Raw genomic sequence first — 69,313 nt, 5'->3', positions numbered from 1 at the left:
TAATACACCAGCAAAGAAGACAAAACCTAACATGGGGGTCATTGAGAAGTGAGTGGCTGTTGTTGAGCCCCAATATATAAGTAATGTAACTCATCATCCTTTCAGACCTGGCTGCTGTTGAATATATTGAAAGAGTTTTTAAATGCGCTGTATTCTCTTATATGTCAGGTTTTTGCGCCCAGTACCTCATAAGCAGCCGAGCAGTTCTGACAGCAGCCCAGACTCCTCTCTGATGGCTAATAAGGTGATTTCTTCACGCTTTGATTTTCTCATTTTATAAATTAAATGATTTCATCAACTAAAATGAATGAGATAATAAAAATACAACAATTTGGAAAATATCAGTCAATCAGATCGAAAAGAAAAGGCTCAGTAAATTGTTTTTGAGAATAGACATACATGAGGAACAGTAGCCTTATTATTCTGTAATGTATCATTTGATTTTCAGTTGTTCTTGTAAAAAAACAAACAAAAAAGTGAGGATTTTTTTTGGGGGGGAAATACATTGATTTCATATGTAAGGGAATCTGTGCATGCTTTACAGGTGAATAGGGGAAAAGTGGTCAAATTACTGTATTTTTAATCATTTTTTTTTTTTATTTACCTTGTTTTTTGCTCTAAAATGCTTAAATCTAAAAATAGACAAAAAATGTAAACATAAAATTAAATTTAAATATTCTTTAACAATACGTGGTATATGGCGGTATGTGCTGCTTCATCTGTCAGTCACCCGGAGAAGAACTTGTAGTTTAGATTTTTTTTTTTTTTTATAAAAATCATTTAGTTCAGTTACAGAACAGACAATACAATTAAAACAATGCAGTGTATCAAATGACAGTCGCATCACAGATCAGATTTCATTTATCATGTGAAGAGAGTGAGTCGAGCTTCTGACAAGAAGAGAGAGGTGAGAAAGACAAGACCATGGCGCAAGAGTTTCAAAACTAAATGCAAAAGCGCCTGTTTTAAAAATATTTGGGATTTTGAAAAGCCTGTTGATTTCTGCCTTTTATCTAAGGTGACAGTGGAAGTTTCATATTTATTTGGTTCAATTCCTCAATTCCTGGAGGGCCACAGCTCTGCGCAGTTCAGCTCCAACCCTAATCAAACACACCTGATCCAGCTAATCAAGGTCTTCAGGATTACTCGAAACTTCCAAGCAGGTGTGAGTTGGAGCTAGCTGGAGCTAAAACTCCGCAGAGCTGCGGCCCTCCATATATATATATATATATATATAAAACATAAAGGTGTATGCCGTGCTTCCTAGCTTTCTTATTCGTTTTGCTACATAGTGTTTACTGACTTTGTTTTATATACCTATTCGTTTTGTTAATAAAAGTTTGTTACGTTAATGCCTCTAATTTAAAAGTGAAAGAAAAATGTGCACAACTCTTTTACAAGCTACTTAAACCAAAAGAAAGTGAAGAGAATAGGAAACACTCAAACTAAAAACAAACAGCTGCTTGACGGCGAATAACCCCTAATTTGAAGTGAAAGTAAAATGTGCACAGCGCTTTTACCGAAGGAAAGCAAGGAAAAGAGGGAAAGCTCAAACAAACTAAAAACAAACAGTTGCTAGACGCTGAAGTACAGCTAATTTGAAAGTGAAAGTAAAACTTGAACTATACTTAGAGAACATATTGTTGTATTGTTTTCCCTTTGATTTTTTTTTTTTTTTTTTTTTTCCCCTCCCCCTTTAAATTTTCTTTAGTTGGTCTTTAAAAGGTCTTACATTTACCCTCATAAAACCTGCAGAAACCCTGTAAATAAAAACATACTGCTACTACTACAACGCACATTCTGTCAGTTTCAGCTCTAGTACTTCCATCTCAATAGTGTACAATGGGACATATTCACAGAAAATGTTAACTCAGTGGTAGAGTTAGACTCACGGGACACTGCAATTATTTGCAATCATAAAAGTACCTTATTTGCATGTGCTTTAAAGCCTTGCCGTTTAAATATTTCATTCGCATTCTGACACATGCTTTTTCTGAGCACACTAGAAACCTGTCAAACAGTGGCTAATTACTGGACTAAGTTATCTTTGCGTTAATCTTGTTAAAACACAAAACACAAAAAGTGTTTACTTATACTTTTTTTGCTCTAAAATGCATTAATATAAAAATAGACAAAAATGAAAATGTGAACAAAAATATAAGCAATTAAATGTTATTCTAATTAAAATATGAAAATTAAAACAATGGGTAATAATAGATTATGACAGAATTTTTACGACCCTGTCTGTCAAAATGACGGACAATGTTGAAGTGTAGCACAACCTCTGATGTAGGTGCAAAATTCATGCATATTTAATGCAAGATAAAACATTTTCTGGACAATTTTCAGTTGTTAATGGGAAAAAAACAACCAAATAAGTAAACGCATAAATGTTCCTGTTTTTCAGGAGAATATTCTGAGCCCCCCCAAAAAACCCTCAACACAATCTGTGGAGGGCACAAGCAAACTGTCCACGCCTGTGCTGGACTACAATGGGAAACCCTCCACCTCCAGCTCCAGTCCCAGCCGCTCAGAACACACATTTGTTTTTAACAGTCCGAACAGCAGCTCACTGAAAAGGAAAAGTACAGAGGTCGAGCTTCAGACCGAAGCGGATCTGCTCACTAAGAAGCCCTGCGCTGCTCTGCGGTGTGAGTCTCCTTCAGCCGACAGCGTGTTCCTGTCTGAAGTGGCGCAGTATGAGGAGGCCTTACAGACCCGCTGGCAGCAAGAGGAGGAGGACCGGAAACTGGCCTTGCGTCTTCAGAGGGAGCTGGACCGCGAAAGCACCGTGGACCGCAGCAAGGGTTCGGCCGACAGCTATCCGCTTAGGCAAAAACCCTCTCCGGCTTCCACGAGCGAAAACCCAGACGTGGAAAATTCAAGAAAGAACGTCAGCACGTCACGGTCTACTACGAGGAACAGCACGGGACGCAGGGATGGTGAGAAAACCGAAAAGAGACTGTCTAGGACTGCAGGAACGACCCCTGGGAAGAATCCTGCATTTTCGCCTTCAGCAACTGTCCCGACTGGTTTAAAGAAGGGGGTGAAGCAGACCACACTTACTGAGATGTTCCCCAACCTGAGCAGCTGACTGATGCTCTGCTGCTTTTATCTGGTATCTTATTCACCCTTCAGACTTGAAACTCTTGTTAGGGGCTGCGCTGCTACTGTAGCCAATTTCTGTTCTTTTTTTCGGTTGCTAACACTCCTTCAGTGCCTTTCCAGCGAGGGAAAAGTGACTGTAAAGTCATAATGACAGTTCTGTTTCCTAGAGCGTTTATATAGTCATGACTAGCTAAGAGTTTAAAATGGTGTGAATGCTGAAAAGGAAAATCATTTTGTAAGCATTTGCAGGCATTAATTCAATAAAAGGAAAGTTCAGTTTACTAAAAACGTGTTATGTGCTTATTTGACAAGTGAGGAGAAAAAAATCTATTTATATTTTTAAAGGAGAAGTCCACTGCCAGAACAAAAATTTACAGATAATGTGATCCCAAACACGGTTGTAAAAGATCCCAGCCGAGGAAGAAGGGTCTTATCTAGCAAAACAATCAGTTATTTTCATTTAAAAAATACAATTTAAATACTTCTTAAAATATCAAATGCTCTTCTTGTCTCGCTCTGCCTGAACTCTGTGTATTCTGGTTCAAGACAGTTAGGGTATGTCGAAAAAATCCAATCGTATTTTCTCCCTCAACTTCAACAATGATTTCAAAATCATTCTACATCGCTGTATGAGTACAGACCCAGTCTTTGCAAAGTGAACATGCAAAGAAGATCAAGCACCCTTAACAAAAAAGGTAAAACAGCGATATAGGACAATTTTGAACATGAGATGGGAGTTTTTTGACATACCCTGAACCGGAACAAAACAATTTAGGCAGAGCAAGACAAGACAAGCATTTGACATTAAAAGGTATATAAATTGTATTATTTTTATGAAAATAACCAATCATTTCTCTAGATAAGACCCTTCTTCCTCGGCTAGGATCATTTGAAGACGCATCTAAACTGCATTTTGGAAGTTCAAACTCGGGGCACCATATCAGTCCATTATATGGAGAAAAATCCTGAAATGTTTTCCTCAAAAAACATAATTTCTGTTCACGGCTGAAGAAAGAAAGACATGAACTTCTTGAATGACACATTATCTGTACATTTTTGTTCTGGAAGTCGACTTCTACTTTAAGGAGTTTTTCCTCCAGTTTCCTTTAATAGAGCTGTCATTCTTTATAAAATTGATTCATGCAGCTTTTGAATAGTCTCCAGTTGAATGTTGTCTATAAAAACAATTGCATCAGCTTTTCACTTCTTTCCAAAACTATCCACAGCGGTTTGATAATATTCAGGTCAGGTGATTTGTTTGGTCAGGGCAGATGTTAAAGTTCATCTTGGTGTTCCAGCTGTCAGGTTTTATGGTTATGATTTCATGTTTTATAGATTTTAGCTGTGATTATTATTGATTATTTAGCTGTGATTTAGCTGTGATTATTTATAGATTTTGTCTGTGATTATATTTTTACACTGTAAAACGTGATAAGTTGACTTGACTTAAAGGGGTCATCGGATGCCCATTTTCCACAAGTTGATATGATTCTTTAGGGTCTTAATGAAAAGTATGTGATATAGTTTGGTTAAAAATTCTCAATGGTAGTGTAAAACAACACACTTTTTACCTTGCCGAAATCAGCTCTGCAAAAATCATCTTATTCTGGTTGAGGTTGCTTTAAATGTTAATGAGCTCTGCTTGCCCTGTTCCTCTCTTCTCTCTGTGGAGTGATGAGCCTGCTTACTTTAGCTGCGTTTAGCTGCTGAACTTGCTAACTAGCACGTTATTAGGAAAGGTGATCGCAAAGATTCATTAAAAAAAACAAAAACAAAAAGATGACTACTTTGTTCAATTATTACATCCAGCAACACAACACCTCAATCGCTCAATCGGAGATATTCTTGTCTAACTTACATCCCTGCTTTGGCATCAAAACAATGGAGGTCGGACTGTTATGGCTAATTTAAGGCGGGTCTGAGGTAAGACGTTCATGTCAATCAACTATTGTGGGAGCGGCCTCTGTCGGTGCGATTTAAAAAAGGGATATTACTTTTACAGATTAATTAAAAACCACTGCATGTATTTTTTTACATTATAGGGTAGATTTGTACATACACTGCCAACACACATTAATGTTCAAACATGAACAACATGAAAAAATGAACTTTGCATCCGATGACCTCTTTAAGAAAATTGAGGAAACCTGTTACCTTAAAATTATTAAGTAAATAATAAATAAAGAAAAAAAAAAAAAAATAAATAAGTGAGTTCACTTAACTTATTTCTAAAAAGTATTTACTTAATTTTAAGGCAACAGATTTCCTAATTTTTTTTTTTAAGTTAAGTCAACTTATCACTTTTCGAGTTTAGCAATTACAGCTCTTTCACTAATGTTTGCTTTTTAAGTTTTCTGTGGTTGGATTTTGTGGAAGCAGGATCTTCAAAGGTCAATAGTGTGGTTTGTTGTCTCTGCAGTAGTTCTGTGTTGTTTGGACACAATCCTTCTTTGATGGTCCCCATCATTCACTTTCGGTTTCCGTTTCCTTTTGTGCATGCAGTCATAATAGTGAAGAATGTTGTTCTTAACACACTAAACAGATGGGGTGTGGTGGTTACTGACACTCCTGCTAAACGGGCTTCAGTGATTTTGCCCTTCTTGGATGTCTGACAAGCCACCTATTTCACTGAGTGCTTGTAAATACTGTTGAAGACGCATACTGTGTGTATATATAAGTGATCTGAGGTAGACAGGAATGAATACATAAATAAATGCATACTTATAGTTTCCATTATTAATTAAAAGATCTGGAAACAAAACAAAAACATTTAGCCCTTAAAGGATTAGTTTACTCACCTGCATGTCATCCATGACTCATGTCTTTTTTTTTTCTTCAGTTGAAAAGAAATTAAGTTTTTGAAGAAAACAATCTGGGTTATTTGTCCATATAGTGGACTTCAGTGGTCCCAATTGCAGATTCAACGCAGCTTCAAAGGGCTCTACACGATCCCAGCCAATGAATATATTCTATACTTTTTTAACCATAAATGCTCAGCTTGCACTAGCTCTGTGATGTGTGTCTTCACGCCTTACGCATTTTCCCATTTCTGGGAAAATATATGCGTTGTTATTCTTTGTCTGTGAACTCTGATTCGAAAAGGTAGGATAGGGCGAAAAACTCCATCTCATTTTCCTTTCCAACTTCAAAATCGTCCGACATTGTTGTTTTACCTTTTTGTGTGAAGGGTGTTTAACTTTCTTTGCACATTCGCTTTTGTAAACACCAGGTTTGCACTGAAACTGCAGTTTGGACCTTCAATCCGTTGGCCTCTGTTGAAGTCCACACTATAGGGAGAAAAATCCTGGATTGTTTTCCTCAAAAACCCTTTTTTATTGAAAAAAGAATGACATGAACACGGGGTAAACGAGTAAATTATCAGGTAATTTTTATTCTGGAAGTGAACTAATCATGTAATTTAAAGTTTTTGGTATTTGCATATAAAGTTTCCATTGATTTAGATTAGTTTTAATCTCATACATTTTAATGGAATATTGCTTGCTCCATAGAAAGTCATATTTTAACCATGTGCATACTGATTCAATTTATGCTGATTCTAAACCTTTATATAAAATGCATTTTGAAAATAGATGCATAGTTTGCAGAAATCTTACCTGGATCTTACAGATATTTTGTGCAATTTAAATACATGAATCTTAAATGAACCAATGCACTTTCTTTTACAAGAAAATATTGTTTCAGTCATACTAAAATGTAATGTTAAATTCAATGTATTCAGTGTGTGCTAGCAATTTCAAGACAAGTGAAAATTGTTTCACAATTGTTTATATTTTTTTTGTGTAATCCTAAATATGAACAATGCTAATAAAACACTCAGATCCTGTCCTAAATCACTGGTGATCTGCATTGTCACAGCCATCCGTGGGATTTTTCTATATAAGGATTGCAAAAACACTGCGTTTTGAGAAGTGTTATGCTCAGAATTGTCATGTGAAGCCTGGGAAACAGTTGGTCAGATGATCCGTGAAGCAGTCTGTGGATGTTCTGTCTAGTCTTGCCTCATCACATTCCACACTGTTAGTTTTATAACAACTCAAATGGACAAAGTTCCTTCCTTCTGGCTTTACTTTTAGCCTGTTATGGTCTTCTTTTAGCATTTCCCATATTTTTGGGCCGCAGTTGGTTTTGCAGAAGTTACTGGTCGAGTCTCGTGCGTCTTTATACATCATGAGTAATATTCCTCACTTCTGGTGACAGAAAATCCCCCAGCTGTTCACAGAAAGCAGCGATATCCAAGATGACAGCTATATATGGTGTTGAAATGGTTTCCATTTAAAGTCTGCAATCATAATTGTTTAGTAAATGTGAAATCAGCAAATGCAATTACTTTTTAAATGTGACGTTTAATCATTTACTGAATATATAGTACAATTCAAAAGTGTGCGGTTAGTATTTTTTGTTTTTATACATTCAGCAAAGATCCATTCTGTTGATCAAAAGTGATGAAGACTTTTAAATTGTTATATTTAGCAGCAAATATAAATCATGCACTTTTTAATAAAAAAATGCTGTCTTAGTGAGCATAAGTAACTTCTTTCAAAAACATACCATCCCAAACTTTTTGAATGGTAGACTGTAGGCATGGATAAATAATTTAACTTTGGGTAAGAAAATAAATAGGCTCATTTTGATTTCACGCCTGATTTGAAGTTTGAAGTCATTAACAAACAAATATTTTAATAATGAATGTAAGCATGTTCTTCTATGGTGGTAACCTGAAAAGTTTTCCAATAAAATTATTAAAATAATTCGGAAGCTGCTGGTTTGACAGGCCTGCATAAAAATCCCCTGACAGCGGCCTGATTTGTCATTTGACTGCTGCTTTACATGTAACACAGCTGCATCATGGTTTGCTCATACCGTTTGCTTCCAGCTGTTGCACGCAACCGTAGCGGCAGACACCGAAGCATCTTAAAGAAAGAGCATGAAATAAGAATAGTTTAAATATGGAATCTTAAAAAAGCAATACAAAAGATTTTGTTGTAATCTGTTGTGCAAATATGATTGTGCATGATGTGACAAACTACACTCTCATGTAAGAACATCGCATAAGTATGATCGGTGCTAATGCTGCATCACAATGAATCAGTGCAGAATGCTGTTGCAATTCTTGATTGCGTATCATAACAGTTGCCTTAAAAATGAAACTTCTGGCTTTATTTATTCACCCTCATGTCAATCAGTATGACATACTTTTTTTCCATGGAAAACAAAAGCAGAATTTTCATTTCCAGTGTTGGGGTAACGCATTACAAGAAACGCAAGTTTTTCAAGTTACTAGTAAAGTAACACATTACTTTCGAATTTCTAAGGACTGAGTTACTTTTTCAAATAAGTCAAGCCAGTTACTTTTTCCCCATTTATTGACTGACAAGTCTCCTGTCGGGAAATTGTGAGTAAACATGATGTTACTGTATTCTAGACTAGATGTGGATATGCATTAATTAATCTCACTCACAAAAAACAGATTCAGTATTCCTCAAAATGAATAAAAACAGTGAAATGCAAACTCAGTATATGATGCAACCCTGCAATAATTAAATATGTTAATGATATGTTACAAATATCCTTTATGTATTTAATCCCATTTTATTAACCAGTGTCTTTGCTGCTGACCTTCGATGATGTAATTCAGCCATACTAATAAGCAAAAATTACTTTAGATAAACTAACATTTGAGCTTAATTTTTTTCATATAGCTGTAGAGTGATCTCCTGCATAAATATACTTTTCTTTCAGCCTGAGATGAATTAATTTCACTTTTAGTGTAAAAGGGCTTTTACATTTGAATTGTTTTATATTAAAAACAAAGCAGCAAGCCCTGCCCAGATTTAAAAAGTAACGTAACACATTACTTTTTAGAAAAAAGTAACTAAGTAACATAATTAGTTACTTTTTCAGGGAGTAACGAAAAAACACATTACTTTTAAAAGTAACTTTGCCCAACACTGTACTAGCCACTCTTTTCTGTGCAATTACAATGAATAGGAACTGGAATAAAAATGTCTTTAAAATAGCACTGTTTTACATATCATGCACATTATCCATAGTTATCTGAGGCCATTGTTTGTGGAACAAAAATACACTTTAGCATACTTTAAGAACCAGTTCTCACTGAGTCATGCACTGTTGTGATTTCACTTGTACATTTTGTACACTGTAATTCTGCAGACTAGTGCTCTTTTATGGTGTGATTAAAGTGATTTGATTTGTCTGATTTGCACTCCATTAGTTGACACGTGCAGTATTCGCTGCTCCATAAATGGATCGAGGTTTGACTGCCAGTGGTTAGAATTGTGTATACGCAAACACAAACTGCAGTTTGATCAGTAGAGTATGACTTTTAGTTTCACCGCACTCAGCTGTTTGTGTGTGTCATAGAAATGTGGGTAGGAAATACAGTATTTAAGCAGGCAAAGTTCCTCATCTTAGGATAATCAAAGGCTCACGGCTCAAGACTCTTCTGAGCTTTCCTGACAACTCCTGCTTTCTCTGATAACAGTCAGCTTGAAACTATATTCTACAGTCACAGAACAGGTAGGCTTTTTTCATTATTTCAATACACACTGAATCATATTTTATGTGGCTTTTAATTTTTTTTATACGTTTATAATTTAATTTAGAAAGAAAGACAGTATTTGGACACTGTCTACTGTAGTTGTGAGTTAATGTGATAAACTACACCTGCACTTAAACACATGTGTGAGCTGACTTCACACATCCACTAAAAATCACTAAAAAGCATTGCAAAAATTCTTCAGAAAAGAAAAATTCATTCTGAGAAACACTCCAGTGTCATTTTTGTTTGCAGATGCCACTTGGTTACATTTTGTTACCTAATGGTTCAATGAAATGCATTTAGTAGAATAGTTTGTTTTGTTACTCTGAATGTATACTGCATACAGAGGACAGCATTGCATACTGTACATACTGTATATTCACACACACAAACACTGAGGAACTGCAGTGTAGATACAGCAGTGATGTTGTGAATTCATGTACTCTCTGCAGGATCGCTGTGTGGCTAAGATGTGTACCGGTCACTGCTCCAGGTCTGTGGGAATGGCTCTGATCCCTGTAGCCATCGTCTGCATGCTGGCAAATGCGCTGCTGCTGTTTCCTGATCTGAAGTATCAGTACCTGACAGAGAATCATGTGACCAAAGAGGCCATGTGGTGCTCTGGTATCTGGGCATCAGGACTTCTGGTGAGCTTTTCTGTTCTTTAATTGGTTTGTAGGAGATATGATACTATTATTCTATATTATTTTAGTATTATATATTAAAAACAATAACCTTATTAGTAGTAGTATTGGAATATAGTTAATGCAGTAATCAATAATGCGCCTGTATTTATATACTTAATATAAGAAGATTATATAAATTATTATATTAGAAATTTTGGCAACACTTTATTTTAAGGTGTCATAATACAGAGTAATTACCTAATTAAGTACTTAGTAGTAGCTGTTGTACTTCCATAAAACAAAATGTACTTACCATGTAACTAAGTTATGGAACAGCCTGTAATTACAGTTTGTAATTATGTAGATGTAAAAGGCAGTTACTGTCTGTTACACAGCTACTTGTACACTTGAATACAATCATGATACACTTTATTTTAAGTAGCTTATGCCTGTGTAATATTCTATAATTTTAAAGTAATTAGAAAGATATTACATGTGTTAAAGCTGTGAATTGGTGGGTTAAATCAAACTGAGGTGCAGCTGGATAAGATGTACAGTACATGAAGTACACTTAAGTACAATCTTGATGCACTTTATTTTAAGTAGCATATGTCTGTGTACTTACATTTTTAATTACGTTGTATAAAGTGTGCAACACATATGTAGCTGTGTAACAGACTTGTTTGTTACATATGTGTAACAGTAGCTGCCTATTACATCTACATAATTACAAACTGTAATTACAGGCTGTTCCATAACTTAGTTACATGGTAGTTACATTTTAATTACAACGGCCACTACTAAGTACTTAATTAGATAATCACTCTGTATTATGACACCTTAAAGTTAAGTGTTACCGAAATTGTTGTTGTTGTTATTATATAAATAAATAAATTAATAATAACAATAATAATATTAATAATGATAATAAAATGAAGCAATGAAAATATATTATATAAGTATGCGTTATATATAATTGAATAAACATATTCTAATTATTTATATTATATGTAAGGGCAATTGCATGGCCTGTGCATTAGACGGTTTTAATGCACATCTGCCAGCCAGTCAGAATCTAGTATACAGACAGACCATGGTGTAATAGAATATATAATAGAATAAAAAATAATAAAATATATCTATTTTATATTTAATATTTTGTACATGTTATTCATTTATTTATTATACATATTTTTTAGGGCCATTTGTAGAGCTTTACTCATACATGATGCAATTGTCATGTGATATCTGTTGTGTAACTGACGTCAGAAGAGAGTCCAGTATTGCTCTGATGATTGCTGTGTGCTTTGTCAGGTGCTTGTGGCTGCACGAGGCTTTACAACACAATATGAAAAGAAAGGATGCTGTTATTTTACTGCTGAGGTAAAAGCATTGTATTTTCTTCTTAATCTCCTTCATCATCATTTGAATAATAATTGAATAACATAATGATGCTTTGATCAAATGTCCTGTACTAATGATTCCACATCACTGAACAAAATATTTTGGGCATTTCTGGCAATTTTTGTGAGGAAACACTGAGTAAATACCAATTTTGTGTCCAGGTTTTACGTAAGTTGGGCTACACATGTTTGGCCATTCTGGCAGCTGGCTTATGTTTTGTGGTGAGCGGGACGGGGCTGATACAGGGTCCCCTCTGTTTACACAACAGCACCGATGGCCTACAGTGGGGACGGCCATTAAAACCAATCAAAACTGGGTGAGTAAGTCCTCAGACTGTTCGAACTAACTATCATTAATCCAGTAGGCAAAATCGTCAACATTAGTGAAAACTTATGCATATGTTCTTCTGCGTCTTTTATTAAAGGGAGAAGCCTTACCTCTATACTCCTGAGCGGTGGGCATCAGCCTGTGTGGAGCCTCGAGGTGTTGTGATGTGGAATATGGTTCTTTTCTCCGTCCTCATGGCAGCGAGTGGCCTTGAGCTGATTTTCTGCATCCTGCATCTCCTCGCTCCCTTACTGGAGTTCATGTGTGGACCCAAATTCTGCAACAATAAGGTACAGATGTTCACAAAGAGCCTTCCCTTTGAAGGAGGAAAAAAAAAACCCTTGTATCGTACTGCAAATCTTAAAATGTTAGGCTAAATCTTACTAACAGATAATTTAATATTAAATAAAAGGCCACTGAAAGACAGTACCTTCATGACTGCTTTTCTTAACACACTTGGGTGCACTTTGAAATAATGTCAATATTATTTTTTATTAATATTTAGTTGTGCTTTAAAGAAAGTACATTTATTAAACACATTTTGATACTTTATCATTACATTCACCAGCACATTTTAGCTGTATTTCAAGGAAAAAAAAAAGTAATAATGAATTGACATTTAAAGATGTACTTAAGCATTACTTAAACACTGTAAAAATGCAATTAGATTATTTAATTTCAACTAAAAATGTGCTTAAGCTAACTAAACTTACAAGTTTCAGTCAAACACAAACACTTACCGAACACTTAAGTCAAAACAACACGACTAATGACTAATTTTGATGACTAATTGACTAATGACTAATTTTGAATTTTAAGTTGTGATAAATAATTGCAGTAAACATTTTTTTTTTTTATGATGAACATGTCAAAAATCCACTCTAAAGTTCTGCATTTTTTTTACAAACACATCTGCTTTTCTCTCTTTTTAGGTTGTTCCTGCTTGAAATAACTAGAAGATCTACTATTTTCATTTCCATGTGAGAATGAGAATGTCATTTTTTGGGTTAAACAGTCAGCTATGACTGCTTAACTTATTTTAAAAAGAGAGAAACAAAATAGAAATGGGAAGTGTATCAGGAAAGTCAGTTTTCACATCCCTAAGTATCATCAGACATGTCAAGTCTTCCTGTAGTTCAGCTGCTTAAGAATGATACAGTTGACGGTAAGCTTTGAATCCCAGAAACACTTAAACAGATAAAATGCCTTGAATAATTCACTAAAAGCACAAATGCAAATAAGCTAATTAAATTATTCTTTGTTGTAATATATCTGTGTATTCAGAATGCACTTTAGTATTTATGCAGTGTATAGTGATGTGTGTCATTTAATGTATATGTATGTGATAACATATTAAGATTATATTGTTTTGTTGATACCAAAATGCTGTGTTATTTTTTATTGTTTGATTTCTACAAGATTAAAATCGAATTGCATGAACACTCCATTGTGTAAAGGAATGCATTATTTACTAAATTTCACTGCATTTATTTGAATACAGTACAGCACACTCAAGAAAATCACATTTAAGAATGTCTGTTTGTAATTCAGAAGTATTGTGAAATATGTGTGTCAGAAAAACAAAAACAGACTAACATCAAATACAACCAAGACTAAACTCACAGACTTCAGCAAATGTGGGAATGAGAAATCTTCAGAGAAAATGACATTTATCCTAATGTCCACAAGAGGGAGAAAATTCTCATACAATATTCTTCTCCATCTTTACTCTCCTAACAATATGTTTATAATGTTTTATTGGTATATGTCACAAAATTCCTGTGGTTATTGGTCATCGACAACATTGCATAAGCTGATTAAATGGTGAAATTAAGTGCAAAAATGAATGAACGACTGAATGAATGAATAAATAAAGGCCTAGGTGAGCATAAGAGACTTTCAAAAATATTTAAAAAACCTTAAAAAACCCAAACATTTGAACATGTATTTTTGAGTACACAAATACAGTTGGCAGCACCTGTAATCACGAGCAATGGAAGTAAAGTATTTATTATTCTTTTACATACTGTCCTCAGACTGTGTATTGCAGTATTTTAGGGTGATCACAGCTTTAAAAGGCATTACTTAAAATATGTCAGTGCCATTGTTCTGTCTCAAGATGCAAATCTGTAACATCTTCTTCTAATGCATTTTTATAAAAGCTGCATACATATCTTTATTTAACTAAGGCCTTGTCCTGGTTTGAGCTAAGACCTGTCTGTGAAACAAGACCTTGAAGTAATGAAGTCTGTTAGTAGGCCTACATTTTAAACAGAATTTTTGTTTTCCGGAAGCAGCGGACTTAAAATAGCTTTGAGTTGAGGGAACCCCTGCTATGGACTCTCAGGATGTAATTCATAAATTTAGTCTGTCTTATTTGTCTTCTCTACTTCCTCTTTTCCCTCGTATTGTTTCTCCCTGCTGGCGTCTCCTCTGTCACAGCTCGCCACTTTTCCTCTCGCTCTTTCAAACCTGCTCTGTTTGGACATCCAAATATTTACAGATAAAACACTGTCACTGCAACACAATGACTTAAGAGTGGATCATGTTTTTGAAGGAGAAAAGCACAGGAACAGTAAACTTGCAGCCTCTCACGTGCATCACAGAGCTTCACCAATCGTGCAAAAGTTGTTCAGTTGACATGTGATGCTTAAAGGAATAGTTAATCCAAAAATGAAAATTTGCTGAAAATGTCTTCACCCTCAATCAGGCCATCCAAAATGTATATGCTTGGAGAAATGTATCATCACGAAGGGGTGCTGTCAGAATAAGAGTCCAAACAGCTGATAAAAATATCACAATAATCAACAAGTAATCCACCCCACACCACCCCACTCCATCAATTATCATCTTGAGAAGCCAAAAGCTGTGTCTTTCTAAGAAGCAAATACATCATTAAGGTGTTTTTAACTTCAAACCATTGTTTCTGGCTAAAATATGAGTTCATAATGCATACTCAAACTTCCTCCAGTGTAAAAGCATCAAAATCCACTCACATATTTGTTTTGAACTGTTTTGTCTTGTGCAGTTGAGGTCAAAAGTTTACATACACTTTGCAAAATCTGCAAAATGTTATTTTACCAAAATAGGAGGGATCATACAAAATGCATGTTATTTTTTTTATTTAGCCCTGACTTGAATAAGATATTTCACATAAAAGACTTTTACATATAGTCCACGAGAGAAAATAACAGCTGAATTTATAAAAATGACCCTGTTAAAAAGTTTACATACACTTGATTCTTAATACTGTGTTGTTACCTGAATGATTCACAGCTGTGTTTTTCTGTTTAGTGATTGTTTACGTGTCCCTTGTTTGTCCTGAACGGTTAAACTGCCCGCTGTTCTTCAGAAAAATCCCTCAGGTCCCACAAATTCTTTGGTTTTTCAGCATTTTTGTGTATGATTTTGAGATCCATCTTTTCACAATGAGGACAACTGAGGGACTCATATGCAACTATTACAGAAGGTTCAAACACTCACTGTTGCTCCAGAAGGAAAAAATGATGCACTAAGAGCCAGTGGGTGAAAACTTTTTGAATTTGAATATCAGGGTATATATAACTTATTTTGTCTTCTTGGAAACATGTAAATATTTTCTATGGCTTTTTCAATCTTCTTTCATTTCAAAAGTTTTCACCCCTGCTCTTAATGCATCATGTTTCCTTCTGGTGCATCAGTAAGAGTTTGAACCTTTGAGTCCCTCAGTTGTCATCAGCGTGGGGCTCAAACAATTGACTCGTAAACAATCACTAAATAAAATCATTCATTTTTATAAATGTAACTATTATTTTCTCTTGCAGACTATATGTAAACATCTTTTAATATATCTTATTCAGGTCACTACTAAAAAAAAAAAAAAAAAAAAATAATAATAATAATGATAACATGCATTTTGTATGATCCTTCTTATTTTGGAAAAAAACTAATTAACATTTTGCAGATTCTGCAAGGTGTATGTAAACCTTTGACCTTAACTGTAATTGGTGCTTAATCAATGCAAATTTCGTTCCTGATTCAGACTAGTGGAAAAAGCAATATTATGGATAGAGCACTCAAGCGACAGTTTGACGACAAAAATGTCTTAATAATGGATTTGTTTCTCACAAACCTTTCACAAGATGTTAACTGATGGACTGAAGTGGTGTGGATTACTTGTGGATTATTGTGATGTTTTCATTCTGATGGCACCCATTCACTGCAGAGGATCCATTGGTGAACAAATGACTTAATGATCTGGTAAATCAAATCTATTCTGGTAAAGAAACAAACTTATCTCTTGGATGGGGTGATGGTAAGTACACATTCAGCAAACATTCTTTTTTTTTTAAATGAACTATTCTTTGGAAAGAATACATTACTAGAAATGTATGTCATTACAAACCTATATGACGTATATGACCATGACATACAAAATAAGAAATTATGAAGAATCTTGATGCAGCTCTTTTCAAGTTCCTTATTTTGTGTTGGAAGAGACTTTCAGTGACTGAAAAGAAGTTCATTTCTAGGTGGAGGGGCATTTATTTTCATCTTTCACATACTTCCTCAAAATGACTGCAAAACAGGCAACATTAGCAGCAGAATTTGATACCACAGAAGTGAAGCAGAAAGAGGAAGTTAAAGACAGGCATACAGTCTCTAAATCACCCGTTTTAGATGGTACGTGCCAATGCATTTTTGGCTTTCTTTTTCCTAGAAGGTACAATAGAGTGAGAGCAAGAATCTAATGTGGTTTAGAGGGTGATCAGGACTGGGAAATGGCGTGAGCTGGACTTTAACTCATGTTACCCACATGAATAGCATAGTCTCATAGGATCATGCGCACTAACCACTAGGTCATCTCTCTGAATGTGCTCATTCCATATGATCTAAACTAGTAACGCTCACACTGACTAGACAAGACATCACTGATAATTTAATAAACAACTTCAGATGCTCCTGTATAAAATATATAAATGTACAATATTCAAAATGTACAGTGAGGAAAAAAAAAATTGATCCCCTGCTGATTTTGTATGTTTGCCCACTGACAAGGAAATGATCAGTCTATAATTTTAATGGAAGTAATAATTTTACAATCCAGAAAAATGCATTTAAAAAAAGTTACAAATTGATTTGCATTTCAGTGAGAGAAATAAGTCTTTGACCCCTTCACAAAACATGACTTAGTACTTGGTGGCAAAACCCTTGTTGGCTGTCACAGAGGTCAGACGTTTCCTGTAGTGGTCACCAGGTTTGCACACATCTCAGGAGGGATTTTGTCCCACTCCTCTTTGCAGATCCTCTCCAAGTCATTTAGGGTGCGAGGCTGACATTTGGCAACTCGAACCTTCAGCTCCCTCCACAGATTTTCTATGGGATTAAGGTCTGGAGACTGGCTGGGCCACTCCAGGACCTTAATGTGCTTCTTCTTGAGCCACTCCTTTGTTGCCTTGGCTGTGTGTTTTGGGTCATTGTCATGCTGGAATACCCATCCACAACCCATTTTCAATGAGGGAAGAATGTTCTCAACCAAGATTTGACGGTACATGTCCCCGTCCATTGTCCCTTTGATACGGTGCAGCTGTCCTGTTCCCTTAGCAGAAAAACACTCCCAAAGCATAATGTTTCCACCTCCATGTTTGACGGTGGGGATGGTGGTCCTTGGGTCATAGACTGCATTCCTCCTCCTTCAAACACAGCAAGTTGAGTTGATGCTAAAGAGCTTGATTTTGGTCTCATTTGACCACAACACTTTCACCCAGTTCTCTTCTAAATCATTCAGATGTTCATTGGCAAATTGCAGACGGGCCTGTACATGTGCTTTCTTGAGCAGGGGGACCTTGCGGGTGCTGCAGGATTTCAGTCCTTCACAGCGTAGTGTGTTACCAGTTGTTTTCTTGATGACTATGGTCCCAGCTGCCTTGAGATCATTGACAAGATCCTCCTGTGTAGTTCTGGGCTGATTTCTCACTGTTCTCATGATCATTGAAACTCCACAGGGTAAGATCTTGCATGGAGTCCCAGACCGAGGGAGGATGACAGTTATTTTGTGTTTCTTCCATTTGCGAATAATCGCACCAACTGTTGTCACCTTCTCACCAAGCTGATTGGCGATGGTCTTGTAGCCTATTCCAGTGTAGGTCTACAATTTTGAGATCCTTGGACAGCTCTTTGGTCTTGCCCATGGTAGAGAGTTTAGAATCTGATTAATTGATTGCTTCTGTGGACAGGTGTCTTTTATACAGGTAACAAACTGAGATTAGGAGCACTCCTTTTAAGAAAGTGCTCCTAATCTCAGCTCCCAGGTGTCTTTTACCTGTATAAAAGACATTGGGGAGCCAGAAATCTTGCTGATTGATAGAGGATCAAATAATTCACTCATTAAAATGCAAATCAATTTAAACCAAATAACTTTTTTTGAAATGCATTTTTCTGGATTTTTTTGTTGTTATTCTGTCTCTCACTGTTCTAATAATCCTACCATTAAAATTATAGACTGATCATTTCTTTGTCATTGGGCAAACATATAAAATCAGTAGATTCCTCACTGTATACAATTTAAATAAAATGTAATTAAATTAAATGAATTATAAAAAATATAAACATTGAAATAAAATAATATATAAAAGATGTAAGTATGTAAGAAATTATAATCTTTCAGTGAAGAAGTTAGTAAATATTCAAGACTTGTAGCAAATAGAGGCTTGAGCTCCTTAAAAATTTGATGAGTTTTCATCAACATATATTGTACAGTGTGTATAATCCTATATACATTGTTACTGTGAATAATTAGCACTTCTGCAATTGTTGTTCTTTTCTTTGTCCATTATTGACACAGAACATGAGTGTACACATGATTATCTTTTTTAAGGAACTCTAATGAAAACAAATATCACTTCATTTCTAGGAACATGTCAAATATCATCTGTTCCTCTAGTGGAAAACAACTTGTTTACATTTCTACTGTCCTCCTTACATTCAGCATTCAACTTTACTCTGGTTGGCACACCTGATGTGGTTCAGCACCAAGGACAGAGACCAGATTAAAACACATGCTTTTGACCACAACCAGGCAACAAATCACAAGATTCATCTGCTGTCACTTTACAGCTTCCTGGAAGAAGGACTTTATGATTTCAAAACTTTAAGCAGACAGTGATGCAGTTACCAGTAAAAACATTTTCACTTTCAGTTTTCACAAGAGCAAACACACAGTTCTTTAACATTGTCAAAATACAATTTGCAAAAATGCAGTGTTTGACTGAAATACAAAGTGATATTAAAAACATTTACAAAATAAATGGGTCACACTTTATTTTAGGTCCAATTCTCACTATTAACACTATTAACTCTGACTTTTGCCTCAATAAACTACTAACTTATTATTAACAAACCAATATGTTGTAAATAGGCAGCTATGAGTTCTTGGGTTACCAATAAATGCTATTTTTTTTTTTTTTTTTTTTTTTTTTTTTTCAAACAACATTTCCTGGATGAAGGATCATCACCTTTCAACCTTGCCAAGACAGAACTGCTTGTGGTTTCATCAAACCCTTCATTTCATCACAATTTCACCATCCAAATAGGCACATCAACCATAACTCCTTCAAAAACAGACAGAAACCTTGTTGATGATCAGTTGATTTTCTCAGACCACATTGCACATTGCAGATGTTTTGCTTTATTCAACATCAGGAAGATCAGGCCCTTTTATTTTGGAACATACTTGACAACTCATTGTTCAAGCTCCTGTTTTGTCCATGCTGGACTATTGCAATGCTCTTTTGGCAGGTCTTCCAGCCAGTTCTATGATCAAACCTTTACAATTAATCCAGAATGCGGCTGCAAGACTAATTTTTAATGAGACGAAAAGAACATTTGTTACACCTACATACCAAAAGTTCAAGGCATTAATGTTTGCCTACAAATCCACCACTGGCTCTGCACCCCTTTACCTAAATGCATTACTTTAGACATATGTGCCTTAGAAGCAAGTGTTCTGCAAGTGAACGGCACATTATTGTGCCATCTCAAAGAGGCACAAAATCACTTTTACAGACTTTTCATTAAATGTACCCTCCTGTTGGACTGAGTTGGGCAGGTCATTCCATCCTCAGTCTTTAGCAATCTTCAAGAATCGGCTAAAACCACATTTCTTCCATCTTTATTTGACCCTCCAACTGTAGCACTCTCCATTCAAATTCTATTCTTAAAAAAAAAAAAAAAAAAAAACCTTGCCCTTTTATACTCTATTTATTTACTTACTACTTATTTCCTTAATAAATAAATAAATAAATAACTAAATAAATAACACTAACTTGTTTGTTCTTTTTGTAAGGCCTCTAATACTAGCTTGCTTTTTCTTTTTCTATTAAATTTGTTTTTATAATGTAATTTTACAAAAAACTTGCCACGTGTACTGCATTAGGCTAACTAAGATTTGTCATAGCATTTGCATGTTATTTGTCTTTTGTTGATTTTGATTGCTTCCATTGTCCTCTTTTGTAAGTCACTGGATAAAAGATCTGCTAAATGTTTTAATGTAATGTAATATAATGCTTTGTATTAAATTATAATTAAATATAAAGCAATCAGAATCAGCACTTATGTTCTGCACTACATCTTTTGAACTGCATTGTCTAGAAATGTTGAGTGCTGAGTTTACCACCAGTTTCAGTTTCTGTATGACTATTTTCTCAGGTTTAACAAACATATTTTTTTTAAAGGCCTGATGACAGGAAATGCTGCTGGTTTTATGAAGGTGACTAATGAGTCATCACAGTTTTGCAGTGTACATAACGTCACTCACAGGGCCCATAATTTCTGCTTGGGAATACATTTATGTATTTATTTATTTTAGAAATTTGTTTTAATCTTATGCATTACCATTTCCATTTTAGTATGTGTTAAAATATCTCTGGTTTAACTCTGGTTGCACTCACAGGCTCTCCAAGGCTCTCTGCAATTGTTTATTTAAAAAAAATACTGAACTTAGTTTTTCTTTGTTGCCTGTCAGTTCCCTATAAAGTGTCTGAATAATTTTCAGTCATTTGACCTGCTTTGTAAATGATGCTTGTAATCTTATCTTTCCTGTTATAAACTATTTATGTCTTGTTTGTTCTGTCTATGGAACACCAAAGACTTCCCGACCTCCACAGTGACCAACAGAAAAAAAAAAAAAAAAAATTTTCCTAGTACAGAGAAAAGCTGAGAAAGACAAACACTGTCTTGATTCCAGTGAACTAAGAGGGTCAGAATCCAGCAGAGCTGGAGGTCATTGTTGTCCTGAGAAAACATGCAAAAACTAATGTGGAGGTGGACTGAAAAAAAGCTGAAGTAAATACTGAGCTGAGAAGACATCTGGCTTTATTAAGACAAATGCAATATGGTGAGGAGTATTTTAAGGCAACTTAAAATAGCATCTGTTGAATATTTGTGATTTACAAAAAAAAAAAAAAAAAGGAAATATATCACTACATATATTTATTCACCCTCATGTCATTAATTTGTGTCTTCCATGAAATACAAAATAAGAAATTCTGAAGTACGATGAAGAAATTATGGAATATGGATGGTGATGCAACTCTTTTCAGATTACTTATTCTGTGTTCCTCAGTAGAGCCTTTCAGTAACTGAAAAGAAGTTCATTTAATCAAAGTGGGTTGAAGGGGATTTATTTTGATTATTTTGATATTTATTTCACATACTTCCTGAAAATCAATGCAAAATATTAGTGGCTGAATTGATGCCACGACTATTTATTTCAATTTAATATATTAATTTTTTTTTTTTATACTCTCTACATACTCTTCCAACCTGACTTTTATGTTAAAAAGTGGATCTGGTATGGAAATGAATGTTCCCTTCCCAATCACCAAACAGATCAATATTTTACTGCGTCATCTAAAACATTTGACAAACTTGAGACAAAGGTTCTGCTTTTAAGGAAGTGATAGTCAGTCTTCAGTGTTCAGAGTCTCAAGGTAGAGCACTACGGTAAGTCATGCTTTATTTTAAGTAAGTATGCTAAAAGTATTTCTGAAGAAGAAATGAGCACATGAAGTAAATTAATCCAGCTCAAATTGAATGTAATCATGATTTTCATGTGAACTTTAGAATAATGCATGCTGATTTCTTAAGCATATTTACTGTGCTAAAGAGTAGAAGTGAAACATGAATGTATATAGTTAATACACATACACGTCTGTGGTTTCATTCTTTTCAAAAGAGCAAAGCGTTATGTGGTTTCATCATTCTTAACATAGAAATGCAAAATGAGACACCTTTTGCTCTCAGGTTTAAAAATAGCATATAACAGTCTAGTGAGCAACTGACCACAGAGAACTTACAGTGAGGAAAAAAAAACAAAAAACAAAAAAAAAACAGTGAATAAAAGCAAGGGTCCCACTTTATATTAGGTGGCATTAACTACTATGTACTTACATAAAACAATAATAATAATAATAATAATAAAAAAAATTATTATTATTGTTTACACTTTCGCTGCTATTTAGTTGGGATACAGGTAAGGTTAGGGGCAGGTTTGGTGGTATGGGTAGTTTTAAGGGTGGGTAAAAGTGTAAGGGATGGGTCAACAGTGTAATTATAAAGGTAATTACAAAAATTTATTACAGATGTAAATGCATGCACATTGTAAGCACAATATAAAAACATGTATGTAGACAATAAATGCACTGTATCAAATGATTATTTTAAACATAAGCACATAGTAGTTAAGGCCACCTAATATAAAGTGGGACCAAAGCGAGTATAAATGTTCACTTGTGTGTCTATGAAGTGTGAAATAGTTTATTCATAGTGTCTGTGTGCTGAGTTTTGACCTTATTGAGGTTAACAATAGAGAACTGGAAACCAAGATGGACGTGAGCTAAGACACAGACATTGTGTCTTCAGGTGAAACTGTCAAAGTATGGGTAATGTAGATAATGTGCATTTAAAGTAGATCAAATGTATTTAAAAAACTAGTTCACCCACCCATGAAAATTTGTTATTATTTAATATAAGCCATACAAAAACTCTTTTATTGTGGTTTTGTATAGGGGTACGGTCTGTTGCATGGAAAGATTTTTTGACATAAATCTAAATAATAATTGTTTTTGGAGTAAATATTCAATTTACATTCCTGGACTATGAGGAAGCAGTAAGTTAAATGCAACCTCTTTTCCAATAGGTACCAATCCATCCCATTTCTGGTTCACTGTCCAACTCAATCATGGACCACAACGCAACCAATTCAACTGAAGGACCTTGTGGCTTGACTGAAATGCCAGCTCGTCCGTTCTTTTTATGTTTATACACAGTGATTTTTCTGGCCAGCCTGGTGCTCAATGGCATTACAGTATATGTGTACTTTTGTAAAGCTACAAATCAGACCAGCATCACAATCTATCTGAAGAATCTGGCTATAGCCGACATGTTTGTGTGCCTGTGTTTGATATTACGCATCGCTAAATATGCTAGCACTTCAGTGGAAATTCAGCGTATCTACTGTAACTTTGGCGCTCCAGCTTCGTATCTCAACATGTACTCCAGTATTCTCTTCATGGGCTACATCGCTGCAAACAGGTATGGATGCTCATCAAGGAGGGTCACTCTCAGGAAAAAGTGTTATTTGATTTTCCAAAATTTCATTTCTTTAAACAGCATAACAGGTTTGAGGAAAAAAAATACAAAAATAAAAAATAAACAAATAAATAAAATTAAATAAATAAATAAATTAAAACAGTAAAACCACATTTTCTGACTATTTTATCTGCACTGATACAATATATATCTTGAAAGCTGTGTAAATTGCTTTGGATAAAAGCTTATTGAAATTATTTATCTGTAACAAGCCACACTGTAAAAAACAATTTGTTGAGTCAACTTAAAATAATTTGTAACCTGGCTGCCTTAAAATTTTAAGTTCAGTCAACTCAAGAAAAGTTTATTCAACTTGAAATGTTAAATTATACTAAGTGACAACTTAGATATTTGAGTTGAATCAACTTAAAATTTTAAGGCAGCTGGGTTACTTACCTATCTGTTAAGTTTAGCAAACACAAATATCTAAGTTGTTACTTAGTACAATTTAACATTTCAGGTTGACTAAACTTATTTTAGTTGACTGAACTTAAAATGTTAAGGCAGCAGGGTAACAAATTATTTTAAGCTGACTCAACAAATTGTGTTTTTTTATTTTTTACAGTGCATAGTTTCTCAGGGATGGCCCTAGTTCTATATTATATATTTCTCTGAAATAGTTGAAATATTACAACTAAAAACTATAATACTGTTTAACACACTTTGGGCATCAGTCACCCCATGGGAACCCCTAAAGTGTTCTATATAGAACCTTTTAGAGGTTCCAATTATGAACCTTCCCCAACAATAGTCATTGTTTTCCGAGAAAAACATTTTTACATTGTTACATTTAATTACCCTTTTGCAGATTTTGCTAAATTTTAAGTTCAAATGTGTGATTTATTAGAAAACATAAAGAAATACTTTTAAATATGATTACAATAAATGAAATGCTAAGCATGACAAGGCAAATATAAGACTAAAAACAAAATATTACAAGGACATTTTATATATAGCTTCCTCAAATATGATCAATGTTGTATTTTTGAATAGGATAACAGGGTTGAGCAGAAAATGAGACAAAAAGACGAGTTCACCACTGTCAAAACTAAACAATGAAACCACATTTAATTTTATTTTAGTGCTGTCAAATGATAAATCGGGATTAATCACATCCAAAATAAACGTTTTTGTTTACATGATATATGTGTTTGTACTGCGTATATTTACACATGCAGTATATATTTTGAAAATTTATTTATGTAAAATTTACACATGTATTTACATGTATGTATTTATAAAAGTATGCAGAGCAGGAGGCGCAGGGGCCCTCCAGGGCAGAGCAGGAGGCGCAGGGGCCTGTGTCATGGACTGGGACCTGGGGAGAGCAGGGACAGAGGAGGCAGACAGAACAGGGAGAGAAGCAGAGAGTTCATAGCAGAACGCCACCTCCATAGGAGGTTCTACAGCAGGTGCTGACACCTCTGGAGGCATTGGCACAGCTTCTCCGACCGGAGAGGTCTCTGGGGCTGACTCGTGGTCAGACAAGACCTCTGGAGCAGACTTGTGAACAGGCGAGACCTCTGGTGCAGACTTGTGAACAGGCGAGACCTCTGGCGCAGACTTGTGAACAGACGGAACCTCTGGCGCAGACCTGATGACAGATGAGACCTCTGGAGCATAGTGTGCGGCCCACATACTGAGAATGGTGATCGCCATCACACTGGCAGACATGACGTGACAAGGCTCTGGGTGGTCAGACAAGACTTGACTTGACTCTTGATGATCAGACGTGTCATGACGAAACTCTGGACATACAGTGGAGATGTGACGGGACTCTGGGAGGTCAGACGAGACGTGAGGAGACTCTGGACAGACAGATGAGACATGACGGGGCTCTGGAAGGTAATACGAGGTGTGACTTGGCTCTGGACGGACAGACGAGGCATGACTTGGCTCTGGGCGGACAGACAAGGCGTGACTTGGCTCTGGGTGGACAGACGAGGCGTGACTTGGCTCTGGGCGGACAGACGAGGCGTGACTTGACTCTTTAAGACCAGCTGTGGCTTGACTTGGCTCAGGAAAATCCATCTTGACTTTGCTTGACACAGGCACCACCGCTTTGACTTTGCTTGACACAGGAACCGCAGTTTTAACTTTACTTGGCTCAGGAACCACGGCTGTAACTTGACTTGAGACAGGAACGACAGCTGTAATTTGACTTGACTTGGGAGATACAGCTGTAGCTTTACTTGACACCGGCGTAGCAGCTGTGACTTTACTTGACACAGGAAATACAGCCGTGACTTGACTTGACACAGGAACAACAGCTGTGACTTGGCTTGACAGAGGAAATACAGCTGTAGCTTGACTTGGTTTTGGAAGAGCAGCTCTGACTTGACACAGGAAACACAGCTTTAACTTGACTTGACACAGGAGCAACAGCTGTAACTTGACTTGACTTAGGAAGAGCAGCTCTGACTTGACTTGACACAGGAAACACAGCTCTAACTTGACTTGATGCAGGAACAGCAGCTGTAGCTTGACTGGACTCTGGAGCAGCAGCTGTAGCTTGACTTGACTCTGGAACAGCAGCTGTAGCTTGACTTGACATTGGAACAACAGCTGTAACTTGACTGGACTCAGGAAACGCAGCTGCAACTTGACTTGACTCAGGAAACACAGCTGCAACTTTGCTTGGCTCTGATATGGCAGCAGTGACATGACGGAGCCTTGTTTTCGCCGCCATTTTGTGAGCGTGCACCGGCGCGGCCGCCATCTTGCGAACGGGCACCGCTGTTGTCGCCATGGTAAGAACGTGCTCCGGCGTGGCCGCCATTACCGCATTGTCACGTTCCTCCTCTGCGACACCCACAGTAAACAATGAGCCCACGCACAACAAAGCGTAATCCATAAAAGCAGCTAGTGATGAATGTGGCCCCTCGCGTCTCAGTTTTGATCTGAGCGGCTGGTTAATTCCGTCGAGAAAAAAGTCTATTAAAACACAGTCCAGTAGATCGGAATGATATGCTATGTCCAAGTACTCTTGAATGTAGCAACAGTCTAACAACAGTCTTGCAGTGTCCATACTTGTGTAGCGTCCTTGTGAAAAGTTGCTGGGTCCTGGTATGGCCGAGTATTCTGTCACGGAGTGCGCAGAGATGACGCGTGAAGCGGGCGGATCCATTTGCATACTTTTATTCTAAGGACGAGACAAAAACATGGTCAAGGCAGGCAGGGTCAGACAGCGGCAGACAGATGTATAGACAGCAAGACAAAGAGTAGTCTGTAACACAGGCAAGGGTCAATCCACGGCGAACGTTATCCGATGGGCAAGGCAATTGAATAATCCGAATAGACAGGCGAGAGTTCCGATAGGCAGGCAGCAAAACAGACAAGACGATTTAACAAAGCGAAGGTTCACGACTCGGATGACTAAGGGGCTAGACTAGACAAGACAAGAAAACACGACTGACTTAGGGCTCCGTACAGTTGCTAACACACAAGAACAAGTGTTAAACGCAATACAATACTCGGCAACAACTGACAGGAAGTCCGGGGTTTAAGTAGTGTCTCTGATTGGGTACAGGTGACGGCGACAATGGCAGATGGGAAACGTAGTCCGGGGTGTAGTAAACAGTCAGTGAAATGTGAGTGTCAAAGCGACCTCTGGTGGCAAGCAGACTGACGTACAGGAGTGGGTTCGTGACACCTTGAATGCTGTGTAAATTGCTTTATTAAGCTTATTATTATTTATAAAGCTTATAGCAATTTTTAATCTGTAACAAGCCATTGTTTCCTGAGGATGGCCCTAGTTATATGTTGTATATTTCTCTGTGTTGTGTGAATCACTGCTCTTTTGTTTCAGGTACACGAAGATCGTGCGGCCACTGGAGACTCACACGCTGCAAACAGTCCGTTCGACCCGCTACATCTGCATCGTGACCTGGGCCATCCTGCTGGGTCCTGTTTTTGCCTACATTGCTGTTTTTGTCAGCACTGATCAACAAACTTCTGCCCACAGTGGTTTTGACTGTGACAGCTTTCACAACAGCTTACTCAGACAGATCTACTTGGCCTTGCAGATCACTTCCTTTTCAGTGTTTTTGTTTGTGCTGGTATCCCTGACTCTGTTTTACTGGTTGAACGTACAAAAGCTTCGTCAAGCTCAGCGCACGATGCCGGATCAGCCTGGTAACGCTAAGCTCAGCAAGTCAAAGCGTAACATGCGAGTTCTGGTCGTGGTTTTCTGCGTGTGTTTTGTGCCGTATCATCTGGTGAGACTGCCGTACGTGTTTATCAAACCACTGCTGCACGATTGCACGGCAGCTCAGGTTTTCTACGCCCTGAAGGAGCTGACCGTCCTGCTCACAGTACTAAATGCCTGCTTGGATCCACTTATTTACTTTGTCTTTTGCAAAACCTTCAGAGCACAGCTTAACCTTCAAAGATTTTGCAAGTCAGAATGAGATAAAGGTCTCTTGGTGAAAATTATTAGTAACCTGAGTTAAAGGGGTAGTTTGGCAAACATGAAAATTCTGTCATTTACTCAACCTCATGTTATTCTGCTGAACGCGAAGATATTTTGAAGAACGTGGACAACCAAACAGTTGATGGTAGCCACTGCTTTCCATATATGAAAGGAAAAAAACAAATACTATGAAAGTCAGTGGGGGCCACTAACTATCTGGTTAACCACATTCTTTAAAAATATCTTCTGCTATGTTCAGCAAAACAAGGAAACTCATACAGGTTTGCAACAAGTTGAGGTTGAGTAAATAACAGAATTTTATCCCTTTAAAAATGTAATGTATGATTTTCTCACCACTAGGCAAACAGAATAACTGTATTCAGAAAGATTTCCTAAACACTTTGTGATCATGTTCTTCAGCCTCATTTGAGAGTGATCGAAAGAGCATCTTGTGTCATCCTGTCATACAAAGGCGTTCACATGATCAGTTCACTTAGTGACATAAAAATTAGGGCTGTCAGTCGATTAAACATTTGAATCTAATTAATTACATAATGTGTCCATTAATTAATCTAATTTAAAAATTTGCCTGAAAATATTTAATGCTATTTTTATGATAAATGAGAAAGTATTTTGTAGACATTTCAAATTGTAGTTTTAGAAAGAAATGTTTTATTTAATTCAACCTAAAATTTATTACACATAAACATTTAGGCTGCAAAGGCCTAACATAAACTATGGAACATAGAAGAAGATAATTTGAGAAACATTTCAGTATTTTTTGTTCATACAATGAAAGTCACTAGTAACTAAAACAGCTTTGTTACCAACAGTCTTCAAAATACAGAACCTTCTTTTATGTTCCACAAAAGAAGGGATTGAAACGACTGACAGAATTTAATCTTTTTGGGTGAACCGTCCCTTTAACGCTTTTTACTGCCAGCAGGTGGTGGTAAACATTTTCATGAGTCATTTACTCATTCGAATAGATTCATTCAAACGGCCGATTCATTCAGGAATTGAGTAAATGGCTCTCTGTATGAATGGCCTTTTGAATCATTTATTCACACATTTCAAATCAGCACTTGTGTCATCTTGCACTTGCTGCCTGTGTGATATATATAAATATGAGACAAAACACATACAGGGGCTTTTTTTTCCCACCAATATCTTGAATTTTAGGGCATAACTGCAATTGTGGAGTTGTTGCCCTGCATCATATTTGTCAACATTCAGCTATATGAAATATAAGATGACGTACAGGTCTGGGGGCGGGGCCAGCACGTTATATGCATTAAAATATCAAGTCTTCCGTTATTTTTCATAACTAATTAATTAAGTTAATGCATTAAACTGACAGCCCTAATGAAAATATTTCTTTATTTTAAGACTTTTCTTTATTTTGTCTGACAAAAGTGATAACACAAAAATTGAGTTACAATGCTTCTTTATTAGAGTCTCACTCTCACCATGGGATGAGAGAGGAAACCAGCTTAAACTGTGCTTGACAAACACAACATCCATATATAAATCTGCTTTGAACTCCCACTGAATCCTCATATGAATGACCACAGGGAATATCTGACAGAGCTAATAATGATAAACCAGGAGAGTCCTTCAGACATCTGATAAATGTTGGTAAATGTTATCAAGTGTTTATATTCTACATGTATGTGTGTTCTGTTCTTTTTATACTGTAATGTATTTCAGTGAATTTGAATGTATTTGTAAAACTGACTTGCAAAGTATTTAAGTTTAAAATTGCTTATAAGTTAACAGTAAAAAACTAGCTAATTTACTTAAATGTATGGCACTTTAAGTTACAATCAAGTATGCTATGGTACATCTTGTACAACACTTTTGATCAATTTAATACATCCTTGCTGAAAACAAGTATTAAATTTCATAAATATAATGTTAATTTCATATATAATATCAAATATTGTGAATTGTCTCATATTTTGTTGGACCTCTCAAACATGAGTCTCAGGTAAATGTTAATGTATTCTTCTGTAGACGTGTATATGGATGTGTGCACAATAAAGCTCTTTTTAATTTAGAAACAGCTGAGACAAAGTTGCTTTACTGAAACACAACTGGGGCTTCATTGACTCTAATGAGCAATGAAAGAGCAATAACATTATCCTGTGGTTTCCTCCAGGGAGGAGGAAGCCGTTTTGTGTACAGACTTGAGTGGAGGAAACTCCTGCAGTGCTGAACAAGTGTTCACCCACGAGACAAACCCAGCCACTCTTTAGTTCCTGTCTCAAAGTCAACGCCTTCTTCCTCTGAAATATCATGTGAGGCTCATCCCAACATGCTTCTTCTTATTCTCTGTCATGATACAAGCTGACTCAACTCTTCAAGTAAGTTTCTTTTTATCATGGAAAAAACTTTGTAATTAATTGTATTATCATTTTTTACTGCTATCAGAATATGAGATAAAGTTACTGTTTTTTTACAATCTTGAAATTAAAGGCAAAAAGCAACATGGTATGATTAAAGACATGCACACTTTTGATTCAAATCTGAAATATGGGCAACAGATACAGAAAGAAATGCAGTAGTTTACATGGAAATAACAAAATGTGAAAACACAAAGAGACATAGACAGAATGTTAGAAACTGTATTATATTGTATTGAATGTGCACCTGTAGTGTACTTTTATGTTTTAAAATATACACTATGTGTGGATAATATTACTAAAGTAATACTTAATTGCACACCGTATTCATGTCAAATTAAGTGTTTTATTTTAAAGTACTTTTTTAAAGTTCATTGTTTTAATAATCTTTTGGCATGCTTTAAGGAAGTACGTGTATTGTGTTGACTAACATAGTACATGTAAAATACGTAATTATAATTTTAACTGTAGTGTGTAATCTATATCACATTCAAGTTTTTTTTTTTTAGATTTTACATTGTACTAACTGCAGCTTTAATGTGTAATTAAAAATACATTTAAATACATGACATATACTTTGATCTAATGTCTAATGTGAATGCTTGTCAGTCTACTTGGTAGTACAAGTAGTAATTATGAAATTGCATATAAAAAGTTGTGAAGTACTGCTTAAGTAGGTCAAAAAACACTCTGAAGATCAGCTGACTGCAGTAAATGTACATTTAAAGAATAATGTTTTCATGTAATTCCAATAAAGTGTACTTGTTATTGTCATGGCATAGTACAGTACCAAAAATTTAGAGTTTTGTCAGAAAGAATCCGGAGTAGAAATTAAATCACAAAATGACAAGGACTACAAAAAGATTAAGATTCATCTTAACAGTGATATTTTCAGTTTCTAAACATCAGCAAGCACAGCAGAAGTTAAAACACTGAATCATGTCAGTATTTCCTGATATCATCAAAGCTACTGTATCTCTTTCATTTTCCGTTTTAGATATGGACTACAGCAACACTACACAGACGGAACCAAAAAACAGCACGAATGTCAGCAGCATGTTCACACATCTGGTTCTGCCTGTGCTCTACAGCATCATCTGCGCTTGTGCCTTCATTCTCAACGGACTCGCTGCTTGGATCTTCTTTAGGGTTCCCAGCTCCTCAGCCTTAGTAGTTTACCTAAAAAACATGGTGGTGGCAGATGTTCTGATGTTGTTTACCTACCCGTGGCGTGTGGTGGGCGACCTTGGTTATGGCGGCTTGCAGTTGAAGCTGATAGTTTGCCGCTACACAGCTGTGCTTTTCTACCTCTGCATGTACACAGGAATAATCTTCATGAGCCTCATCAGCTTTGAACGTTACTTCAAAATCGTGCGCAGCACCTCTGGTGTGTCTTCTTTTCTGCAGCGTGTTCCAGTAGCAAAGGCTCTCGCGCTGCTAACTTGGGCCGTCATGATGTTCTTCATGCTGCCGAACGCCATATTAAGCAACCAGCCAATGCCTAAGGTTTTCTCCTGCATGGATCTCAAGAGCAACCTAGGTCAGCGCTGGCATGAAATTTCAGCCCACTTTAATGTTGGAATTTTCTGGGTGGCGTTTCTGCTTATGGTGTTTTGCTACACTTCCATCGCCTGTCACGTGTACCGCTCTTACAGACGCGTGCAGCGGGACAGCAGCGAGGCGGGACGGCGGTCAAATCGAAGCATCTTCAGCTTGCTGGCCGTGTTTGTCCTGTGCTTTGTTCCCTACCACATTTGTCGCGTGCCCTACACACTCAGCCAAAGGCACAAGGATGGTATTAACGCCCACACCCGTTTCATTCTCTTTCAGGTGAAAGAAGGTACTCTTTTCCTGACTGCCCTTAATGTGTGTCTGGATCCTGTCATCTACTTTTTCATGTGCAGGACATTCAGAGAGTCACTTTTGCAGAAGATGTCATCAGTAAAACGTGAAAACAGGAGGCCTTCAATAGGCACTGGGCTCAGTATCAGCAATCTGTAAAGATTGAGCAAGAAAGTAAAACAAGCATTAGCAATTTGCAAGATGGAAAAGATATTTAGATTTTAAAACCCACATACCTAGCTGTGGTTTTCTTGCATGTGAAAATGCAGAATGAAGAGATGGAATGATAGAAGGTCAAAACGACATGGTGTTTTCCAGACAAAAACCCAGAGTCAACCACAACATAACCATTTACTGAAGAAAAGTCAGCCTTTAACTGGAGAGTTTAGCTATAAATAGAAATTCTGACATGACATTTTCAACCTCATCTCAAATGTTGCAAAAGTGAGTTTTTGCAGTGATGCAGTGAGAGCCATTTTTGGTTACCTGATGAACGTTTCAGTGAACAGTTCTAAAAAACATTTTTTTGTTGTTTTTAATGAAATTAAAAACGTTTTGTATTATAAAGAACCTTTTGTGTAATATACACATTCCATGGATGTTAAAGGTTCTTCATAGGACCATAGATTTTGTGTACTTCCTTCTGTGGAATATAAATGGTTAAACTTTGAAGACTATTCAAGACATTCTTTTTAATACATTAAACATGAATGAGAACTGATGGTATCTCCAAAAGGACAAAGAAGCTACATTAAATTAAGTCCATATGACTGTAATGCAGTTCAAAACACAAGTCTTTAATTCACAGAAAATCTTTCTTTAAGTTCTAAAAATAAAATATGGCCTCATTACAAGATGATGGCATCATTATATGAGATAAATATTTAGACATGAGTAATGAAAGAGCATTTAGACATGATATATTTAGACAGTGCGGTTGATTGTTTATAGTTTGTTTCAGAGGAAGAGGGGAAGATTATGGTGAATAACACCTTATATTATATGGAAAAGAGCTGCCAAAATAATTCTTTAAAAATTCTGATCATAAAAAATATTATATAGGTTAGAAACAGTATGACATTTTGCTTGATCTGTTCCTTTAAATTTGCATTGAACACAATCCCACACACTTCACACTTCTGTTATTTACATGGTAAGCCTCAGAAGCACTGCAAAGATTGTTTATTTTCCCCCCACCACAATGGTGGATGCCTATTGGCTCTAGAAAGACAGGATGTGTTTAGATATCACACTTGATGCAGAAACCATTTCCATGGGTTTTACCCTGCAAGGGGCCATACAGACCATAACTCTAGTGCTTTCACACACTCACATTCTCCTTTCACATACATATATTTCTATTTTTCATACATTCACCATTCAGATACATGCATTTCAAGTCTGTCACACACACACACATATATATATATATATATATTATTTCTCTCTCTCTCTCTCTCTCTCTCTCTCTCTCTCACACACACACACACACACACACACACACACAAACATATGTTTACAAGCCTGCTTAATCAATTGCCAAAGAAGAATGTCAAAATTATTCAGGAAAATAAGAATTTCTTATCAAAGTGATAAAATGTTGTGTTGCAAAAATGAGTACACCCTCTTGAAAGTTACTAAATAAAACAAACAAACACATAAACTAATAATAATAATACTAATAACAAAAAAATGTGTAGGTTTAAGGCAGTTTTTTGATTGACAGGTAAATATATTAAACCAAAACATTTAAAGACAAATAATTAAAAATGTTATGTAGCCTACTGAATCATACTCAGACTTAATGCTGGCAACAATGGAACCACTTTGAAAAGAACTGCCAGGAGGTTTATTTCTTAGCATAAAAGTGGACAATGGCACTAGAGGAAGCATAAAAATATAGCAGAAGTAACACCGACATTCAAAAACCATATACAAGGCTTGTGAAATGATCAGTTCTTCACTTTAAGTTTTCATTTAGTGATGAATGAATTTTTGTTAGAAAAACAGCTGAAGAAATACCATGCAAGGGTCTCAGAGCCAGCAACAGCTATGAAAAGAGTGACACTTTATCTCACAGAGTATGAAGCAGCCTGCAGAAGTGACATGCATGGTTGTTGTCACCACTAGAATTACCTACTGTAGCCAAAGCACAATAAACTCATTTAACCTCTTCCAAGGCCCATATTTACAAAATATAGACTTCCAATTATTTTACATCCCAAATGTTCTGGTGTTGCTAGAGGAGGAGTACAGTGAGAAGTGCCTGGTTCCCACAGTGGCGTTCAGTGATAGTAAAGTTCTTCTATAGGGATGTATGAGAGCTGAAGGTGTGAGGGAGCTGTGCTTTATCAATGCTGTGATGAATTCACACACCACTGTGTGATATAATACAAAAATGAAACGAAAACTCAAAACTTCACTTAACTAAATGAGAACATGCGACAGATGATTCTAAACAAGCGTGCAAAGCTTTATGGAGATCAGACTATAGGTAGTGCTATTACAGTTAAAAAACCTAAAAAATGTGTTTCCTTACTAAACTGCCTGTATTTGCTGTAAAAGGTCTTTGCCATTACATTCTTTTCATTTGCATTCTTGCTAAATAAAACATAATCAGCAACCTATATCTCAAAGCTATGACAAAGTTATCCTGCTCATTTTCTCTCTTAATCAAAGGAAAATTTCTGAAGAAAATTCAGCATATTTAATTTTTCTTTTCGTAATTTAAAATGCCATTTAGTATTTAGGTGCTAATATACAACATTTTATGTACAAGAAGTAAATTGTGTTTTTGTGAAGACCTCTGAATGGTGTAAAATGAGATGAAGTATTCACAATAAAAAAAAAAAAAAAAAATGTTCACACAAGCCACTCATTGTATTTTGCCACACTGAAATGACGTGATGTTTCACGAAAGGTCTGATGCATTGGCTGTAGATATGCTAGTTAGCGCAGTGCTGTTTGGTGCTGCAAAGAATTAGAAATAGGTAGTTATAATCATGCTAGTTATTTACCAGCAAAGACAACGAGAGAATCAATATCTGTAGTAATGAAGATGTAGAAAAGAATGAAAAAAAAACAAATAAAAAACAACAATGTAATCCTACACAATGAAAAGATGACAGAGATAATTATGATTGGTGATGCCCAAGTTACTTTTCTTTTCCTTTGGCAGGTAAGGGAATTCTTGTGTAGAGCAATCTCTAAAACTCACTACTAATATCAGTGTAATGTGCATAAAACTCAGAGACTGTCATACTGATCTGTGTCAATAGATGGCAGTAACGCATCTGACACCACTGTGGCATCTGTAGGTAAAGTACAGACAGATGCTAATACAGGCTACAGAACTACTGTATGCCGCTTTGTGGATTTTTGAATTACCGGCATTCTTTTCAAATAAATAAATAAATAGATAATGAGATATTAATTTAAATTCTAGCTGGTTAAAAGAAACATATATAGACCCATCATCATGCCCAGCCATAAAAGCAACCCTGATTAATTATGGTGTGTCGCTACAGAAATGCGGTAATAAGCTATTAGTTTTTAACTAAATTCTATTCATCTTTGATAAGAAAAGAAATGCTACATCATGCTTTCATTACATGTTGGTAGCTTCTTTAGCTCAGTGAGTCTCATTACAATTTGTTTTATGCATAAGCTGCCATGCAACATCACGTATACTGTTAAAAACAGCCTACCTTCCCAATGTACTCACACTTGTCTGAAGCTGATGAGAGAAAGGGTTTACACATTTATTCACTTGACAGCAAATAATTTATTATTATTTAAAAAAAGAAAATAGTTTTAGAATAATTGCATTTTTGTGCTTTTCAACGTATCACTTATTAATCATTTATAAACACATAGTCATGTTTTGTAAATGATTAGTTCATCATTAACTAATTTCTTGTAAATGAACTTGTAATTGACGTGTAAATGAATTAACAAAACACACACAAATTGTTAGCATATCACTTATTAATCATTTGCAAATGTTTTGTAGATGATTATTTCATCATTAATTAATCATTTATAAATGACTTTCAACTGAACGTTATTATAAAGTGTTACCGTGTTGTTAAATGTACTATATAAATTTTAACATCTACCTCCACTATTACCCAATCTAGACTGTAGTGTCCGTATCCGAAAGTCCCAGAATGCTGTGCGTTGCTGACGTCATGTTCCCATTCTCTATACCTGGGTCGCTCGTTCGCGATCCTTTGTTTGTTGTCTCGCTCACCTCTGTCTGTTCTCTCATTGACTCATAGTGATTTATTCTGTGCTGTGCTTCGGTCCTGTTCGGACTCGTGTTCCCCGGCTGTCTGGATTACGGTCTTTCAGACTTTTGATTTTACGAGCACAGACGACTTAGGATTGCTGGATCTATTGTTGTTTCACTGTGACTCAATAAACTGTTTCTTCACTTGCATGTGGATCCTGGTCATTGATTTTGTGACAGCTTTGACATGCATTTGAATTTTTCCACTGTATAATCAGGGTGCACATGCACAATCAAAATAAAAAATGCACTATTTAAATAAGTTCAGACTGCTCATTTGACAGCTGTTAATGCCTAATTACCATTTTATATAAACAAACAATAATACTATAAAAGTAGGGCCATAGCTGGGCTTTGCAGGGCCCTGGTACAGATTGTTCCTGTGGGCCCTGTTTGAAATCGTGTAATTAGCACAAATAAATAAACAGAACAAAGATGTAAATTAGACAGTGTTTAATTTATTTAAAGTTTGAATACAAAAATTAAATAATCAGATGTAAAATATCATTGCGTAGTCTACGCTGTATAAATTACAGATAGATTAATTGTTACAAAAACAAAGTAATTCAGTCAACAGCATTGACTATTGTTCATTGGGTTTGTTCATTTGGGAGTCACACTTGTGTTGTTTATGGTCAAAAGCAACCGGACACCTGAAATGCAACATTTTTTTTCTTTCAGTAAAATCAGTGTAATGTTTTGCGAACAACGCAATTGTGACTGTTTTTTTGGGGGTTTTTTTACAACCATTTAGCTTTTTCGAATCTAGTCCACAATTTATTTTTATTTTTTTTATGCTCACATAGAAAATAAAAGTCACCGTGTTTGTCAGGCAGAAGTTGCTGAGAGGCTAGGAAGGAGCTACATAGGAAGGTTCGGTATAACAAGGTAATTTTGTAGGGTAATGTTTATTATAGATTACACCAACCGGTGTCAGTTTGAGTTCTTTCTTTCTTTCTTTCTTTCTTTCTTTCAGTCTATGAACATATCTGAATTCAGACATCTTTAATCAAGTCCAACAGTTGCAGCTATCTGCCCCCTCTCCTTATGACAACTACAGACACACTGAAATAGGCAATCTCCCCCAATAGATTAAACCACACACCACACGGGTTAGCATTGCTAGAAATACATATAACACAAACATAAATACTAAAGAAAAACACAACATTTGTAACATAATCACACTGTAACAGATTTAGACATATAACTGATGTGTTATCTCAGCTCACAAGACCCCCATTTAAAAAACCTACGCATGCTACCGGACCACTACTGGACATTAACCCTTTAACTTTCACCGTCCACTCTGTGGGATGCCCAAGTTTACTTCACCATACTCCTAAATAGATATTTTACCATATTTTTGTGATAGAAATTATGTAGGAAAAGTAATAGATTAATATATGTCAAGAGTGCAACTTAAAAAATCTACATCGTAACATGAGTTCTGACCTTTGTCACAAAAGACTTTCTTCGTTGCCTTTTTCCCTATCACGTTTTAGAAATCATAAGAAATTATAAATCAGCTCAAAACCTAAAATCTCAAAATTCATCCTTTGAAAGGCATTTTAAAATCAGAATGGAAAATGTACATCAAAATCATATTACAAAATGTTTTCATTCAAAATTTTAAATCTTTTTTAGATTAAAAAATGGTAGTGACAGTTAAAGAATTAAACTGCCGCTTTGGTGGTGACATCATCATCCCGAAGGGTTAAGGACATCTACAGCAGCTAGTGAATTAGGTGTGGTCACTTTAAGAGACAATGCATCTAATATAGTGATACACTTCTGATTTATTTCTAAACTGTTTATGTTAACTTTAGACATAACTGACAGTTTTTCAGTGATACTAAATGAGACAGGCATTGCAACATAATTTTGTATTTATTTGTCTGTTAAACCACAAGAACAGTGAACAGTCACTGAAAAGCTCTTTCGTGTCTTGTGTTAAATGCTTTAAAATATCTTGAATGTTTAAATTGGCCTGTCAGCTGTCCTGAACGTCTGTGATGCTGGCCTCGGGCAGTTGGCTAAAAAAGTAAATATTAGCATTTTATTTCAAGTTTACAATAAAATAATTGTATTTTTATTGAATACCCTTTTTTATTTTAAATATAATGGTATTATCACATTTATTATTATTTTATAAAAACAAACAAACAAAAAACTAAATGAATAAAGTGCATTATTATTTATTAATATTATTATTATTATTTTAATTGTTATATTTAATGGATCACACTACATGTATGTGCAGTGTGAGGACTAAACCAAATATCCAGGTGCTCTTTTGAGAACCAGGCTGAAAAACCTTTGTGCACCCTTGTGTATAATATGTTGTAAATGTGGTTTTGCAGAGGAGAGAAGCTTTGTGCTTGTTCTGTCATCGTATAACTGAGTACGTTTTTGCATTTGTGATGCAAATCAAGCCATAAAATATTTACACATCACAACACATTTGCTTTGTTTCACTTGATTTTTGTTTGACTACACCAAAAGCTGGACAAACTGCTGGATCAAAGGCTTACAAGTGGATATGAAGTAAGTTATATATTCTTATTCTGCAACTAGTTAATATTTACAGTTAATCTTATAATAAAGTGTCATCAGGGTTTGAGCTATATTAAAAAAAAAAAAACAGACAAAAAACAGTTTGTTCTTGCAATAAACTGCAATATGAAAAATACAGGAATTTTCCATGTCATTTTCCAATTAATTATTCAAGATTTAGTGGGGTGATTTTGCATGCACTAGGTAAATTAATAACAATAAATATATTTAAAAAGTAATTCATTTTTGTTTTTCACTATGTTCTTGTGAAATCTTTTAAGGCTTAAAAAATAGATAATTTAAATTTGGGTTAACTTTTCACAGATTATAGTTTTATTTTTTTTATTATTATTTTTTTTTTTTTTTTATGTTTTTAATATATATTGTAATAAACATATAGATTGCAAAATAAAATGTATGTAAATTAAAAATGGAGTAGAACTATTTAAGGTCCACCAAACTGGCCCAATGATGGAATCCAACTGGTGAGCGAAGGTATAATTCTGCGCTTTTGCAAAGTTCACTTAATTTATCAGGATTTAGTTCCAATGTTAGTCATCCCTGTGTTTAATATGACTCCAATTTCAAGTGATCATTAAATTTAGGCTGCATTTCTAATTTTAAAAAAAACTGATCACAAATATGATTATATATTAACTCAGATGTTTGATTATTTTAAATAACCCATCTTTTCAATTATTTGTTCATTAAGGATACAGTGTTGCAATTTCACTCGGCCGTTAGTGAACGTACGGACACAATGAAAGTTCTGTAAAATGTGTCTGTATAGAAGGTGTTTTATTGTGTATGAACTTATTTTGAGGACTGCACACTTGATCTGGCATGAGTGCGTCTGTAGACAGAGCATATGGGGTTGCGTGGATTATCTTTGACGAGAGTGACAAAAGACTGTGAAGGAAAGTGTGTGTGGAAAGCCCTTGGTCTGGGCGTGTTTTATACAAATGACTAGCTATGTGCACACAGCCACTCATTTAGAATACTCCAAATTAATTTGACATTTATGTGTTTTTGCACAAGAGAGATTTGTTAGTTTAATTTAGTTTTGTGGGTTACCATTTTGCTGGCCCTGTGCTTCAGTCAATGATGATCCCAGAAACACTGATGTTCTGCTTTATTTTATGTTGCTTTATTTAAAAGCAGTAACTGGAGTTGCTGATACAGTGCCGATCTAGGTACTAGATACTAGGTACTTTAGTACATAAATGTGTGCTACTGCTAGTTAATTACAGACTGCAAAGATTTGAGTTAAAGTCATGTTTTATATTATCATGTGATTGTTTGTATATACACTGACCAAAAATATAAACGCAACACTTTTGTTTTTGCGCCCATTTTTCATGAGCTGAACTCAAAGATCTAAGACTTTTTCTATGTACACAAAAGGCCTATTTCTCTCAAGTATTATTCACAAATCTGTCTAAATTTGTGTTAGTGAGCACTTCTCCATTGCCGAGATTATCCATCCACCTCACAGGTGTGGCATATCAAGATGCTGATTAGACAGCATGATTATTGGACAGGTTGCCTTGGGCTGGCCACAATAAAAGGCCACTCTAAAATGTGCAGTTTTATCATACAGCACAATGCCACAGATGTTTTCAGGGAACGTGCAATTGGCATGCTGACTGCAGGAATGTCCACCAGAGCTGTTGCTTGTGAATTGAATGTTCATTTCTCTACCATAAGCCGTCTCCAAAGGCGTTTCAGAGAATTTGGCAGTACATCCAGCCGGCCTCACAACTGCAGACCACGTGTAACCACACCAGCCCAGGACCTCCACATCCAGCATCTTCACCTCCAAGATTGTCTGAGACCAGCTACCTGGACAGCTGCTGCAACAATTGGTTTGCATAACCAAAGAATTTCTGCACAAACTGTCAGAAACCGTCTCAGGGAAGCTCATCTGCATGCTCGTTGTCCTCATCAGGGTCTCGACCTGACTGCAGTTTGTCATCGTGACCCGACTTGAGTGGGCAAATGCTCAGATTCAATGGCGTCTGGCACTTAGGAGAGGTGTTCTCTTCACGGACGAATCCCGGTTTTCACTGTACAGGGCAGATGGCAGACAGCGTGTATGGCGTTGTGTGGGTGAGCGGCTGATGTCAATGTTGTGGATTGAGTGGCCCATGGTGGTAGTGGGGTTATGGTATGGGCAGGTGTATGTTATGGACAACAAACACAGGGGCATTTTATTGATGGCATTTTGAATGCACAGAGATACCGTGATGTGATCCTGAGGCCCGCTGTTGTGCCATTCATCCACGACCATCACCTCATGTTGCAGCATGATAATGCACGGCCCCATGTTGCAAGGATCAGTACACAATTCCTTGAAGCTGAAAACATCCCAGTTCTTGCATGGCCAGCATACTCACCGGACATGTCACCCATTAAGCATGTTTGGGATGCTCTGGATCGGCATATACTGTACAACAGTGTGTTCCAGTTCCTGCCAATATCCAGCAACTTCGCACAACCATTGAAGAGGAGTGGACCAAAATTCCACAGGCCACAATAAACAACCAGATTAACTCTATGCGAAAGAGCACTGCATGAGGCAAATAGTGGTCAGCCTAAGGCACACCTGTGCAATAATCATGCTGTCTAATCAGCATCTTGATATGCCATACTGTGAGGTGGATGGATTATCTCAGCAATTGTTGTTGGTATTATGTTCAGCTCATTAAAAAATTAGGGCATGGATTGGCATGGTAATGTACATGACAGTGTTAATGCATGTAAGAAATACTGTTGCACATATACAGTACCTCACAAAAGTGAGTACACCCCTCACATTTCAGCAATGTTTTTAGTATATCTTCTTAAGGAACAATACTATAGAAATGAAACTTGGATATATTTTAGAGTAGTCAGTGTGCTTGTATATTTACTGCAGTGTATATTTATTGTCCCCTAAAAATAACTCAACATACAGCCATTATTGTCAAAATAGCTGGCAACAAAAGTGAGTACACCCTAAGTGATTACAGCACTATGTCATTTCACGATGGTCTGCTTGACAGGACCATACAAAGTTGTGTATCTTGTATTAGAGCAGTTAAAATTTGGTGCTTTGAGTACAATTCTCTCATACTGACCACTGGATGTTCAACAAGGCACCTCATGGCAAAGAACTCTCTGAAGATTTGAGAATTAGAATTGTTGTTCTCCACAAAGATGGCCTAGGCTATAAGAGGCTCAGTAACAATCCGAAACTGAGTACAGTACTGTGGCCAGGGTCATACAGAGGTTTTCCAAGACGGGCTCCATTCGGAATAGGCCTCGCAAGGGTTGATCAACAAAGTTGAGTGCTCATTCTGTGTGTCAGGTGCAGAACCTGGCTTCAAAAAACAGATGCATGAGTGCTGCCAGCATTGCTTTAGAGATTGCAGAAGTAGAAGGTCAGCTTGTCAGTGCTCAGACCATACGCTGCACACTGCAACAAGTCGGTTTGCATTGGCGTCATCCGAGAAGGAAGCCTCTTCTGAAGCCGCCTTATAAGAAAGGCCGCAAACAGTTTGCTGAAGACAACCTGTCCAAGAGCATGACTTACTGGAACCATGTCCTATGGTCTGGTGAGACTAAGATAAACTTGTATGGCTCAGATGGTGTCCAGCATGTGTGGTGATGCCCTGGTGAGGAGTACCAAGAAATTGTGTCTTTCTTACAGTCAAGCATGGTGGTGGTAGCATCATGGTCTGGGGCTGCGTGAGTACAGCTGGTACTGGGGAGCTGCGGTTCATTGAGGGAAACATGGATTCCATTATGTACTGTACATTTCTGAAGCAGAACATGATGCCTTCCCTTCAGAAACTGAGCTGAAAGGCAGTTTTCCAACATGATAATGACCCCAAACAAACCAAGATGACAAATGCCTTGCTGAGGAAGGTGAAGGTGAAAGTGATCCGACCTGAACCCTGTTGAGCACCTATGGGGCATCCTCAAGTGGAAGGTGGAGAAGCACCATGTGTCTAACATCCAGCAGCTCCATGATGTCATTATAGAAGATTTGAAGAGGATCCCAGCAACAAGCTGAGAAGCTCTGGTGAATTCCATGCCCAGAATGATAAAGGCAGTGCTAGATAACAATGGTGCTAACACAAAATGTTGACACTTTGGACACAGTTTTGACAAGTTCCCTTAGGGTGTATTCGCTTTTGTTGCCAGCTGTTTTGACAATAACGACTGTATGTTGAGTTATTTTTAGGGGACAGTAAATATACACTGTTATACAAGCTTTACATTGACTACTCTAAAATATATCCAAGTTCATTTCTGTAGTATTGTCCCTTGAGAAAATACACTAAAATGATTGCTGAAATGTGAGGGGTGGACTGTATATGAAATAACCTCTTACAGCATACGTGAATCACTCATAGATGATCTATACAGGTGGAGAAGGTGGACCACCTAGAGTTTCATGACGGAACTTTGGAGATGCAAAAAAAAACCTGATAATAATAATAATAAAATAAAAAAAAAAAATAAATAATAAATAAAAAATAAATAAATAAATAAATAAAAATAACAATAATAATAATAATAATAATAATAATAATAAAATAAAACATTCTAAAGGTAATCTAATAGCATTTAATTACATTCAATTAACAACTAAGTGTATTCTTTCTAAAACACAAAGTATATTTACTAAAGTATATTATTCACATAATAATACACTTTTTAAAGTATGTTAAAGTGTACATTTTCACAATATTGGTATTGTCAGTTTCGTCGGAAAGAATCAGAAGTAGAAATAAGAGCATAAAAAGTCCAAGGACTATACAAAGATTCAGATTATTCATGAAAGTGGACAAATGGAGCTTTAAATTTGTGAACATCAGCAAAAAAAGTCTAGCAGATGTTACAACTTTGAATCACTGAATCAAAGCATTTCCTGATATTATCAAAGCTAAAGAGATCCTTTCATTTTCCATTTTAGATATGAACTACATTAATACTACACAGACTGAACCAAACAACAGCACGAACATCAGCAGCGTATTCACACATCTAGTTCTGCCTGTGCTCTACAGCATCATCTGCTTGTGTGCCTTCATTCTCAATGGATTCGCTGCTTGGATCTTCTTTAGGGTTCCCAGCTCCTCAGCTTTAGTAGTTTACCTTAAAAACATGATGGTGGCAGACGTTCTGATGTTATTTACCTACCCGTGGCGTGTGGTGGACGACCTCGGTTATGGCGGCTTGCAGTTGAAGCTGATAGTTTGCCGCTACACAGCTGTGCTTTTCTACCTCTGCATGTACACAGGAATAATCTTCATGAGCCTCATCAGCTTGGAACGCTACCTAAAAATCGTGCGCAGTACCTCCGGCGTGTCTTCTTTTCTGCAGCGTGTTTCGGTAGCGAAGGCTCTCGCGCTGCTAACTTGGGGCGTCATGACGTTCTTCACGCTGCCGAACGCCATATTAAGCAACCAGCCCATGCCTGAGGTTTTCTCCTGCATGGCCCTGAAAAGCGACCTGGGTCTGCAATGGCATGAAGCTTCAGCCCACTTTAACAATGGAATTTTCTGGGTGGCGTTTCTGCTGATGGTGTTTTGCTACACCTCTATCGCCTGTCACGTGTACCGCTCTTACAAACGCGTGCAGCGGGATAGCAGCGAGGCCAGGCGGCGGTCAAATCGCAGCATCTTTAGCTTGCTGGCCGTGTTTGTCCTGTGCTTTGTTCCCTACCATGTTTGTCGTGTGCCCTACACATTTAACCAAAGGTACAACGAGGATTTTAGCACCCAAAACAACTTGATTCTCATCCAGGCCAAAGAAGCTACGCTCTTCATGTCCTCCCTTAATGTGTGTCTGGATCCTATCATTTACTTTTTCATGTGCAGGACATTCAGAGAATCACTTCTGCAGAAGACAAAGTTAAACCGCAAAAACAGGAAGCACAGAGTTCAGTTTCAGCAATCCATAAAGACTGAACAACAAAGTAAAACGACCATTAGCCATTTGCAAGATGGGAAAGATATTTAAATTTGAAACCACATACCTAGCTGTGGCTTCCGTGCATGCAAAAATGCAGCAAGAAGAGATGAAATGGAAGGTGGTCACAATGAAGTGGTGTTCTCCCAGTAAAACTCTAACTCAACCATACATGCTACATTCTAAAATTGAAGTATACAAAAAAGAGCTCTGGATCTGATGATTGTTGGATCACTGGAGTATCTGCAGCTGTCAGATCACTGTTGGGAGGTAAGGGTGGGGGAAGTTAACTAAACAACCATGACAGTTACAACTAATTAGGGGTTCAAGCACATCGATGTTTAGGGCTTTAATTGTGTGGCGCTAAAACCCTATTGTAGAGTGGCCAAGGATCAGCATTCTCCACCTAAAACTGATTGGACAGACTTATCTCAAAAAAATCTCAGACATATCGCAAAAAACATAGCCACCTTCAGCAAATGAATTTTATTAGACAGAGTTACCGAAGACCAACTGGAATGAATCTCAGTGGACCTGTTTGAAGAATGAAACCAGCCAATAGATGGCATTAATGAGTTTTATGCAACTGTAATCACGTGGTGTTTCACACATCCACACAATATTCATATAATTTGATACATCTTCTCATACTAAAGTACTTTCTTCAAGAACACTGCTGTCAATAAAATCATTCATTCATTTTTGATTAATGTAAAAGACCTATTTCTACGAACTAGTCCTAGCTTTTTTGATCAACCTTAATAAAAGTACTGCAGTATAATCCTCTAAATTCTCTCTCTCTCTCTCTCTCTCTATATATATAAATTAACTTTACTCTTTGGTAAACTTGGACTTTTAGAAAATGGTCCAAATATACCCTAAAACCTATAAACTGTAAGTGAAGACTCAAAACTACACTCAACTAAATGAGCACATGCAACAGATGATTCCAAACAAGCATGCAAAGTTTTATGGAGATCAGACCATGATCATACAGCTATGTGTAGCAGTTATACAGCTATACAGTTGAACATTAACTTTAATATGTGTTGTCTTAATAAACTGCCTGTTAATGTTCTTTTCCATTTACATTCTTGCTAAATAAAGCTTAACTTCTTTTAAAGCATTTGCTTCAACCTCTGTAATTGCTGCTTACAGCTGTATTTATAGAAATAAATGTTGACTGAAGCAATACTTTGTTTATTGCCTCAGACACTTTTAATCAGTTATATATGCTCTACAGTTATTACAGAATTTAGCATTAATCTCTCAAAGCTATGAAGAAGTTTTCCTGATTATATTTCTCTTTAAATGGGTCAATATTACTATAGGGTGCCTTTTGCTGTCCTGTACATAAATAACTAATTTGCCATGCTAACTTAACATAAAAATGACTATGAAAGGGTGTGTTATATTAGGCTAAGGTTTTATATTCATAACAAAAGCATTACTTGGCTCTTTAGATAAAGTTTTGATGTAGGAGGATGCATGTTGTTTTGCTGTGTCCCATGCATTGCTCATTAAATTTAAATGAGAGTAGTAAAAAATACAGTAAAAAAAAAAAAAATAAATAAAAAATGTTTTGTTAAATAAGAGACAACCATGTGTAATTTGAGTGTAATGACCATTTGGTAATAAAAACATTTTTTATTTAATAAAAAAGAAGAGTTTGTCCATGTCTCTTGAATGGTTGTCCATCCTGTCGTATTGGGGAATCCACACCTTTAAGAAAAGGCCGTCCCCTTTACTGACATCTGGACAACAGATTTTTTGTCTCTTTAGTGGTGGGAATTTCAACGGCTGAAGTGAGTAAGTTGGTGACTTTTAAATTGACAAATGTTCTTCGTACGAGTTTGCTTACTTGCTTTTCCTAAGCTTAACATGTACCCTGTCGGCATAAAATATGTTGGAAGTGATTAGAATACAGTATTTCAAAATACGTAATATAAGTTTAAATATACCAAATTCTCTTCATCAACCAGACTAACTATTTAGCTAGTCACAGTTTGTTGTAAGCTAATATGCTAATTGAAGTTAAAAATGTCGACCCTTTCGTTGTTCCAAAATGTCCACCCTGTCGGCCACTTAGACTTGATAGGGTGGACATACACTTGACAGAGTGGATGTAGCATTCATTTGTAGATAATATTGCTAAAAACTAAAATTAATTTGTTGTACGATTATGACACCTATGGACTCATAAGCTACGATGCACCCTACTATGGAAAAATCATCAGCATGCGCTAGTGGTAAACAAAAAGAGCATAATAAATCACACGTTGGCAGTTGTAGTGTTTATGTGTGCTGATAAAAAGTGTAAGTGGCGAAAGAGGAAGGAATAAGAGCTTGAGGTAAGCAGTTTTAAGTTTTAGCGTCATGTCGCGTTTTCATTAACTCATCAGTAAACGAGGGTCGTGGCAGCACACACACCATACGATGATCAGGCTGAATTTCTAACACTATCAGAAAATGATCGTAAGCCATCTTTGCTTGCAAGACCGTGATAACGGGCGTCTTTGAACCTATAAGAGAGATAGTAGGAAACAATCAATGCAATTTAGATTTTGATTAGTGCAGTCTATACATCACATTAAACTGAATTAACTGATGCCTAGAACTGATTACTCAAAAGTCTTGTTCAGGACTATTCAGTATGGGTTTTAATGGCCTTGTTTCAGGTACATTTATTTTCCCAAAACTTACTAACCACGCTTAATCTTTTTCTTTTGTCCTTTTTTTTTCCCTTAAAAAATGCAAATATGTACATCCATCTTGCTCACATATTATTGTTGCACAGTTTGTGCTGAATATATATAAAAAAAAGATGTCTTGGCAATATTTTGTTACCAGTAGCTGAAATAAGCACAAATATCAGGGCATATCAAAACATCTCAAGGGCCTCAAAATCACCTCAGACCCCAGAAGGTTAAAACTATGGTGGCAGAAGGCAACTGGCCTATTTGGGCTGACCTGTCCAAAAAAAAAAAACAAATAAAACAATCAAATAAACAATTAAAATCACCACTTACAATCACACTTGAATCAGTAAAATCAGACAGTTAATTAAATATTTTAGTAAAAAAGGCAAGGTCGTCAAAGTTCGGTCCATATACATTAAGAAGTGTAACACTTGAGCACATAAATCAGGCCACACACGTTCCAGCTGGTAAAGGTAATGCCACTGCCCCTTGAAAGTAAATTACGATTCATAGACAAGTTAAAAATAAACAATGTATGCCCTTTTAAAACAATCATGGAGACTGAAAAAAGAACTCAAACAAAAAGAAAATGAAGAACATTATCCTCTAACACCTGTCCTACTTTCTCAAACAAAGCGAGAACACACATTGCTGAGGGGTTGCCGGACCATCAGAACAGTGAAACTGCAGCTTAACAGAAAAGCCCTATAGCTGCTTCTCCAGTCACATAAACAAAAGAAACCATCATATTAATGTTCCAGTTTAAGTGACTGCTGAATACGTCACATACCAGAGCACATTTAGCCTGCACACATAAGTTATTTTCAATACAGCATCCCATTGAAAACTTCCATCTCCTCAGGTAGGGTGACCAAATGTAATTTATGCAATATTTCAAACATTTAACCCACAGGAGAATATCAACCCTTCACAACAGCCCAATTCTGTGCAAAAAATGTGAATTTTGCAATCCTGCATCTAACAAGCTGCAAGAATCTGATTTAACTGATCTTAGGTCAAGACAAGAGTAAGAAGAGATGACTGACATGCTGGAGGATTTGCTGCTCAGCAGATAATATGCTCATATCTGGGGCTCTATCATGCACCCTGCACAATGCAGCATCAGGCACGATGCAAGTGTTTATTTCTAGTTTCAGCCCAACGCAGTTATCATTTTCACGTCCTGCGCCACGTTGTTTAAATAGCAAATACATTTGCGCCCATTTGTTCGCCCATGGGTGTGCTTAGGTGCATTGTTGCCATGTTGCTATTTTGGGGCAACTGAAATAGACTGCACCATTGATCAATTAAAACCTGGTCTAAAGCCAATGGCACGATATTTATTTATTTATTTATTTTTTGCTATTCAAAGAGCGTGTTAGTAATATGCGCCTATAGGCAGGTGCACAATGCACATAACACTCTGCTTATCATAACACTCTGCTTATTATAGAATTGTGATTAGTGATGCCCAAGTTACTTCTCTTTTTCTTTGGCAGGTAAGGGAATGATTGTGTAGATCAGTCTCTAAAACTCACTAATAATATCAGCGTAATGTACAAACTGATCTGTGTCAATAGATGGCAGTAACGCATCTGATACCATTTGTGGTATATTTAGTTCAAGTACAGACTGTATGCTAATGCAGGCTACTGTATGTTCCTTTGTGGATTTTTGAATTACTGTCATTCTTGTCTAAAAAGTAATGAGATATTAATTTAAATTGTCTAGTTGGTTAAACAAAACACATATAGGGACAGGGAAACAGGGAAAAAGTATTGAAAACATGAAGAAAGGGAGCTGCAAAAAGGCATATACAGTACCAGGATGATGAAGATGAAACAAGGGTTGACATTTTAGCAAGACATTGATCTCAAACACAGCCAAGGAAACTCTTAATTAGTTTCAGAAAAAAAAATTAAATAAATAAAGCTGCTAGAATTCATATAAGAGGCCCACAGTAACTTCAAGATTTGGAGACTAGTTTTTCCATACAGGAGGCATCCTGAAGCTGTCATTACCAACAAAGGCTTTTGATGGTTTAATTGTTGTGTGTTTTTTTTTTTTTTTTTTATCGCAACAGCTTGTAATTTTAATTCAATTACAGCAGCTAAATAATGTAATACTAAACTAAGCAAACAATGACCACTATAATGGCATTAAATTTCTCTTTTAATGATTTCTGTTTATTAACTTCAGGTGTCTTCAATAATGGTCAATCATCACTCAATAAATCACTTTATTACCTCATATACTTCAACACTACTTCAGTATTCATTGTAACACTTTTAAGTATGGACTCACACTGGGCTTTTTGCTGTGTGCTTTTGAATTTTAAAACTGGTCAAATATATAATATGTGGTATTGTATACGTGATTTTGCAGAGTAGAATATAAGCTTTGTGCGTGTTATGTCATTGTATAACTGAGTTAAAGTGCATTTTTGCATGTTGTATACAAATCAGATATTTGTATAACAAGCAAATGAATTTGAATATTTGTCATTCTTCACTTTTTCACACATCAAGATGCATTTGCTTTCATTTTTTCACTTTCATTTTTTGTGTGAGCACACTGAAAGCTGGACCAACTGCTGGATCAAAGGCTTACAACTAGATATGAAGTAAGTTTAATATGATAAACCAGCTAATTGATGCAGCTAATTAATATTTACAATTATTCAAATGATAGAGTGAAGTGTATACTTGTATAATAGTGATGTCAGCAGGGTTTGCACTCAATTGGCATTATACTAACAAAAAACAGATTCTTCTTGCAATAAACTGCAATTTGAAAAATACAGGAATTTTCACCAGATGACATAGCTTTATTGGGAAAGAATGAATTACTTAAAATGTGCATGCACTAGGAAAAAAAAATATATAAAAATATATACAGCAGGCAAAATAACTATTCCACAGGTCACCATTTTTCTCAGTAAATATATTTCCAAAGGTGCTGTTGACTTCAAATTTTCACCAGATGTCGGTAAGAACCCAAATAATCCATACATACAAAGAAAACAAAACAAATAAGTTCATGAATTGAGTTATGTGTAATAAAATGGAATTACATAAGGAAAAAAGTATTGAAAACATGAAGAAAGAGAGCTGCAAAAAGGCATCTACAGTACCAGAATGATGAAAATTAAACAAGGGTTGACATTTTAGCAGGACAATGATCTCAAACACAGCCAAGGAAACTCTTAATTGGTTTCAGAAAAAAGAAAATAAAGCTGCTAGAATTCATAGAAGTTCAAAGAAGAGGCCCACAGTACCTTCAAGATCTGGAGACTAGTTTCTCCATATAGGAGGCATCTTGAAACTGTCATTACCAACAAAGGCTTTTGTACAAAAATTAAATTTCAGTAGTCCAATCCTTTTTCCCTGTGTCATTCCATTTTATTACACATAACTTAATTATTTGTTTTATTTGTATGCATGGACTATCACTTCAATGTTATGTCAATGTTCAGACACTAGGAGTTGCTCTTGGGAGCCCAGACAACCTCTGACATCACTGAGAAAAGGCCAGTGTAACTGGCAAGCAAAATTTGCATAGCTGGCCACACCCCAGACATCCTCTCTCTGAGAAACGGCACTTCATTCACCTCTCTTTCTCCTCATCATTGGATCTACGACATGGGCAATGCCCTTCTCCACACAAGTGTAGTGAGACTACCTCTGAGTGCTTCAGTGGCAATTTGTGAGAGCAAATTCCTCTAACTAAGAGTGATCACAGTTGCACTGTGTATTGTTCGCCATGCCTCTATATCTGTGTCCTTCTGGTTGCATTTTTTTTTTTTGCAACTTGTTTTCTGACCGGCATGTGTTTAGCCCCTGCCCACACTGAAGCACCCCTTGTGGATGGTTCATGTCTTTGCTGTGACATGGCCATAGTCACAGTGTACTTTTGGCTAGCAGTCAGGAAAAGAATGCGTCACCGTAACTGCCTTCCATCCTGGTCCTTCTACTTCCTGGTACGAGGCCTCAGGGATGTGCTTTGAGGGACAGTACTTGTCTTCTGGTAAAGTTACTGGATGAGTTTGAAGACTTGTTGTGAGTTTGCTTTCTCTTTCAGGGCTTGTGAGAAGGATGAGTTGTCAACTGCAGCATCAGACAGCGGGCTTGAGCCACCAGAGACAAATGACCCGGGTAGGATTTGGTCTCCAGACTGTTCTTTTCTCACTTTATGAAGTGAACACTTCCCAACAACCAAGTTCACCAGCCGCTGAGTATTTCTAAGCAAAAGAATAGGCTTCTGGCTAAGTTGACTTATGCCATTTTATGGTAACTCTCCCAGCTGATGGAGAAGAAGGTCCTGGGCATAGAAAGGTTACAAGATGGAGAGGTGAATTTGTTTGTGACACACTGGCCTTGTCAGCATCTGCACCGCCATTGTGGCTCTTAGTATTAGGACCAGTGTTCAAATTGTGTCAGAGCACTTTGGGGGTCCCCCTGTCGTTGGGCTGTAGGACTGCCGTGGACAGTTGACTCCTAAAGTTCTTGATATTCTTCATATTCAGTGCAGTCAGTTCACAGCAGTGACAGAAATTAATATTTTTAATTTAAGTTTAAAGTTACCTTTTAAAGTTTTACCTTTTATGGCCATTATTTTACCTTTTAAAAATTCATTATTATTTCTAAAATTATTAATTATCTTTTGCATCAAATTCTTATATTTAATCAATAAAGTCAGTTCAAATATTAAGACATTTTAGACTGTTACCAAGCAAATAAAATAATTAACAACAAAATTCATCTTTTCAATGCAGAGGAAGCACAGACAGATGTATTACCTACCGTTTAATGCAGGACATAAATACATTAAATGCATAAATAATGTTTTGATATTTTAATCCTAAACCGTTGAATGCTGATATCTTATTAAAGTAAATTAAATTATTAATTTTTTTTTTTTTTTAAATGATAAGGGACTTTAAATTTGAAATTAAAACCGCCAGTAGGGGGCACCAAGTCACTATTAATGAATAAGTCATTACGATTGAACCGAGTCATTCAAACAGTTGATTCATTCACAAAAAAAAAACCATCATGTTGTTCAGAGACGTAATCCATGAGATTCAATCTGAACAAGACTCGGGGGTTTCAGCTATGACTATTCTGAACGGCCACTGCATTCTAAACTCAACAGAGTTGTGTGTGGATGGTTGTAATGAGCAACGCTGTAAAAACGCGCACAAATAAAATATGATGTGACATGAGCCGGTCTAAATTTAATACAGCAATCAAATCTTTTCATTTAATTTTCATTTTCACTAGTTTCATGTTTGAAATATTAGTTTTATTGACCCCCACCCCCACCCCCACCCCCACCCCTCTCAATTTGAACACTGATTGGGACCCCTAGTTTCGGAACTTTGACACAACGTCAAAGTGACCGACCGAAAGAGAACGTCTCTGTTACGGGTGGAAACCCTTGTTTCCTGATGGAGAGAACGGAGATGTTGTGCCTCTAATGCCACAACTCTAGACTGTCACTGAATGAGTTGTGATGCTTCCTTGACTCCTCAGAACAAAACAAGTAAGCAAATACTCACCTGTTAATACCCGGATGACCAGGGTGTGGTTAGCTATGCATATTTTTCTCACCAATTTCATTGGCCTTTTATTAATGATGTCAAAAGTGTCTGGGCTACCAGCAAGCCCTAGTGTCATTCAACCATTTATGTAGTTAAAAATTCATATTTGTATTTGTTATTTTTTTTTTTTTTTTTGTCTTTTGCTTATATAGATGATGCCTGAAATACCTGCAACCAACTGCACAACTTTCACCATTTTCACCATAAAACCAAGCACGACTAACACAACACAAGCTCTTTGTACATTCCCTATTAAGGAGGTTTTTATAATTGCATATTCACTAGTGTTTCTCCTCAGTCTGGTGCTGAACTGCATCATGATGCGGGTGTATTTCTGTTTTTAGTCAGAAAATTCAGGCCAGTGTCAGAGTTTACATGAAGAACCTAGTTGCATCTGACTTCTTTCTTATTTACCTGGCAATTAAAACTCAGGTAATGTCAAAAATGCATGTGGCTCTGAGGAGTTTTATATGGAATATGGTTTACTCCCAAAGCATTACTTTTTCGGGCCCCACATCTGACCCCCCATTTAGCTGTTTCTGAAGTACGCTGCAACTGCTACAGCAAGTACTAGTCATATATTTGAGTGTTGAGCAGCGATCTTGTTGGCTACCAATACAGAAGAGAACCAATCAGCTGTGCCATTTTAAATTGATGTCATTATGTCAGATTTAGTTAGACCTATTGGAATGCACCATCTAGAGTTTCATGCCAGAACTTGATGATGTGGTAAAGTTCACTTATCTTGCATCTACCATGACTTGCAATACCATCTGATTAAGCATTTGACAAATCGTGTGTGACAGAATAAGCATCTATCTGTCTGCACCAAAGTAATGTATGAAAGTATAAAGCATGTATTCTGAGCATCCTGTTATATGGTGCTGAACAGTGTTGAGGGTAACGCATTACAAGTAACACGTGTTACGTAATAATATTACTTTTTTCAAGTAACTAAAGTAACGCATTACTTTTGAATTTCTAAGTAATAACAGTTATTTTTTTCCCCATTTATTGATTGACAAGTCTCCTGTCGGGAAATTGGGAGTAAACATGATGTTACTGTATTCTAGACTAAATATGAACATGCATTAATTTACCTCACTTACAGTATTCTTCAAAATGATTAAAAACAGTGAAATGCAAACTCAGAATATGATGCAACCTTGCAATAATTAAATATGTTAAATAAAACAAATATCCTTTATGTATTTAATCCCATTTTATTAACCAGCCTCTTTGTTGCTGACCTTCGATGATGCAATTCAACCATACTAATAAGCAAAAATTACTTTTAAACTAACATTTGTGCTTAATTTTTATTATAGCTGAAGAGTGATCTCCTGCATAAATGTACTTTTCTTTCAGCCTGAGGTGAATTCATTTCACTTTTGGTGTAAAAGGGCTTTTACATTGGAATTGTTTTATATTAAAAACAAAAAAGCAAGCCCTGCCCAGATTTAAAAAGTAACGCAAAAGTAATGTAACACATTAATTTCCATAAAGAGTAACTAAGTAACGTAATTAGTTACTTTTTCAGGGAGTAACGCAAAATTGTAATGGATTACTTTTAAAAGTAACTTTCCCCAACACTGGTGCTGAATGCTGGACTACCCACAGGTATCAAGAGTGCCTCAGGTTTGTACTTTGTAAGACATGGAGGAATGCGCTACTTGCACACCTACTTCCGCGTTCTGTTCAATAGGGCTCAGTCAGTTCCGGTTTAGTAATGGCTACGTTCTACACCCGCTGTCTCCAGGATCTCCCACGGATTAATGTTACTGACGTGCATCGTATTTGCAAAACAACCAAAGCTCCATCCAGCAAGCTGGAGAAAGGCTTTAAATTATACGCAGCCTCGTATATACACGGTTACGAAGGTAAGCAACATTTAATGTTAATCAGCTTTCAGTGCTAACTGTTAGCTAACTGTAAACAAACAGGAATGCCTTAATTGTTTTCATTATATGTGCTTGTGTTATTGTTATCAGTATCAAATAAAGACAGGCTGTCAGGGGAAGTCTGCATTAGAGCCTTGTGTCACAGGTCAATGAGGAAGAATGAGACACCACACAATTTAATAGTATGCTAGAGACATAGGGTTCACCGTTCTCCAAAACCAGTTCAGGTGATCAAGTGTGTTCAAATGCCTTCATGTGTGTTCTGAATTGTTCATGTGTGTTCATTTTCTTGAAGCATTACAAATAACAAGGAGGTTTTGCAGAAGAATCAGAATGTTGTCAGTCTGAATTTGAAATCCGTATTTCTTAAGATACCTGTATGGTTCCAGTATGAAGTATTACATAAACCCAGAGTAGCCACAGTGTATTCTGCTCTTACAAAGCCACCTTGGTTATTGTTCTACTAAAATTAATATGCTACTAACTTGGACTTTATTGGCAAGAAGTACAAGTTAATAATTATATATATATATTTTTTTAGGTTGGACTCAGGGATGTTTCACCTGTGGTGCTCACACACCAGCAAGTGTTCATGTGTGGCAGGCACTGCTTTGTGCAATCACACGGTTGCCTTGCTGTTTCAAACTGCCCATTATTCCCAGCTTAATTTATCGGTTGTACCCCCTGTGCTTAGCTGCACTGAAAGAGAACAATCCTGGCATAAACCACGAACAATGGTAATTTAACATCAGAAATTTAGCCTTATTGATAAGACAGTATAATCACAATATGTGACATTGTTTGTGAAATTTACACTAAAATCTCAATGTAATTTTGACATCAGGAGCATCAAAGTTCAATTTCAACCATTTATTTCACCATGATTTCAATATTTGACATAATCTTATTCAATTCATATTAAAGATATCAAGGTTAATTTTTCACACTATGTTCTTTACATTATGCAGGATAATTTTATGTAGAAACTGAATTCTTTTAAAAGTGCATTTTAAGTTTATAGTTTCAGCTTTGTTCTTCTCTCTAAGATTATTTACACTTGTCTGTCAGGGCGTGAAACCAGGGGTGCTTCTCATTTCTTATTTGTGCATCCTCGTTTCCTTTCCTCGCTTCCTTTCCTCCTGTCTTAGCTCCACCTCTTCAGGATGCGAGGGAAGGACACAGGGAAAAGACGCGAGGACGGAGGAATGGAAGCAAGTGAAATGATATATCCTCGCTCCCTTTAGCGTCACTTCAAAGCGTCGTCAAGTAATGATGACTCTACACCGCTGGATTTAGCTTGCATATGGGGATTCTTGAACATTAGAGATAATTATTATTTATATTGTAACCGTTTCAACCTCCACAAAAGACCACATTTGTTCTTATTTTTTTATATTACCAGTTATTATTAACAATGAATTATTCACAGTTATTAAATGTTTTTTATTTGTAGTAGGCTATAGTATGACAGTATGTTTAATTTTGGTGCTTTGATATAATTCTGCAACTGTACTAGAGTTGTGATTTTACATACATTTGTGTCTTGTACATGTAAACAATAATGACAATTATAATAAACATAATTAAAACTGTGTTGAAAAGTACACATTATACATCGAAATTAAAAGCACTGTCAAAAAATCACCCACAGTCATGCTTAATACTCACATTTATGTGTGTTAGAATTTTCTGCCATGGTTAGCACTTGGAGCAGATGTGAAGGGGGAGGAGAATTTATACGTGCGTCACGTTAAGTCGATAAAAGACTTCCGCATAGGATACACCTGTGTATCCTCGCTGATCGCTCCTCATGAAGCCTCCTCCCTCCTCGATCCTCGCCTCCTCGCGGTGCAATTAGAGAATTGAGATGTCCTTCAAGATGGCTGAGCTCGATCGGTTTCCGGGTCATAGGATGGAGGACAGAGGACCGAGGAGACGAGGAGGGATATTGAGAAGCACCCCAGGCCCCATCAATGCCATGGTCATCACAAAACCCGTAGCAAATCGTTCTGTACAAGGTGGAGTGAGGTAAATTCAGCAACCCCTTTTTTTTTTTTTTTTTTATTTTTTTTTTTTTTGTTACAAGGATGCTGAGAACAAAGATACTTTGCTGCATTTCATTGCAAGGCTTTATGCTGTTAAAGTGTTTAAGCATTTAAAATAATACATAAAATTTGTAAAAAACTATAGCAATAGTAATTAAAGCAATAACAAATGTAATGTTAGCAACAATAATTAAGCTAAACATTTCCCTACAGAAGTGGACTCTACAGAGGGATGGTGGGCCCTTTACCAGATTCATGCATGTTTAGAGTTGAGGAGGCATACGCAGAATTCAGCCCTGAGGACAAGCCACTTGTTACCACCGTGAACATGTCACCTGACAAGCCACTTGTTGAAAGTGCATTCAGGTTGGTCCAGGAAGGAAGCGTATTGTCTTACCAGCAGCCTGTCTTAACATCACGGTACATCACACTACACGATGCCCCATCAACTCCACCTTTGCCTCTTGAAGGATATTATCTTGCTCCATCTAATCAAATGTTTGTTTGCACTGAGGAGGAGCTCTTACACCTTCGAAGTCTAAACACACCATTGGATATGGCTTAGAAAATTGAAGAGGCAACACGCGAGCAAAGCTCTTGTCCTGACTGGCATCAGCTTCGCAGATCAAGAGTAACCGCTTCCAGGTTTCGGAAGATATGTCATGTCAGAGGCCTAAGCTCTGCAGAGTCCCTTGCAGAGCGAATCATCAGAGGAACCCGACAGACAGCAGAGATGAGAAGAGGTGCTGAAATGGAGTCAGTGGTAACAGTGGAATACAGCAAGTTGAAAAATGTTAACTACTCACCCTGTGGTTTAATCATCCATCCTAATGCTCCCTGGCTTGGTGCATCCCCTGATGGCGTAGTTTTCGATCCCACTGACAATCCTCAGTTTGGACTTGTTGAAATTAAATGTCCTAATGTCAAAAACATTGTTGACTGCAAATATTTGCAAATGGACCATGGATTTCTCACCCTGAAAAAGAGCCATGCCTACTATTACCAAGTGCAGGGACAACTACTGGTCTCAGGAATGCAGTGGTGTGATTTCATGGTGTGGGCCCAGGAGGATTATTTTGTCCAGCGTATCTACAGTGACACTTCAGTGCACAAAGTTATCAGAGAGAAGGTGGATTATTTTTACTTTTACACATACATGCCAAAATACTTGTCAATGAAATAACTGAAATTTTAAAGAAGTCAGAGAAATTAGATAAATCTGTAAAACAGCACTCAAACATGTTATTAAATATGTTTTATTTGTACAATGTCTGTTTCTTATGTTCAATTCCATTTTCTGATATGTACAGTGTCAGTTAAATTTACAGTAAATTTTATTTATCTGGCTTGTCATTACAGTTTCTTCTTAAAATAAACATAGATTGAGTTAACATTTATTGAGAATGGCAATGAAACAGTAACAGTTAAAGTAAGTCATAAATATGGAATAGCATTCCAGTAGTCAAAGTAAAAAGTAATCTAAGATTTGATTTCATTTGATCCATATCTTAACTAATGCCTTGTTTTGATAATTTGACAACAGACATGCAACTGTAAAAAGTTGATTAATGTTAGCACTGTGGGAAAGTGTGATGACACCATCAAAAAGTTTGTTTTGTTTGATCCTCCTGATGACCCGTTCCACGTGCACACGCAGTCTCGCTATTGCCTGCGTTTCTTTCACCTGATGTGCTGGCATCTGCTTTCCCCTGGACAGAAATGGTGGACAGTACACTTTGCAATTGACTCAGTCACTAATCAGAAAGCCTTTATCAACCATAACTGCCATGTCTTCTGTCAGTCTTTTTGTTATCCCACACTGTTTAAAGAGCTCCCTGTCACTCACTGACCCAGCATAAAGCTGAGAGACGAATGTCACTGGACCATGAGGAGCTATTCCAATGAGGCCTTTCATTGTGCAGTGAGATTTGTAATTTGAGTACATTTCACTTTGGAGAAATGGTGAGGATGGTGTTTGACATCTGATCTCAGTGCAGTCAATGATGACCTGTGTGTCTGAGAAATCAGAGAACTCTTCAGGGAGGTTAGATTTTACATCAGCTGCTGAAAGCCACACACACACTGATCCCAGCAGTGCAATTATTCTGCTCACTGTGGAAGGATGCATATGGAAACGGTGTGCCAGGTCTCTCTCCTTTAATCCAACTGACAGGTAGACAAGGAAAAGAAAAAACTCATCGACTGGCTGCAGCAGCTGTCTCTGGAAAGGTAAAACATGCATGGAAGTTAAGTTTGTATAAGAACATATTAAAGTCAAAGTCAGCTTTATTGTCAATTCTGCCACATGTACAGGACATACAGAGAATTGAAATTGCGTTACTCTCAGACCCTTGGTGGATAACAGATAACATTAAATACATAAATTAGAATTTTAAAAATACAAAGAAAAATATGAATAAATACAATTATACATATAATATATAAAAACAAATACAATATACAAGTAAGGGCACATGGCAGAGAGTGCAAACCAGACAGAGTAGTGCAAATGCAGACATACTGTATAGTGCAAATAGAGCTTGTAAGTATGATAAAGTGATAGAGAGCAGCCCTGTAACAGACAAGAGTCTTATGAGGTAGACTAAGAGTAGTATATATAGATAACACATTGTAAATACTACCCTGTACTGTGTTCTGTAAATGTACAGTCACGCTGACTGTGTGCATATAACCTACCTCTGATGGTGGCAGTTCACGTATGATGTCTTCCTGCTTTCTAGCAGCAGATTTAGCCCTGGACACATGAATGATTTTGTGTATGGATGGCTCGATTAGCCACCAGAATGACATCAGGTGACGGTAGCTGGGGAACCTATAAGCAGAAGTGTTACTGAATACATTTACAAATTGTTGACATGTTTCCATGTTAGTAATGCAGGTACATGCATCTAAAACTGAGTATATGTAATCACATCTAATCGTAAAATTCTACCAATCTTTAGACCTACCTTGTGTAAAATCTGATGTCCTCATCTGAGCCGGCAAACCGTTCCAATCCAAAATCACGCTGAACGTGTAGCTCTTGTAGCTGTTTTTTCAGCTCCTCCACTTCATTAGAAAGTTCTTCTATTTTAGCACATGCCAGGTCTAATAATGAAGGCTCAGGAATGCTACAGTAATCATTAACCATTGTTACATCCATGGGTATGGATTCGACGGATATCACCTCAGCAGGCCTCTCTCTCCTCTCCCACACACTGGACCGCGATGCTTTAACGGCGTAATCATTCCAGGCAAAAATCACTGGCACAGCGCCAGTTACTAACTTTTTTTGTGCCTCTCGTGTTTGCGGTTCAATAATCTGATCACTGCTAAAATGTTTACTGCAAACCTTAGAATTGCTGGTAGGACAAAAATCGTCTCGGCGTATGTTCACAAGCCACCGTTTTCTAAGGTCCACATCTGAAGGAAAACTGTGAAAACTTAAAGTTCCGTTTAACTTTGCAGAAGATGTACACAGTGGAACACAACAGTGTACGTTGTATACCTTCTGCTGTCTCTGAAATCTATAAACACACTTTTTTTCTGAACATTTCCTCCAAACTCCAAAACAATGGCCGACAAACCGGAACTCAGCGAGCCCTATTACTTCAAGGCGGAACTACGTCACGAGTCTGCGTGCAAGTAGTGTATAAAATGTGAAATGAGGATCTATTTAAAGTGATAAAAAGTGAAAAAACTTTTCTCTTATTTTTCTTTTCTCTGCATATTAAATTTGTTTTTGGGTCAAGGGGGCAGTTGTGGTCTAACGGTTATAAAGTTGTAACCAAAAGATTGCGAGTATGAGTCTCAGTACAGACAGCATTTGTAGGTGGGGGGATTGAAAGACCAGTGCTCTATTCCACCCTCAAAACCCATGCTCTTAAGCAAGGCACTGAACTCCCAATTGCTCCCCGGGCACTGAAGCAAATGACTGCCCACTGCTTCGGGTGTGTGTTCACTTCTCACTGCTGTGTGTGTGCTCTTGGATGGGTTAAATGCAGAGCACAAATGCTGAGTATGGGTTACCATACTCTGCAAATTTCATTATTTTTTATTTTTTTTAATTCATACATCTCAAGTGGGCTGGTGATGTTACTACTGTAGAATGTCCCCCTCCTGCATTCTTCATGCAACACTGTACAACATGCTCAACAAGGGTGTCCATACTGCTAGACAGCCCAAAAGGAGGTTTGAAGATGTACTGAAAACAGATCTGCTAGATTTCAGCATACTATCCAACTCCTTGTCCCAGGCAGTGAAAAACCATGCTGAATGGAGAGCTGATCTATACAGAAGAAAGGCTTAAGACCAATAAATGTCTTATTGTTACCTGCATTTTCACTCGCAATAGAAGCATGCCATTAAACATGCTTCATATAGAAATCTGTGAAATAGATTGCACTTGTTCTGTTTTGCTCTGTTTTTTAAACACTGAACTTCAAACTCACCAACACCACTTTGTTTATTTCTGAACTTTTGCCAGGCATTGATGCCTTGGCCATCTTTAAGCATGATTGTTTGGATTTATATAAAATGGTAATACTTTACAATAAGAGTGCATTTACTGTATAACATTAACTAAAGTTTAAAAAAAAAGTTGTTCCATCCATCTGTCTATTGCGTCTTTTTTTTTTTTATTTAAACTATGCACCAACATTATCGATCAATGTATAGTTAATATTTAATATTAATTACATTTTAAAAGTATGGTTCAGTTTTTTTTTTTTAAAGTACAGCACTATTTTAGTTTTCATTAAAATGATAGTTCACCCAAAAATGAAAATTCTGACACAAATTACTCACTGTCATGTTGTTCCAAACTTGGCCTTCTTTCTGAGTCTCCATAGACAGCAATACAGCTGAATGGTTCACAGACCCAGAAGTGTAATAAGGACATCAGTAAAATAGTCCATGCGACATAAGTGGGGAAGAATTGTTGAATAAAGTTATTTTTGTTTTCTTTGCACATTTTTTCTGAATTATTTTTGGGTGAACTATCCCTTTAAGTATCCATTTTAAAACTTTTGGTTGATTAATCAGTTATCACCAGTGTGGTCGAAACCTAGTTTTTGGTTTTGGTAAAATCCACCTCCATTTGAAAGTGACTCAAACCAAAAAGGATTTGATCCATGAAAGCATTGTGACTGATTCAAGTTCTCCCCAAGTTCAAACCAATGACACTCCAGGGGGACAGTCCCTATAGCAATATACCACAAAGTTTATATTATACAGTTTGTGTACATGATTGCATATAAATAAATATATATTTTTTTCAGGTACCTAAAGATTGTCCGGCCAACGGAGACTCATACTCTGCAGATGGATCATACTGCCTGCTACATATCTGCAGCAACTTGGCTGTGCTTGTTAACCATGGCTTCCATCTTTCCAAAGGGGGATCCCCTTTCTGGAGAACCTCTGGGGTCAAATTCCTAATGTGTTAACCTGTGAATTCCAGTACAGATCCCAGCTCACTGTGAACAAAATTATCCACTCTATGGCCTTTGTGTGCTTTATTTTTGTCCTGATATCTCTGATCAGGTCAGTTTTGGAAGCCAAACATTCAAAAGGTCTAAACAACATGCTAGTGCTAGTGGTCATTTTCTGTGTGTGCTTTGTTCCCCATCACCTGGTGAGACTTCCTTACATGTTCATCAGACACCTGTTGAGTGCTACACCTGCTAATCTCACCATCTACCATCACCATCCTACTTGCAGCACTAAATGACTCCTTAAATCCACTTTGTTAGTCTTTGCACGTTCACTTTGTAAACACTGGGTCTGTAGTTCCGTGTGACCTTTCGACCTGATTCAGTAGTATGTAGTGTCGTGAACGTGCATCTCAGAGCCTGTGCTACACGAGCTTTTGTGCTTAAAAAGTATACAATTTTTTATTTTTCAAAAAAATGACAGATCGTTTCGCTAGATAAGACCCTTCTTCCTCGGCTGGGATCATTTAGAACCTTTTGAAGCTGCATTTAAACTACATTTTGGAAGTTCAAAATTGGGGGCACAATTGAAGTTGATTATATGAAAAAAAATGCTGAAATGTTTTCCTCAAAAACCATAATTTCTTTATGACTTAAGACATGAACATCTTGGATGACAAGGGGGTGATAACATTATTTGTAAATTGTTGTTCTGGAAGTGGAGTTCTTGTTTAAGATGACACAGAGTCATCCATGTAGTATGCAGTATTGTGAATGTTACATGTGTTTGCTTGTCTGCTTCGCTTTCACTCTCACAGGATAAGTAGTGGCACCTGATGTCAATCAGCCCTACTGAGTAAATGTCTCTTCTGATTTGCTCCATCGCCATGAGCTTTGTTTTCAAAAGCAAGCCAGTTTCAAGCTGCTGGAGAGACTAGAGTCTGGAGTTTTCTCCTACAACTAAAGTAGGGTAAAGTAGGGCAGTGGTTCCTAACCACGTTCCTGGAGACCCCCCAACACTGCATGTTTTCTCCTTGTCTCCTTAATCAAGCACACCTGATTCAGATCATCATTCAGATCATCAGCTCATTAGCAGTGTCCCCGGAAAATGTTCATTTTATGCACAGCTTATTTAGTTTATTAAAACAGGTAGTTTTGCATTTGTATGCTATTTTTGGCAGTGTCTTCTCTCGAGTTTATTACTGTTTCTATTTAAAGATCTTGTATCTACTGTATTACTTTGTTCCCTTATGTTATGTCTAAAGAGAACTTTATTGTTGATTTGAAAAACTGTGTCTGCTGAACAGTGCAGAACACTGCTGTTTTGGTTGGCGTTATGAGGGTCACAGTGAGAGCTTCTCTGCCAGGCCAGCCCCCACGGACCTCTTACTCCTCCTGCAGGCTCCCAAGTGATTTCACTGGTCTGTCCCAGTATTTCATTCGGCGCCGCCAGAAGATCAGATGTCACTCGCAGGAACGGAGGATGGGCTTTCTTCGTCTGAGGATGAGGATTCAGCGGGGCTGCTCCCCTCGGGTGTTGTGGCCGCTACTGAATCGGAGCTGACAGCCATGCTTGCCTGGACAGCCGTGAGCATTGGGCTGGAGGTTAACAAACTGCCAGTCCCGAGCCCTCATGGCTGAATGATTAGTTTCTCAGGGTGGGGTGTGACTCACAACCACATGCTGCTCTGGTACCTTTCTTCCCGGAGGTGCATGAGGAGCTGACAAAGACATGGACGGCCCCTTTTACGGCCAGAAGCTGTTTGTCTTCCTCGTCCATCCTCCCTAACCTCTGTGGCGGGGCAGTCTAGGAGGACATCCTCCCGTTACTACTGGTGTCCGCCAGGGTTCTGTCCTGGGGCCCCTTCTTTTCATCATTTACCTGCTCCCACTTGGTAATATTTTTCATAAATATAACATCCATGTTCACTGCTTTGCCGATGACACCCAGCTCTTTCTAGCCAACCTAACTTTTCACTTCCACCCTCCTGTCTCACTAACTGCCTAAATGAAATTGGTTTACCGTCAATTTTCTGAAATAAAAATTGAATACTGACAAAACAGAAATTCTCCTCATCGGCACTAAATCCTTACTATCCAAAGTCAACAGTTTTACTCTCACAATTGACGGTTCCTCAGTTTCTCCCTCCCCTCAGGTTAAGAGTCTGGCTGTCATCCTTGATAGCTCATTATCATTTCAATCACACATAATTAATAATACCCGCTCTGCTTATTTCCATCTGCACAATATTAATCATCTTCGTCCCTCTCTCTATTCTACTTCTATTCTTGTTCACAGCTTGGTTTCCTCTCGTACTGACCACTGTAATTCTCTCCTTTTTGGTCTCCCCCAGAAATCCCTCCATAAGCTCCAACTTGTCCAAAATTCAGCTGCCCGCATCATCACCAAAACCCCCTCTTTTCATCACATCACCCCTGTTCTACAGCAACTACACTGGCTCCCAATAAAATACAGAATTGAATTTAAAATCATTCTGTTCACTTTTAAGGTTATCCATAATCCTGCCCCTCCTTATCTGTCCGATCTACTTCATATTGCCACTACCTACTGTTCTCTTAGACCATCCTCTTCCATTCACCTGACCATTCCCTCTGCCCGTCTCAGTACTATGGGGAGTAGAGCTTTCACTTGCTCTGCTTCCATACTGTGGAACTTCCTCCCACCAGACATCCGTAATGTCGTTTCTGTCTCTTTTTTCAAATCTAGACTCAAAACCTATCTTATATAAATAAGATAATAAATGCATAATAAATAATACAAATAAATAAATATAAATAAAATAATAAATGCAAGTTGTCTTAAAAAAACAAACAAACAAACAAACAAAAAAACAACATCATCCACTTCAAGAATAAAATGGCTTTATATTGAAACTATACAAGAAGGACCATTGTCAAGCCATAGTGCTAGGCACAGACATTACTGAAAGATAGTTATCAGAGTGCTACTCTGTTTAAGAAGGTTTGAGCAATTTTGGCCAGTAAGTACAAGACATGGATCAACTGAAATAGTTCCTCCAAAGGATGAGGAGGAAGGCTGACTGGTGGAAGGGTGGCTTTACAGTGAGTACATTAGCAGATGACTAGAAGAACTGCTTGCTGAAGTGCTGCTGTGGTTGTTTGAGATACTTCTTTTATAGGTCAAGGCAGGAGTTTGAGTAAATAATGCTTCAGACTCAAGTGACAAAACAAAAGGTTGAACTGCAAGAGTACAGTTAGGTGTGGAGGCAGACACTGGACTGGTGAAACACTGTAAAATCCAATAGTTTACCTTACTTGGATATAATTAGTTATCTTTACTTAGTTGCTATACTTACTAGGTTTTATTAGGTTACAGCTACTTTCAAGCGAGTAAAACAGTTTACTTACTACTTTGAGTGACGCTTACTTAAAATATTCAAGTAGCCACAAAGAAACCAATGACATTAATAAACCAGTGAGAGGCAGCAGTGCACTAATATGTTGCTAATTTGCAAAATAACAACAGAAGAAGAAGAAAAGCAATTTTTTTTTTTGAGGTGGCAATTGTTAATCTGCAGTTATTTTTCACTAGTTACATTCACTCATTTCCCAAAGTCATCTTGAATGTTGTTTCAGTACAACTATATATTTGAGAGAACATCACATAAACTGACTTCATAAATTGATGTTGATTTTCGTAAAATGTTGTTGGTGTGTCTTATTTTATTTATTATTATTATTATTATTATTATTATTTTTTTTTTTTTTTTTTTTTTTTTTTTTTTTACTTACCATTATAGTGATTAATGTTCTGTTTGGTTGGGCACTTGGAACTTTGCTTTTCCTGTTACAATTTTCTTCCTATTGATTCAGCAATGCAACATGAAGTCATAATTTTTGCTTTCAAGGGAAGAAAAATAATAAAGAGATTGCTTTTAGAAGGTAACCTTCAAGTTCTGTTATTTCAATTACCTAAATCTTTCCAATTCTTCAGCTAATGTATTTTTTATATTTATTAATGATCTTTTACAATTTTATTGTTTTTCAGAAACACCTTGAGAAACTTTATTGGGTTGAAACAGTCCTTTAATATTTGTGATAATGTGCTCAAGTCACAAACTTCAACATTCAGCACGTGAATCACAACGATGGTAACAATTCAATTTTATTTATTTTTATTAATTGTGACAATAACCATTATATTATTTTATTTTCTCTTTTTGTTGTGTTACTGCTGACACAAGTCAGTAAATAAAATTAGCAAATAAAAACAACAACAGTAAAACAAACCAATTGCATAATTTATTCATGCCGCAATGCACTCTGGGAGTCAGTGAGTAGCTATACTAAGTCAAGTGTAAGCCTAAAGTAAATGATCAAGTACCCCCTACAGTTCTTTTTTAGTTACTAGAGCTCCCGTGTAAGTAAACTATACTAACTAAGCATTTGTCACTATAACATACTATTCTTATTTCACTTTACTTAGTTTTTTTAAGGCAATCGGTTTGCATGCTTTTTTTAAGTAAGCCCAACTAATTAGATTTTACAGTGAACTGTCTGAAGATGCATATGAGTGTCTGTCTTGTGTTAGAGATAAAGAGCGCAGCTGCCTTGCCGAACCAGTGTTTTCCCTACACTTGTTGTCTTCACTGTTATAGTCTGTAATATTATCCTTGAAGATACATAAAATAATTAAATGAATACATACATACATACACATAAATAAATAATGGATTTACCAAAATTCAGTGGTAAACCTGGAAACACTAAGATCTGTAGTTGTATTTCTAAATGTTGATGTTTCGCCATGAAACAGGAAGCTGTTGTAACTCAGACATATGTGACAATGTCCAGTCTATAACAATAAGACACCCACATTCAAATTTTCAGGTACAGTCACAGTGCCACCTACTGGCAATAGCAACTGACTTTTTTTTTTTTTTATCATTTTATTTGCTGTTTGCAGCTTTAATTGTTTTTACAATGCACTGCAGGTAAATAAAATGTGAAATAACTTACCAAAACTGGCTTTCATGGTCTAATGTATAGGGCTTTATGTATGAGATTCACATCCAGCACCCATCAGACACTCTAGGCTAAAAAACAGTGAGTAAAATTTAATTCAACTTTAATTCCTCTGGAAATGAGATATCCTTTAAATTCTTAATTTGAGTAAAATCATTACATCACAGTTTGGATTTAATATAATAAAGTAAAATTTGTTACCGCACATCAGCAGAGAGATTTTCTCTAAAGGCATCCCTTATTTGTTAAGTGACAGTTGTCTGGTCCCAGGAAATGAAAATCCATTCATTATATGTTCTTGCTTGTTGCTTTGTGATGACACTGCTTGATGACATCAGAAAACGGATGACATCTTTGTTGAAAGTGTCGTGATGATGTGTTTTGGCCCTGAAAAACAAAGCAGGCACTGAATTTGATATTTATTCAGAACTGCAGTCTGTGCTAATCAAATCATAAAACATTTTTTATTCCTACTGCAGCTACACTACACGGACAGGGAGTACATCAAATCACTCCATACACTACAAGCTTATGGACAAGACACAGGACACAGAACTAGAAAAATGTAACACTATCAATCTTAAAAGGGTTACTAATTTTACTCTCACTATGTAACAATGGTCTGAGGTGATGTACCAGTACTGTACATACACAGGACATTTTGTCTAAAGTAACCTCAGAGTCAGATATTATCGTTTAATTGTTTTTATTACAAACATGATTTTTAAAAACATTAGCTAACGCTACAAAATTGACTGTGATGCCAAAGTGTGTTGCAAAATGAGCAAACGTACATTTTACAAGTTTGTGCTCATACTGTATAATCCTTAGCATATGGTAAACAGTTTTAGCCTTGTGCATAAAATATGTGTGCATAAAATATATGAATTTGGGAGCAAAATGTAGGCTATGTGTGTGTTTTAAAATATGAATATAAGAAATCGTAATAATGTGTGGTTTATAAAAAAATATAACGTGACAGCAAAATATTAAATGTGTGCATTAAAATACATAAATATGACAGGTGAATGTTTGATTGTGCGTTTTAAAATATAAAAATCTGAGATCAACAATGTATGAATGTGTGCGTTAAAATATGTGATTATGTGTCACAATACATGAGGAAGGTGCAACACAATGATGAAATGCAATGAAAAGTCTTTAATATAATTCACACAGGTAAATCCACAATAGAAAGCCAGACACACACGTATTTATTGATGGGACCGGACACAAAGCATAGAACTCAAACAACTTATAAAGGGTGGCTAATGATAGACAGGTGCTTGCGATTGACTAATAATGACAATGACAAGGACAGGAACAGGAACAACCATATATGGGCACATGAGGGGAAAAAAACAGTACAAACAGACATTATGAGAGTAAAATGGTATGTATGTTAAAGGAGAATGCAAGTGTGTAAGGGGAACCATTATGATTGGCCTGTAGGGCCTTTTATACAAAATAGCCTACTTTCTCAACAGA

General features: G+C 36.6%; 5 protein-coding genes and 1 pseudogene across 7 annotated transcripts in view; all 6 read left to right on the top strand.

Moving 5' to 3' along the window:
- Nucleotides 1–3,405, top strand: part of rnf168 (ring finger protein 168) — a 6,788-nt gene extending 3,383 nt beyond the window's left edge. For all 3 annotated transcript variants that reach the window (XM_051129352.1, XM_051129351.1, XM_051129353.1), the window contains exons 5-7: nucleotides 1–48; nucleotides 169–244; nucleotides 2,408–3,405. The exon at nucleotides 1–48 is cut by the window's left edge and continues 47 nt beyond it. In XM_051129352.1, the coding sequence (XP_050985309.1) occupies nucleotides 1–48; nucleotides 169–244; nucleotides 2,408–3,094 (811 nt within the window). In that variant the 3' untranslated portion in view covers nucleotides 3,095–3,405. The remainder of the gene's footprint in view (nucleotides 49–168; nucleotides 245–2,407) is intronic.
- A 6,151-nt stretch (nucleotides 3,406–9,556) lies between these two features.
- LOC127177222 (transmembrane 4 L6 family member 5) lies at nucleotides 9,557–13,475 on the top strand. Its single transcript, XM_051129364.1, has 6 exons — nucleotides 9,557–9,666; nucleotides 10,141–10,335; nucleotides 11,629–11,697; nucleotides 11,880–12,034; nucleotides 12,143–12,335; nucleotides 12,978–13,475. Exons 2-6 carry the CDS (start codon nucleotides 10,159–10,161, stop codon nucleotides 12,990–12,992), a joined length of 609 nt encoding a protein of 202 aa, XP_050985321.1. The 5' UTR covers nucleotides 9,557–9,666; nucleotides 10,141–10,158; the 3' UTR covers nucleotides 12,993–13,475.
- Nucleotides 13,476–22,001: 8,526 nt separating this feature from the next.
- Nucleotides 22,002–30,163, top strand: LOC127177217 (G-protein coupled receptor 87). Its single transcript, XM_051129360.1, has 3 exons — nucleotides 22,002–22,026; nucleotides 23,222–23,616; nucleotides 27,482–30,163. Exons 2-3 carry the CDS (start codon nucleotides 23,264–23,266, stop codon nucleotides 28,080–28,082), a joined length of 954 nt encoding a protein of 317 aa, XP_050985317.1. The 5' UTR covers nucleotides 22,002–22,026; nucleotides 23,222–23,263; the 3' UTR covers nucleotides 28,083–30,163.
- Nucleotides 30,164–30,366: 203 nt separating this feature from the next.
- On the top strand, nucleotides 30,367–35,161 carry LOC127177215 (P2Y purinoceptor 14-like). The gene is made up of 2 exons (XM_051129358.1): nucleotides 30,367–30,450; nucleotides 31,487–35,161. Exon 2 carries the CDS (start codon nucleotides 31,489–31,491, stop codon nucleotides 32,488–32,490), a length of 1,002 nt encoding a protein of 333 aa, XP_050985315.1. The 5' UTR covers nucleotides 30,367–30,450; nucleotides 31,487–31,488; the 3' UTR covers nucleotides 32,491–35,161.
- Nucleotides 35,162–44,143: 8,982 nt separating this feature from the next.
- Nucleotides 44,144–45,190, top strand: LOC127177212 (P2Y purinoceptor 14). The gene has a single exon (XM_051129355.1). The coding sequence runs from the start codon at nucleotides 44,144–44,146 to the stop codon at nucleotides 45,188–45,190; it is 1,047 nt and encodes a 348-aa protein (XP_050985312.1).
- An 8,405-nt stretch (nucleotides 45,191–53,595) lies between these two features.
- LOC127177473 (uncharacterized) lies at nucleotides 53,596–63,117 on the top strand (annotated as a pseudogene).
- Nucleotides 63,118–69,313: the final 6,196 nt, after the last annotated feature.

The sequence above is a fragment of the Labeo rohita genome, chromosome 15 (assembly GCF_022985175.1).
Source record: "Labeo rohita strain BAU-BD-2019 chromosome 15, IGBB_LRoh.1.0, whole genome shotgun sequence".
NCBI classification, from domain to species: Eukaryota; Metazoa; Chordata; class Actinopteri; order Cypriniformes; family Cyprinidae; genus Labeo; species Labeo rohita.
This window is presented reverse-complemented; position numbering and strand designations above follow the sequence as displayed.

What these genes read in the sequence shown, in the direction of transcription:
- LOC127177222 (XM_051129364.1), top strand. Translation starts at nt 10,159, where the DNA reads ATGTGTACCGGTCACTGCTCCAGGTCTGTGGGAATGGCTCTGATCCCT. An exon ending in TCTGGGCATCAGGACTTCTG is followed by an intron (nt 10,336 to 11,628) that starts GTGAGCTTTTCT and finishes GTGCTTTGTCAG; the next exon opens with GTGCTTGTGGCTGCACGAGG. An exon ending in GCTGTTATTTTACTGCTGAG is followed by an intron (nt 11,698 to 11,879) that starts GTAAAAGCATTG and finishes TTTTGTGTCCAG; the next exon opens with GTTTTACGTAAGTTGGGCTA.
- LOC127177217 (XM_051129360.1), top strand. Translation starts at nt 23,264, where the DNA reads ATGGACCACAACGCAACCAATTCAACTGAAGGACCTTGTGGCTTGACT. An exon ending in GGCTACATCGCTGCAAACAG is followed by an intron (nt 23,617 to 27,481) that starts GTATGGATGCTC and finishes CTTTTGTTTCAG; the next exon opens with GTACACGAAGATCGTGCGGC.
- LOC127177215 (XM_051129358.1), top strand. Translation starts at nt 31,489, where the DNA reads ATGGACTACAGCAACACTACACAGACGGAACCAAAAAACAGCACGAAT.
- LOC127177212 (XM_051129355.1), top strand. Translation starts at nt 44,144, where the DNA reads ATGAACTACATTAATACTACACAGACTGAACCAAACAACAGCACGAAC.